The 72,089-nt window shown below is 43.1% G+C and overlaps 3 protein-coding genes across 8 annotated transcripts in view; 1 reads left to right on the forward strand and 2 right to left on the reverse strand.

The window, feature by feature from the left end:
* The first annotated feature begins 117 nt into the window (after nt 1-117).
* Nucleotides 118-10,327, forward strand: zbtb11 (zinc finger and BTB domain containing 11). The gene is made up of 10 exons (XM_080009566.1): nt 118-530; nt 1,285-1,532; nt 1,631-1,862; nt 1,939-3,017; nt 3,632-3,910; nt 5,023-5,434; nt 6,046-6,163; nt 6,278-6,436; nt 6,616-6,791; nt 9,433-10,327. The coding sequence occupies exons 1-10, from the start codon at nt 224-226 to the stop codon at nt 9,954-9,956; spliced, it is 3,534 nt and encodes a 1,177-aa protein (XP_079865692.1). The 5' UTR covers nt 118-223; the 3' UTR covers nt 9,957-10,327.
* Nucleotides 10,328-13,831: 3,504 nt separating this feature from the next.
* On the reverse strand, nt 13,832-47,568 carry tp63 (tumor protein p63). 6 transcript variants are annotated; one of them, XM_080009578.1, is made up of 14 exons: nt 47,399-47,568; nt 40,880-40,999; nt 40,648-40,777; nt 29,472-29,726; nt 22,020-22,206; nt 21,796-21,911; nt 21,342-21,451; nt 21,119-21,243; nt 20,276-20,358; nt 20,029-20,153; nt 16,946-17,091; nt 16,460-16,607; nt 15,476-15,569; nt 13,832-15,378 (listed from the first exon to the last, which is right to left on the reverse strand). In XM_080009578.1, the coding sequence occupies exons 1-14, from the start codon at nt 47,449-47,451 to the stop codon at nt 15,082-15,084; spliced, it is 1,989 nt and encodes a 662-aa protein (XP_079865704.1). In that variant the 5' UTR covers nt 47,452-47,568; the 3' UTR covers nt 13,832-15,081. The 6 variants fall into 6 exon arrangements, with proteins under 6 accessions (XP_079865704.1, XP_079865703.1, XP_079865707.1 ...); XM_080009577.1 differs by having other exon boundaries at nt 21,107-21,243; XM_080009579.1 differs by having other exon boundaries at nt 15,112-15,367; nt 21,107-21,243.
* A 15,864-nt stretch (nt 47,569-63,432) lies between these two features.
* Nucleotides 63,433-72,089, reverse strand: part of tprg1 (tumor protein p63 regulated 1) — a 21,390-nt gene continuing 12,733 nt past the window's right edge. Inside the window, exons 5-6 of the mRNA XM_080009722.1 lie at nt 65,688-65,841; nt 63,433-64,406 (exon numbers count right to left, since the gene is read on the reverse strand). Coding sequence (XP_079865848.1) covers nt 64,212-64,406; nt 65,688-65,841 — 349 coding nt within the window. The 3' untranslated portion in view covers nt 63,433-64,211. The remainder of the gene's footprint in view (nt 64,407-65,687; nt 65,842-72,089) is intronic.

Below are 72,089 nucleotides of genomic sequence, written 5' to 3' on the forward strand. Positions count from 1 at the left end.
GTTCTGTGACGCAACATCCGGTTGTGCAGCAGCCATTTTGTCTGTTCGAGCAAGTCTACCCCCGACGGTCACGAACGGCAGTTCCACCCTGCGAAACAATTCCCGATATATCGCTGCGGCATCTCCAGTTCGTGCTATGTAGCGCTAGGGCACCCGATAAAATTGTGATTGTTTTTTTTTTGTTGTTTTTTTTAAAAGGGCTTGGGCTCGGTGAAAGTACACGATGTCGTGCGAGGAAAGCTACCTAGCCATCACACGGTACCTCACTGACGAGCGGGAGCCCTACGCGCCGGGGACTCACGGCAACGCCAAGAGGAAGATCCGCAAGGCGGCGGCTTGCTACGTCGTGAGGAGCGGGACGCTGTATTACCAGCGCCGCCTGAAAGGCCAGAACGACTTCACGGAGCTGGAGGTGGTGTTGCAGGACGAGCGGAAGAAAGAGCTGATCAGCCGGGCGCACAGCGTCGAGGGGGAGCACCTCAACCAGCAGCTCACATGGGAGGCTATCTCCCAGAAGTACTGGTGGAGAGGTGGGTAAATAAAATAAATAAAAAAGCGGTTTAAATGTCTTCTCCTAAAAAAACAGAGTCTGGATAACGACCCAATCTGCTGAAGACCGCGTGTAAACAAACACAAGTCTGCTGTCGGACAGTTGGGTGCGTCTTGTGCCACCTAGTGGAACAAGGCCCGCTGTGTTTCTTGTCGCGCCCTTATTTATATTTTAAGTTACGTGTGTGCGTGTATTTACATATGCTATACTTTTTTTTATGGGAAGGCCCGCTTAGCAGACTGGCCACTTGCTGAAGACGCCCCTCACTAATGGGGGAAAATAATAATAATAATAATAATTATATATATAAAAATGATCTCTATCAGTAGTTCTCCCCGTGCCATCTGGGGACCCCCAGCCTTCTTTCAAGTGCTTTCGGGGGGTCCGTAGCAAACTTGACCATTATATTATCGAATGTACATAATTAATGTTTGATCATAGTTTCAGAAGTGTTTTTCCCCCCAACTGAACAGTTATGGAGGTTTAACATGATGTCTTATAATATAAAAATACTTGAAAAAAGGCCCATGAAAAGGGTTGAGAATCACCAATCTATATCCTATAATAAACTGTTGTGATGGTGTCTATCTTAAACCTTAAAAGTGGAAATCGTAACAAGAGAAACGATCTAAAATCAAATTCACCTTTATTAGGGTCAATATACATTTTTTGAGGGGGAAAAATCATATACACAACCAATGTAAAACTTACAATAAAAACCTTGGACATCCTAGGTATTCTGAAACACGTGAAGGACCACATTAAAGAGTGTCCCCAGTGTCAGACTCGGCGAAGTGCAGACGATGGTTCAGGAACACGGCAAGTGGGGCGATCCGGAAGACGTAAGGCGGCTATACAGACGGAGGAGGAGGAAGAAGACGAGGAGGATGAAGACGGAGATGACGACTTGGACTTCATTGGCCCATCTTGTCAACCTCGATCTAAAGCGGCCAAGACGGGGCCCAAGCATGAGCTGGTCTTTGTAAGTGTCCAAGTATTTCTCTTTGACGTCTCCAACATGTGTGACATCCTGGCCGCTTATAGTGTGTGTGTGTCTGTGTGTGTGCTGTTGTCATGCAGGTGGACAGTAAGGGGGAAGTGAATAAGTTTTTGCCGAAACACAGCCAGACGATGTTAGACAAGCTCAACCAGCAGCGCCTCAGCAATCAGTTCTGTGACATCACATTGCTGATCGAGGGAGAGGAGCACCGTGCACACAAGGCTGTATTGGCAGCATGCAGTGAATACTTTAATGAACTGTTTGTTGAGAAGGGCGCCGCCTCCACACATGAGGCTGTAGTGGACCTCTCTGGTAAGTCATTTATTTTCCGTGTTACGCAGTGCTTTGCCGATTTGCCAAGACTTATCCACCATTTCTTTCCCAACAGGTTTCACCAAGGCCAGCTTCATGCCTCTTTTGGATTTTGCTTACACTTCCAACCTTACTTTCAACTTCTGCGTCATGTCAGACATCGCCACCCTAGCGCGGCATTTGCTCATGTCGGAGGTCCTACACCTGTGTGAGTCCGTGCACAAACAAGTGGAGGAGCAGAAGCTCATGGTCTATCAGAGAGGAGACATCCACACAGTGGTGTCGAGCCAGTCGGCTGCCCAGGACGCCTTCCCAGAGGACTCTGGTGCCTACATGGTCACCATACAGGGTGACAGCCAGGCGCTCGTTACCCACTCTGACGGTTCCTTGGCGGTAGTCGCACAACCCAATGTGGCCTTGGCGGAGCAAACCATGGTGGTGGTTCCCCAGGCCCTGGAGGGAGAAGGAGGCCTGGTGCTCCCCGGCAGAGAAGCTCAGGAAAATGAAACTGTGACTCTGGTGACGCACAGTGGACAGGATGGGACGGGCGAGACTTTGACCCTCATCTCATGCAACGGAGCAGGAGGTGAAGGCGAGACCATGACAGTGGTCACGCACAGTGGCCAGGCAGGAGCTAGCGAGTCTCTGGCTGTGGTTTCGGCGTGCCTCGCCATGGAGCAGCCACAAGACATGGAGGGTCCTCTGGAAGCAGGGGCCTTTAACGTCAACGTAGACCCAACCCAGGCGATACCCCCAGAGTTAGCGAAGTTGACAGGTCCTGCTCCCACCGCCCCGCTGACAGAGTCACTGTCAGCGCCAGTGGCTCCCACGGCAACAACAGAGCCGCCCACGGTGGAATCCCCAACTCCCCCGGTCCACGCCACACCTCAAAACCGTAAACGCGGTCGCCCGGCCAAGGTAAAGAAGCCGCCGGTGGTGGAGGACATCATAAGGGCGGAGGAGGAGGAGCCGCGGACTGTCTGCAGCTCTGCAGAGGAGCTCCTGGAGGACAAACAGGACGCAGATGAGCCGAACAGGAGGCGCCTGCGCCAGCGCTCCATTGGCGAGGGAGGTTATGCACGGCTACACATGGGGCTGGAAGAGGAGATGGAGGAACAGAAATCACCAACACCACAACGCTCCATCACCCCCAAGGTACCTACATACACTCAGATGAACAGCTATTTCCAATGAATGATACCTTAAAAGATGGGGTCACTATTTTTTAACCCAGGCCTTGGTTCAAAATGTTGGTTGGTACCGCTTTGCTGCGGCTTCTCAATGTGTATAAATGCAGTCCAATGGCGCAAAAATTTTGAAAAAGGCCTTTAAAAAATCATGTGAAATGTATTTTTTCTAAAATGGTCAACTCACAGTATTTTCAGATAATATTTATATATTATAAAAATTAAAAAAATACTCACAAACCATGCATTTCATCACAAAGTATTTTTTGATAAAATGTGATATTTCTGTTATTTCAATCTATTCAGGTAAAATTTTTTTTACAAGTTTATAATAATCCAATTATGTAATAATTCTATAATGCAAGTTCATTCAATCGTTCTAAAAAAATTGAAATGTTCATTGAACATTTTTTTTAGATTTAAATATTTGTCCCGTTGCACTGCATTTCAACCCATGGCATGGATTGAAAAATAGTGAACTTACATTTTAAGGGAATGTTTTCTAGTCTTTAGTGGAGGAGTGGTGAAATGTGAATGGAGTGGTGGTGGATGGACTGACCATAACTTGGCTTATACATGTAGGTTGCCCCCAAACCGGGAAGGCGTGGGCGACCTCCAAAGAAGCCGGTAGAGGAACAGGTCAGATTGGAAGTGGATCCAGAGGCTGAAGCGGCGGGGAGTTTGGCAGAGGAGAAGCCGAGCTCCGAGCAGGAAACAGGAGACAATCAGAGCGAAGTCTTGGCGGGCAACTCTGCTCAGGGGGAGCACACATGCTCAGACTGCGGCATGACCTTCCAGCGCCGCTACGCTCTCATCATGCACACCCTGAAACATGAAAAAGCCCGTGGATACAAATGTAGTGTAAGTATTAGGCTTGGGGGCGATCAAGCAAAATTCCAATCCGATCTACGATTCTATCGGGGGAGGGCTGCGTTCACATAGAACGTAATGTAATGGAGCACATGCAGTCTCCCTGTTACAGAAGTGTAGGATTTATTTATTATGAACAAATAAAGTATTTACACATCAAGTTTTTACTAAATTAAGCCCTATAGCAATGGAAAGCAACAGAGAGACATACGTGATGTGGCCTGGAACAGTGAGGGACACAGGTTTTTTTGTAACGGGACGGAACAAGACAGTTCCTTAACTCAGTTGTAAATAGATTTAAAAAGGAAGCATATATATATATATATATATATATATATATATATATATATATATATATATATATATATATATATATATATATATATATATATATATATATATATAAATAATATTTCATAATAAAAATAAATAAAACAAGTACTAGTTAGTTATTTTTGTGCACAACAGGCATAAAACACATACATTTTCACATATAAATAAAATAATTAAAATAACTAAAAATAAGTAAAATAACTTGAAATAATCTATCTAGCGCAGGGGATTGCGGACCACTACCGCACCAGGTGACTTCTGCTAGACTGTACCTTGCCCAATCTATTCCAGCATTATCATGGCACGTGTGAGAAGGGGCATGACAGAAATGCTCCAGAATGTAGCTGCATATGTAAAAAGTGAAACTCGCGAGCAGAGCTGGAAAGGTTTTCCCTGTAATTTACCGGGCACAATGTGTAAAGGGGGGTGTGGGTTTTTTCTTAGATACAGTCTCCATGTTTTATGTTTATTTACATGTATTTTTAGCTGTCATGATTTTATTGTCTGTTCTGGTGGTGATACACATTATTTGGTAGATGACACATCTGGTAGATGATGTGTATCGCCATAAAGGTGACGCATTTCAGTAACACATTAATACAATGATGAACTTCAAAGTTGAGACGTCTGCAAAATATATATATATATATATATATATATATATATATATATATGACTGTATTGACTTTATGATGTCACAGCTTCTTGTATTGGGCTTTGAATGAGAACACAGCATGGTATTCACTGTTGTTTTTCCATCCTGTGGGTAGCTGTGCAGTAAGGAGTTCCAGTACGCCGCCTCTTTGCGGGCTCACCTGGCCAGACACAAGCAGCAGAGCAGCCAGCGGGTGGCGGTCACCAAGCTGCCGTCGGAGCAGCCCTCCCAGGGGAAGGTGGAGGGCGATGTGGACGACAAGGTGGCCACACGCACCAAGCGAGAGTTTGTGTGCGATATCTGCGGGAAGACGCTGCCCAAACTCTACTCCCTGCGGATCCACATGCTCAATCACACCGGCGTGCGGCCGCACTCCTGCAAGGTCTGCGGCAAGTCCTTTGCCCACAAGCACAGCCTGAAGATGCACCGAGCGCTGCACGATGTCTCCAAGCAGTTCCAGTGCGACTACTGCCACAAGTCGTTTGTCAGCAAGCGCAGCATGGAGGAGCACACCAGCCTGCACACAGGTCTGCTCGCACCACAACCCAGGCCTTAAAATGTTGATTCTCGTCATGTAAAACACAGCACGTATCACCACCTTGCTGAGCGTTTTACTGAGAAACTAAGCACTCTGCTGCAGCTTTTCCTTCCTTCTCCAAAACGGGAAGCTGGTTCAAGTGTATTTTTCTAACATGTTTAGAAAGACATGACGCATTAAAGTTTGATGACCTAATGACAGTGAGGAGCTGCAGCAGAGTGGTAGATTTTGCAGTAGTAAAGCTCGCTATGAACAGTTATAAATGCTGAAAACTAGCGAACCTATCCTTGAACCTTTTCAGTTCCTGTCTGAACTCTGTATTCTGCCTGTTTGGCTGCTTTATAGCGGGAGCAGCTGTAGTGTCATCTAATCATTCGGATCGTTCCCTCTGGACTTCTTTGTAACGTTTACAAAAGTTCTTTCTTTCCACGGAATGTACACGGCAACGCGTAACTATCAACGCTCAGGCTCATGCTCTCTGGTAGTGGGCGCGCGGCATGAACTCACTTGCGGGGGCAAAAAAGGAGCCTTCATTCTCAGTACTTTTATGTATGAGTATGCTTTTAGTGTTTACAGTGAGGTTATTTTGATGTCCTGTAGGTGAGTCCAAATACCTCTGCAACACTTGCGGGGCAACCTTCCACCGAGCCTCTGCCTTAAGCAAGCACCTGAAGAAGCACCAGCCAAAACCTGACGTTCGCCCATTTTCCTGCTCGCAGTGAGTAGCTTCTGGCCTCCCTCCCGTTGTCATAAAGTCTTGTATCAATGCATTTCAAGTTGATTAAATGTAAACGGTTCTCCCCATGGTGGTCGTGCTCCGTTTCCGTTCTAGCTGTGAAAAGAATTTCTTCGAGGCCAAAGATCTGCAGCAGCACATGAACAAGCACATCGGCCTGAAGCCCTTCCAGTGCCAGGTGTGCGGGAAATGCTACAGCTGGAAGAAGGACTGGTACTCCCACGTCAAGTCACACAGCGTGGCCGAGCCTTACAAGTAAGGGCTTACTCACTGGATCACTCAGTGGCCTTCCAGTGAAAGTAGCTTATTGTGTGTGTGTGTGTGTGTGTGTGTGTGTGTGTGTGTGTGTGCGTGTGTGCGCGTGCGCGCGTGTGTGCGTGTGCGCGCGTGTGTGCGTGTGTGTACGTACGCGTGCGCGCGCGTACGTGGCTCAGGTGCAACGTGTGTGGGAAGGAGTTCTTTGAGAAGGCGCTGTTCAGGAGGCACGTGAAGAAAGCCACTCATGGAAAGAAGGGGCGAGTGAAGCAGAACCTGGAGAGGGAGTGTGAGCATTGCGGCAGGAAGTTCGCGCAGCTGCGGGAATACCGCCGCCACGTCAACAACCACCAAGGTGAGACGGGAGAGAGGATCGCTGTCCGCATCCCGTTCTGATATGACGTCGAGCAGTTATAGGCGAAATATAAGCGTTCTAGAAATTCTAGAAAACAATGGGTAAACAGCCATGTAATTGAATTTTGAATTGGAATATTGACTCTTGCATTTTGGGTAAACACTAGTCAACGCAAATTAGATTGAATAGATTTAATAAAATTGATAATCTATCAACTACAAATAGCACTATGCTAGAAGTTATGCTACATTCACCTGGAACACGGTAGACAGCAAACCAGAAGTCATGTTGGTGGACGAGAGCATGAAGGCAGACGGGTAGAGAATACCCGCAATGGTACATGGCATTTGCCGTCAAAGTTAAAATACTTGAACTTTTTGCCGTCCTCCGCGACGGAATTGCAGCCAGATGTTACATAGCTAATACAGACATGGAGAATGCAAGGAGCCAACTACTGCGCGTGTCTGCTGCGGCTGCCAGAGATTTGTGCTGCGGTAACAGACCCGGTAGATGTCCTTTTCTCTGGAATATCGCACTTCAATGGCTTTGATAAAATATGGATTAATATAAAAGTTGTTTTTTCTATTTATTAATTATATGGAGACTGTTTGGTGCTTGTAGCGGGGAAGCAGATGGAGGATTCGGGCGTGGTGGTCTCACCTGGTGCGGTTGGTCCAGGGATAAAGTTGCAGCTCCATATTATTACTTGTATAATAATATAATTGAATATGAATAATTAATAATAAAAGAAGGGAAGAAGAAGTGGAACTCAGGTGATCAGCCATTGATCACTCAGTTAATGAATCATTGATCACTACCAGGAAACAGAACTCTATAGATGTGCTGTCTCTCAAAGCTGCATAACAATATCCATAATGATAAATAATCCATTGTCAAACCTGCTTGAAGATGAATATGATGCTTTATAGCCGACTTGTGTAAAGGTAAAGGTACAATAGGTAACTTTTCCGTATTCAAATTTCTAAAAATAACTAGACCTATGTCATATATTTTGTTGAATTGTGTATTTATAACCGAAATATTTCCAACCATTTTCAAACCCAGAGAAATCCGTAATTTTAATATAGGTAACGATCTGTTTGATAAGATGGCCTTTCAATGGCGAATAAAGCCCTTTTACCTCAAATTGCTGTAAGTTCCGGGGCAACACAGGGAACACCGTATGATGCATGAAGAGAGTGAGGAGGGGACTCCACTCCACGTTTGCTAGCCACTGTACTATTGTTTGTAAAGTGCCGTTATGCCGCTCCTGTCTATTGTGTTCCATGTGAATGCGGCAGCAGTGTAAAGAATTAGTTTTAATGTAGCCTTACTAATATGAAAGATGGTTTATTCACAGGAACCTTCCCAGTCCAGCACAATCGCCTGGCTTCATTTTGCAGTAGCATATTTCAGAAGCAATATCACACACTTCCTGCTGTTGAATGTAATCCAGATATTTTAAGCCGCCATGCAAAATAAAATTGCCCTTGAGAACTGCTTGATCTAATCAGCGACTCACGTGCATAATGAGCAGCAGCATCAGGAAGAAAGCACACGAGGCTCAGGAGTCATCTATTGGTTGCTCTCTGGCTCCCTCTAGTGTACGTTATGTGTCATGGCAAGTTATGTCACCAAATCGTGTTGAACATGCTTTGTCTATAAAGTTGATGTTGAAGGATACAAGTTGTGTCAATAACGGGGAACAAAAAACATTTTGCAACCTTGACTAGTTGATTGTTCAAGAAAGGACATGTCTTTTGGTCAAAGTGTTTATTTTACAGGGAGTCTGTAGATCCTTGTCTGTAAATATCGGTACAGATACTACTCACCAACGACCTACCTTTTTAACCAACATTTGGACTTACGACCAGCTCTCTGACCAGTCTGTAGTGTACTCTGTGTACAATACCACAGTGTGCACACTGCGTGCTGCGCGTCTCAGAGTCAAGCATCTCATCACGCATCATCCTTTATATACTATATACACTATACACACTATACTGTATATACTATATACACTATATATACTATATATACTATATATACACTATATATACTATATACACTAAGATACTATATATATTATATACACTATAGATACTATATACACTATAGATACTAAATACGCTATATATACTATATACACTATATATACACTGTATACATCTCATCTCATCACCGTTCTCAGTCTTTTTCCCGCAGTCTGTCACTATTCACTTCACTAGCGTTCGCAATGGCCACGCCCCCTTACCATGAAATAACACGGGTCCTAGGAACAGAACTCGGGCATTAAGTGAGGAGTACCTGTAATGAAATTCTACAAAAAGCCTTTGAAAGTCATTTAATACTCAAGATACAAACATTTATTTATCTATATATTAATTTGTGTCTGAAATTCTTTTTCCAGAAACTGTTATATCAGTTGATAGAATCATCTAGTACATAAGGGTTGCCCTGTACAAAGTATATTATACTTATCTGCAATATCTTGTTGAATAAGAGAGTTCTCCAAAAACGTTGAATTTCATTAAAAGTTGTGTTTTAAAAAATTCTCAAAAATGATCAGATGTTGCTTTCTGATACCTGCTATTTAAGTCGGGGTTGACTGTGTCGGATTTGCCTCCCTCTCTCTCTTTAGGAGTGAAACCCTTCGAGTGTCTGACATGCGGCGTGGCGTGGGCGGACGCCCGCTCCCTGAAGCGCCACGTGCGCACGCACACGGGCGAGCGTCCGTACGTCTGCCCCATGTGCCAGGAGGCGCACATCGACGCCCGCACGCTGCGCAAGCACATGGCCAAGTACCACGAGGACAACCTGCCCGGGAAGATCATGCTGGAGAAGGACACGCTGCAGTTCCACAACCAGGGCACGCAGGTGGAGCATGCCGTCAGCATCCTGGCCTCCGACCTTCCCCCCGAGCTGCGCCCCGCCCAGCCGGCCCCCGCCGAGGAGATTGAGACGGTGCTGATCACCGAAGAGACGGTTGAGGCCATACAGGCCGTCCAGGCCGTGAGCGACGGCTCGGTGACGTCGCTGTCGGACCAGAGCATCATGCAGGTGGTGAACTACGTCCTGGCCCAGCAGGCCATCACCGGGACCAAGATGGAGGAGGCACCGGAGGTCATCGAGACCATGGAGGTGGAGGTGTCGGAGGTGGAGTGACCCACCGCCAGGCACAGGACTTATCAGTGTTAACCACTGTCTGTACAAAGTGGAATAGAATGTAAAGTCATGTCTATTTTGTACACATTTTGAGTGTACATAAATGAACTGATTTGTGTGTTCAGTGTTGGCGTGCATGTGTGTGTGCTGATGTACATTGTGTGTAAATACCCAGATGCATTATTCTTAATTACTGCATTCACAAGTCCAACACCGACGATGCTCAGGAGAAAAAAAAGGTGTCAAAATAAATATCTGTTAAGATATTTTTTCTTTTTTTTTTTGTGTGAATTTTACTTGATTGGAAATGTCAAGCTGTTGAAGAATCATTATAGAAAACCAGATCATGTGGCCATTCTGGCTATTCACCCTTTCCCTTGTGTATGCCTAATGGATAACCAAATAATAATAAAATCTATGCTTCTATTTCTAATCCTCTCTTTTCCCCTGTCACTTGACTTTTAATCAATTAAATTAACATTTATTTTCTTATTCAAAGATTTCACCCTTCGCTACAGTTAAGGGTTCACAAATGAAGTTGCTTTGAATGTTTTTTGTTTTTTTTCTTTGATCGCAAATCTTAGAAACATTTCTGATTTTTTCTTGGTCCTTATTTAAAATGTGACTGTGGGAGTCTCCGCCCACAGGTATGGGTTTAGGGAGGGAGACAGTCTTTCCGGCCCTGGATTGCCATCATGGTGAGAGTTTTATTTCCAATGCTTTCTTAACAAAAAGAGCTCGCTGGCCAAAAGGATAAATAATAAATAATCAGTTTGGGTGTAGGAGGAATGACATTTCCGATCTGGCTCCTGGTCGGCTGACGAGCCTGTGCACCGATCCCTCTCTGCAAGACGAACATGAACGCTTCTTGCCCTGGATTGGACCAATCAGGGGCAAGCGGTTGGCCGACTCGAGGCAGCATAACTTTTTCACTGCATGCAGGAAACGGTCTGTTCAGAATCCTGAGGCCGACATACTTGTAGCTGACATACGTATGTCAGACATGGCTGTAAAGGTGAGACTTGTGGTTCTACTGACCCTGTTTTCATTCAGATATCTTGATGTGATAGGTCAAGGGACCCGTTTGAAAATGGTCATGCTCATTTACTTTTGTCCAAAAAATATTAGTCTTTGGAGCTATGTTACACCTACTTCCCAGCGGCCCAGTATGACATGCTACACACCTACGGATTTGTCTCATTTTGTTTCTGCCAATGACAGAAGTTGACTGGAAGCTTAAAAACTGAGCTTGCGAGAGCTCGTCAAACAAGGACTGAGCAGTGGAAAAAAGGCTGAAAAGGCAGCTTGGGGGCCCCCTGGTGGCATAGTTTGCATGTAGCAAGAAACGTCCCTGCCCACAAGCCTGGAGCACAGCAACGAAAGTCAGAACTAACTTTAAATGAGGCACACACCAAGTCCAAGGAAGGTATATCTGTGTGTCGTCTGCGTAGCAATGTACACCACAGATAATGTGAGTTGTCGAGGATTAATACGATACAGATTCCAGGGCAGCTTCTACCAACACTCAGTACGCTGGGAAGTGGAGATCTGTCAAACGCTGGTGCGAAGGACAGAATGTCATTCCCACCTCACGCTCTGTGGCATATGTAGTACTATTGGATATGAATTGATCCCCTTCCACTGTTGAGATGTGTGCATCGACTATTTCTGCCTGCCATGAAGGGTTCTGGTGAGAAACCGGCGTTTAGCCATCCCCTGATTAAAAGCTTCATAGAGGGAGCAGGAGGTGTCCGACTCAGTAATGCTCCCTCGCCCCGAAATGGGACCTGGTAATGGTACTGCGCTGTCTCACAGATTAGCGCTTTGAACCAATTGACACTATCCCCTTGAAACAGCTGTCCGTCAAAACAGCGCTTCTGCTTGTCCTGACATCCGCTAAACGCATAGGGGAGCTGGCTGACCGCCACCTCCGTGCACCCTAGCTGTTTTTTAATGAATGGCAATCTGAGTAAAGCTACACTGAAACCTAACCCGGCTTTTATACCGAATAACATCAAGAGCTCCTATCGTCCTATCATCCCGCTTAACTCCTTCTACTCGCCAACCCGTGCTAACCAGGAGCATTAACATCTCCCTTGCTTATGTCCATTCGCACGTTATGTTTGCGCCTTGGATGCATTCAGTATGTCCGACGCACGGTGGCAATAAGGAGCACAACTCAAACTGTTTATCCAATATGCAAATGAGGATGGACAGTCCCAGCGCATGATTGGTTTAACCGCCGTTCCCCCCCCGCCCTGTTATGTCTTGGAAGTTATGCCTATCGCTGGCCGGTTGTACCGGCACAGCTATTGCCTTGTTTTTGACAGCAGGATGAAGACTCAACTGCCTTTGTCTCATGCCAATGAGGACGAAGTTAGAAGGCAGAGCCTATGTGAAATGATAGTTAGCTTGCTCTAACTCAAGTTCTATGAACATAGTCAAAGCCCTCTATCCTGCCCTGCTGCCTCCTTAGCTTCGCTCAAGATTCTTGGGGAGTAGACCAGCGGACGCAGGGCCCCTTTATAGGGGCAGGCCACAGCTGATAGATACATTCAAATTTTTTCAGCAGGGCACGCACGCGCACCAGGGAAGCCAATAAGGATGACGGTAGAGGGCAGAGCCTATGAGAAATAGAACTTGATTTAGAGCCATCTAACTATTGTAAGCTTTACATAGGCTCTATCCTCCAGCTTCGTCCTTATTGGCATAAGGCGAAGCCAGTTGAGTCTACACCCTGCTATCAAAAACAAGGCAATTGCTCTGCCGGTACAGCCAGCTCTGCTGGTACAACCAGCTATTATACAGTGGCGTTAGTGGCGCCGCCCCTTTGCGGTCGCCGGCGCTTCGGTCGACTTCGCACATTTTATTATTTTTTTCTTTGACATTTCACTGCATATACGTATGAAAGTATGTATATGTATGTGACGAATAAACCTCTTGAATCTTGAATCTATTATTTACGGCCATTGATATAAATAACGATAGTTATCCCTCATTTCGTTAACAAACTATCACGCGACGACGTTTTGTGACACTGCAGAGAAACTACATGGAAGACTGGAAGACATGAATGTAGATATGTCCGATTTCACCAACAGCAAATGGATAAGTCAGCAGAAGCTGGCGTGCACCGCGCTAGGCATAGGCCCACTAGTTATGAAATCATTTCAATAACGTCTTTATGTACTATTTTATTTAGTAATTAGCCAGTTGGGAACCCTCGCCAAAGAACCACCTTCAGAGGGATACAGACCCATTATCCCTCACGTGCACCTGGCTCTGCTCTTGCTAAACCAGCAGACTTTGACTCGCACTGGTGTGCTGTGCTGCGGGTGTCAAATAGTTTTGGTTGCCGTTTGACGTCAGGTTCACTGATTTAACGATTTATTGATGGAGAACATTTGGAATTCTGGCAGAAACTGGCAGCTATTCATTAGGAATAACTGCCAGTGTGTGCGTATGTGTGTGTGTGTGTGTGTGTGTGTGTGTGTGTGTGTGTGTGCGCACGCACGCTGCCCTGGCTGCCAGTAGTGATGAAAACTTAAGTCTTTTGTGGAGCTGTTCCTTAACGGGTGACTCACTAGAACAATTAGTTCAGTTCTCTGAGTCTTCGTTTGTGTGATTGTGTTCGATTCAGCTAGAGTCAGGGGAGTCACTTTGGCTCCGAGTTGTGAATGGAATACTCACGAGAATTACTTATTCTGTCAAAGCGATTTATTATGGAAGAAGGCATAGTGTCGATGGATGGGTGAATGAACCAGCTTCAATCTGTTATACACGTTGGTGCTTCTCATCTCAACAGTACCGTGTACATTTCTCGTAAGAAAACCCAATTAAAATGTAATATATGTAATAATAATATTACCACACAATACCTTTAGTATGTATATTTATTTTTGATTTATATCAAAATAACCTAGTAACATTACAACATATTTACAATATATTGTACAAAAATATGAAACTGAAGTTGCCTTCCGCTCTTTTTTCAACAATGCTACTTGGAACAAGGAACATTAACATGGACTAGACTAGAAAAGGGTACATACGTCTTACTTTCATTTATTTCTGCTGATATCTCCACTCGGCAATATTCACATCAATATGGTATCGTTCTTACGGAAAATCAAGTATTTTTCTTTTGGGTGAGTTTTACAAAATAGCTATACACGTGTATGTACATTGCATGGAAAGTTTTTGGCTCTGAAAAACGATTGAAATAAACAAACCTTTACCAAAAATGATGTGGTTGTGAAAAGCTTGGCAGTTCCAGATCACCCTTCAAGGGAAGAGACAATACAACTAAACATCAGTCATGACATCATCACACCAGTAAAACACTGTCTCAAGGAATATAAGTGGAAAAATATCAAATGTATGATCTGTCACCTTAACCTAAATACTTCAGAACGCTTGATGACGTACAAATGTATTTTTTTTGACTCGTACGCCCCATTTAAAAAAAATAAAAATAAAAAAAACAAGATACTTAAAAAAACACAAGTAAATATAGAAGTTACAGCAGAGATTTAACCCATCAATCAATATAACACTTTTGACAGGAAATTCTTGAAATGTATACAATCCAATCCTGGCGAACACCAGACAACAAAGACAGTGTACTTGATTAAACCATACCCATAATTGTGGGTCAAATAAAAACAGACAAACAAACAAAAAAAAAAGACCAACATAAACCAAAAATTTGCGATGGCCCACAGCAGAAATAAGCCCCTTTTTTATGCCAGTTTCATTTCCAGTCATGCTTTAACATCAGAATGGATTATGACCTTTTATGACAAAAAAACAAGAAAATATATATATAAAAAAAAAAAATCCACTGCATTTCTTAAGTGCTCTCTCTCAAGCAATTTCAAACTTAATAAATGCACATTAACTCAACAAAAGCCATTTCTCTTCGTGAGAATCTGAACACTAATGAAAATAAGTGCACTTTTTTTTTCCCCCAATATGTATCTTCCTAAATACCAGAATCTCAAATAAAATGTTCCAACAGTCAGACTAAAATGGTGGAATTGGGGGGGGGGGGGGGGTGAAGCAGGGTGGGGGTCGGATGTTTGGTAGGGTGGGGGGTGTTTCTGGGTCGGAGAAGAAAGTGATCTCACTCCCCTTCTTCCTTGATGCGCTGCTGTTTGTTGCGGCGCGAATCAAGGTCGAAGGAGAAGTCGGACCACTCGTCGCGCGGCGGAAAAGAGATGGTCTGCCGCAATGTGAAACGCACGGCGTCGATGACACGCTCGCCCCGCGCCTCAGAGGAGCCCACGCTGACCGTGGATGCTCCACTGGCGGTCCGCAGTATGTGCGGCGGTGGTGAAAAGTCCATCGTCTGTCGGTGCTCCATGATGCCCTTCCAGATGATGTGCTGGAACTCTGCAGGGATCTTCAGCCTGGACAAGTCCTATGGACATCCCACAGGGCAGCATTAGTACTCGCAGGCACATACTCTTCCTTCCTGACCTCACCGAACGGCAGCTTTAGGAAGGGTTAGGTCTCACCTCCATGTTGTAGTTCTCGATCTGGTAGATGTTAGTTAGGCCCTGTGCTGTGAAGTAGTCCATGCAGCCTGCACAGCCCAGCCGTAAGAGGAAGCTGAAGGATGAGAATGGAGCTTAGACCCAATCTCAAAGTGGCCTTTACTGCATTTTTCAAAGGCTTTCAGGGGAATACCACCCGCTTCCCTGTTGTTCGCAACTTGTCATGTTATGGGTCACACACACCTGACCCATAGGACCGATTTGGCGTCGTGATTTTCGTTGTAAAAGACGTAGCATAGTGTCTGATCTACAGGGCTTCCGCAGGTTTCAGCAAGTTACATTTTAGGATTTTTAAGACCTTTTGAAGACCATACAGGAAAATAAATGTATGAAGGATTGGAGAAAATTGGAGTTCCACGGAGGCTGGTGGGGTGGGGTGGGGTGGGGTGGGGGATGGGATGGCAGCAGAAATTAAATTTTTCTAAGTTTCCATGAATGCAGCATCATGCACCCCCCCCCCCCGGATCTGGAGAATTCATACAAGTGACAGAAAGTGATGTGAAATAAGCAAAATTAGATGAAAGGCGAATTGCTTGCATCCCTGAACTTCATAATCCAATCAATTTTTTTGAGTTCTCAAAATCGTATTTAAAGCATTTTTAAGACATTTTAAGGGTTCAAATTTTGATTATTGGATTCTAGACTTTTTAAAGACCTGCGGAAACCCTGGATATAGCTCATTTGCCTGAATATCATCTTGAAGTTGCACTGTTTCGATTGGATTTGTGATTGGGGGCATGGCCAAATAGTACATTGGCGGCACGCCGCAGCCAAACTGATTGGGGTTCTATGGACCACGTGACAGATTGAGGGGGCATCGTTTTAGCCATTCTAACGCTGAAAATGGGTGGTATTCGCCTTCAATGACTTAAATGTGGATCTACGAAAGATTGAGAGCCACCCTTCCCCTCCCTCCCCCCCACCCCAAAAGGTGTGATTATGTACCTGGAGATGCTGCTGTCCATTGGGTATGGAGGAGGGGGGGTGCAATGGGAGGAAGGTATCATGGGAAGCTGGGGCTGCAATGCATGTGTGGGGCTCAGTGAACTCATGTCGGCGTTCATGGGGAGGTGTGTGCCCATCATGGGAGTCACTACAGAGACACAAGGAGCTACTGTGAGCATTTCATGTTCTAAGATGACGTCATATCAACAGAGACGAGAGAGGGGGAGGGGGGGAGGGGCCACGCAGTAATGTTGTTTTTTTTTTACAACATGACAGCTTAGTCATCAACAAGGAGGGAGAGCAGAATCTCACAGGGATCACTTTCCTTCGCAGAAGGAAGTGTCCCGTCAAGGCGCTGAGAGGTGCGCTGGTCCCTGCTGCCTGCCCAGACAGGCTGTCCCAGTACAGTGAACCCAGAGGGGACGGGAGGACGAGGACGAGTGGCGGGGATGGGGGTTGAGGGAAGAGACAAAGAGGCACACTTACTGTCAGTCAGGCCTCCAGACATGCTGGATGGGGTGAGGGTGTTGCGCTGCTGGGGATTCATGAGCTGGCTGACAGAGGGCAGCTTGTTCATTTTTCCATGAGTGGGAGAGCTGCAGCCGAAGGTAGGCTGAGAGGGCATGGAGGTTCTGCAGGGGGGACAGGAGGTTTCACGACATTATATTTAGTGTCTCTACACCCTGTTTGTGAGAACAGTGTAAAAACTGTGAAAAAATAGAAAGTGGAGAGTTGTTTCGCCACGGTTTTTACTCCTTGCTCTTCACACCGATGAGTTTGCATTCAGAACCGATAAGGACGTTGCAAGAGAAAAGGAAAAGAGACTTCAAGCAAAGAAAAAACGTTTATTCAGATCAGACAGAAAAGAAAAAGTGCAACGGACACAAAATGACTGACGATCTGTTTCAAACAGAATGGTCGCAGAGGTAACATGAACAGAACATGCTCTGCATATGACAGAACATACGCTTACATTTTTTTCCTCCCTCTTTAAAGACATTAAAAAAAGTTAAAAATACATCAGAAACAAAACTGTCCAGCAGTGACTTCATAAAACATGACCAGCATTAGCAAAGTTTTCTCCGTAATAAAGTCTTTCCCAACGAATCCCACAAAATAGCTCACATTTATTTTGAGTCCAGCTCCTTTGATAAGGCAAACACATACATACTTCTGTACTCATAGATATAGGAGCTCGGCCAGTCAAGTAACACAAAAAACAAAGACCGCAGCTTGGTTCCTGACCAAATTCAACTGTGACGAGAGTTGAGGAGGCCAACAGAAAGTTTTGATGCAGCAAAATGTACATCATGCCACCATAAAACTGAAGTTTACTTATATAAAAAGTGTCATTCAAAATAGGCAGATATGTATTTTTGCAACAAAAAAAAGGAACATAAATCAACAAAGAATTTTACATGCAAAGACATCATAGCCTTAATTCCAGCTCTTGAATTTTAAGGTGAATTTAGCTCAAAAAACAAGTAATCACAATGAGCATAAAGTGTGGAGGCACAAGCGTCGTCCAGTTTGTCGGCGCACAGGCTTCACCCTTTGCGCCAAAACTGAATGAGAGGAGTCCTATTTCAGCACCATCTTACAAATCTTTTCTTGTTAAACTTCTTGAGAACTTAGAGAAATACCCAAGTCCATCCCCAGTGCAGGATCGCAGTGATCCAAGAAACGGGGAGGAGGAGGGGGAGGGAGGGAGGGAGGGAGGGGGAGGATAAAAGGCTGAATATAAGAGAAGACGAAGGTCCGTGAAACTGGGAGAAAAGGAGGAATGTAGGAGCAGAAATTCAGGAGGAGCTGCAGCGTCGCCTCTGCTCTCCTGCCGGCTCCAGGAGCTGGCTGCCCAGCTGGGCCTTGAGCAGACTGCAGAGAGGAACCAGACAGAGAAGCACAGATGGAAGATGAGGGGAAGAGATAGTGAAAGGCTTGTAATCAGAAATCCTATCGGAAATGAAAAGGAAACTGTGAAAGAGAATCACTGAACTGCACTGTATTGTTCAGTCATATGCCACTTTGAAAAATAATCGGGACTTGAATCTTGAATCTTCACAAAAGACCGTTGGAAAGCCCTGCATTTGCTTTGGTGTCCAGGAGGTGGCACTATTTAACAAGAGCTCGCTTCATTTCACTCGGTTGAATGTGCGGAGATGTCAATTTATTGTCCTGCAGAAGTAAATAAAAGTATTTTTTGTGAACTTTTATTAATTACTCTGGGGGGAAATTAGTTCTCTGCATTAACCCATCCTGGTAACTGATGTACCTCTGAGCCTTAGGTGTCTTGCTCAAGGACACTTCAGAAGCCTGCCAGCCAGGGATTGAATTGGCAATCTTGTGATCACTAGGTGTGTAGGGATCAAAGATCAGCGATCTGTCAAGATCTCTACCTCCTGAGCTACTGCCCCAAAAAATGATGTTGGGGTGGGGGGTTGGCGTACTTCAAGTTAATAGGAACTTTTAGCTCGAAAAGCTGCGAGGAAACATTATGGATCTCGCAAAGGTAGATGAAGAGAAAAGGGGAAACAAAGCAGCATGCTCATGAAAGGAGTAAAGAACTACCTCCATTCTCCCATACTACCTTACAATGGCACTAAATGCACCAAACTGAGCCCAGTACCTAATGTATTAAATCATGTCTCGATATAATAAATCCAGCACATTTCTACAAAACAGCTGAACCTTTGGCTTCGGCGGTTGCAGTAACAGGAACAATTCACATAACTCCAGTAACAGTTCAGAAAATCAGATGAAGGAATCCACCCAATGGGAGGCTGCCTGCCAGGCTCTTAAATTTAACCTATAACATAACCAGTAATTATCATCATAGGGCCATCAAACTATCATTTTCCAACATCTACCCTCTCTCTGTATCCTATGCAGTATGGGCCTGGACAAGGGAAAAAAGCATGTGTGCCTCTGATTCAATTTTAATCACGCTCAAGCCAATGGCTGAAACCCAAACAGGGATTTTGTGACTTGTGCTGTTGTGCAAACCTGGCAAAGTACCCAAAGGCGTTACCATCAATCTCGGGAAGCTTGTCCTAAACAAAGTGTAGTCAGGTACATTTGTCACGATTCATCAGCCTTGGCTCATGTCCCATGAGAGAGAGAAGAAAAAAAAAGATGAAAAGCAAAAAAGGTTCTACATCTATGGAGTGTGGAGCAAATTCTGATTCCATGTTGTGCAACATCGGAGCTTAAAAAGAAGCTTATTTTTCCTTTTAGTTTCACTCAGTGGCAGATTTTAACAATTGCAACTCTTGAGAATAATTGTGCAATATTGTTTCATAATCTTCATGGCAAGATCGAGTTTGTCAGTGCCTAGCAAAATGAATAAGAATATATTTTTTAAGCAGGTTTATTGTAACAAGCTAAGTAAGTTGTCTTTCTCAACTTTCTGTATTTATTGTTCAAGATACATTCAGTTGAGTGTAGATCAGTTCGATTATAAAAAGAAAATAGAGTAGTGGTTGGACCATGTAATGTGGCAGACCTCTATATTGTGGTTGAGGACAGAAGGGAAATGCTGCATCAGAAGTATCGAGGTATACTGTACTCACTGTTTCTGAAGCAGATTCTGCTGCTGTTGTCTATAGGACTCGATGGTGTGCTGAGGCAGAAACTGCATGAGCTCTAGAGACTCCTTGATCTTCACCAATATCTCATAGATTTCTCTGCCTTTAATCTGAGGGGGTCAGAGAGAAATTGCAGACGGGTCAAGCGGGCGGGACGTCGGCTCGATCGGCGACGGGCCGTTGACATTTTCCCGTGATTTCACTCCCGGCGAAATTGATGGAAGATACTTACAGGCAAACAAAAAACCTCCTCGTCCGTGGATCTTCTTTTCTTGATGGAAGACATCTGGATGCCGTGGGAGACCTGGCGGTAGGCTGAGGGGACGACGTGAACATGGTCAGTTGTTTGTGGCCGCGTGGCAAACTTGGCCTCACCGAGTGCAGCATGGTAAGTAAGCGATAGGAAGTGGGAAATAAGAGGAAATAAGCGGAACGGGAAGGTGGTGGCATGCAGAGTCTGAGTCTTTGTGTTGGTGGATGCAGTGGTTGTGGGTAGGGATGCAACAGTACCATTTTTCTTTTAAATTGGGAACTAGTACTGTGTGCTCACTGAGTTCTGATATAAATATATCATATCTAATATATATAATATATATACAATATAATAATAATAATATATATCAATATATCTAATATATATAAATAAGATAAAGATAAACCTTTATTAGTGTAAATATAAAATAATAATAATAAATAATAATAATAATAATAATAATAATAATAATAATAATAATAATAATAATTATAATAATAATAATTATAACAATACTATTATTATTATATAAATACAATTTCAGTTACAATAATAGCAAGATGTGCTTTTGAAGACAGTGTATGTTCATTATTTATCATTGATTGGTTTATTCACTGCTTTATCCAAACGGATTCAGATGGGCCTCATCTGTTATAGTGGTTTATTTTTTGTATTTATGCTTTCTGCTTAAAACATAGAACAACGCAACTGGTTCATGCTCCTTTGGTACTGGTGCATGCCGACCTGAAGGGAGAGAGGCAGCTCAGTCCGTAGCCAGAAAGCCCTCCACCATCCCCCAGCGCTACTTACGGCGTTTCGTACCCTCACTGCTCTTTGTGACATCTGTTACTTGCTGCTTGCGGATGCTGTCCTCGTCGGCTTTGCGGTCGCGGCCAGGACACGCGCAAATCCGGGCCTCGAAGCAGCGGCGGCCGAGCACCTGACCACTGGGTGGAAACGGAAACACGTAGAACCGGGGTCAGAAGCAGTTTCGCAGCCGGTGAAGGCGTTCGAGGCTGCCAGGGAAGGTGAGCTGCTTTCTTACTCTCTGGTTTCCAGAGTGACGATTATGAGGATGGGGCGCCGGTTCATTCCGCCCACGCAGCTTGAGTTGCACATGAAGTTGTACAGAATCGTAGTGAATTCCGTGCCCACCTGAGAAGGCAAAATTACATTGACAGTTAGTGAACACAAGGCTACTCTGAGCTGTTTTATTTTGTTGGGTCTGTTCATGCGTTGGCTTCTATCCTCAATCAAACCCTTTTAAGCAAATCTTTGGGGCTTTGTCAATAGTTGGACGTTTTTTGTTTTTTTTCTTTTGTGATTACAATTCCACACAATGGATTTAATTCCCTCATCTTTAACAGCAAGGTTCTCTTGAGGAAAAGCGGGTGGTACCGTATACCCGGTAACAATTCACCAAGAACTGTCTGGTGAAAAAGAAATGGCATCAGATGATCCTCTCATATTTGTGTGTTTATCTGTGGAGACGGGCTCACCTGGGGAGGCTCATAGGGTACCAGGACGCTCTGGCGGCCTGTGATGGCGTCCTCCACGTACTGGGCGTGGCTGTTGCCCTCCACACGGATGAGATGGCTAGGCGGAGCGATTTGACCTAGAAAATGAGAAAACACCACGTCAAGATGGTCGAAAGCTGAAAAAAAAACGACAGCCAAAGCGTCAGTTGGCGTCGCCGCCAATCGTCCTTTTTAGAAATACCGACCGTCATTGAATTCACGGCTGAGCTCGTGGTTTGGACACCGCTTGACCACCTCTGTGACGTGCTCGGCTTTCTTGTAGACGGGCATGGCCCTGATGACCGCTCCCTGCGGCGGGTTGGTTAGGACTTTTATCTGGATTGGACAGGTCTTGGCAATTTGGCAGTAGAGTTTTTTCAGATCTGTGGAGTACTGGACAGTGAGAGGAAAAAAAAAAAAGGGAAAGGAAAAGAATCAGAATTCTATTTTTTGATCAGACACATAAACAGCTCAATAAATAGTATTTTAAGAAAAAAAAAAGGCGCTGAAGACGATCACAGTGCTTTAAAAAACAGGGCCAACTCGTAAAGGTTAAATATTTTAAAAGGATGGCGCTGATCCCTGCAACACCTGTTGCCCGCACTCTGCACTTCTGTTTTTTTTCCTGAAGCGTAAAGGGTTAAAGGCAGGACTGTGATTAACACACACACACACACACACACACACACACACACACACACACACACACACACACACACACGCACACAGTGTTTTGGACAACTTCAATGATGTTTTCGTGCTCTGCCTCTGGGACTCGCAAGGAGTGCCATAAAACGGACCCCTCCACAGGTAATTAAATTGGACCCGGCACTCCGCTTGGAGGTGTCTGATGGCGCACGCTCCCAATGTTATGAACAAAGGCTGCGGAACGGACTTGATGACAGTCGGTGAAAATCCAACAGTGATTTACAGCATCACTGTTTGCTAACACAGCGTGGCTCACCATCGGGTTCCTAACAACCGGAGTCATCGTTAACGAACGTAATGCTGTTGGAGAACCGCAGGCCCGACCAAAAGATTGAATCGTTTCTAACGGCGGCGTCTCCGAGCCATGGTAAACAAGGCGTTCACGCCGACGCGCCGTGCGCACAGGGGGGTTGCGGGGGGAATTTTCCTGTCAGTTTCATTTGCAAGGAAGTATTCCGCAAACATTGTGAAAAGCGCTCAGGGCTCTGTACCAGAACAATGCCGCATAAAATTCCAACCCCTCTCAGCTTTTTTTCCAAGGAAAGGAGCGCATCTCAGTACCTGCCTGTGTTGACTTTTAATATTACACAAGCCTGGCACGGACCACTCCTCTCCACTCCCCAGGCACAACCTTTCCTTTTTTTTTTTTTTTTATCAGGAGAGTCTCCAAACTCCAAACAATACCACCCCACCACCCCCCACATCCTCAGTCTATTTCTAATATTCTTACTTCCATGCAAAATGTGTTACAGTACTCTGGTACATTTCACTTGGGACCCACTTATAAAAAAAACAAGTTTATTATTAAACCAAAACTCTCAGCTACGTTCCTTTTCTCGAGTGACCTCATTATAAGATGCATATGTACGGGTTGCAGTTAAACCCACAGGGTACGGAGCGGCACGTCGCTGCGCACCACGGCGGCTGGAAAGTAAGGAAAGACGCGGTGAAGTGATAATACAAGGAAAGTCACAGTGTTTTTAATTTACCAGACACTCCAACGTACCACTGGCCCTCACTGAGTCAATATGTACGCACGCACCCATTCGGCTCTGGGACATGTACGTCGACAGGATGGCTGAGCCACTGCTTGGTTAAAAAAATCAAAGCAACTTTCCAAAAAGTCTCCCCGAAAAAAAAAAAAAAAAGAAAACACAAGATGAATGACTGTACTTGTCCCATCGCTTCCAACCTGATACCCCCTGTACGCCCCTGTCAATCTGCTAAATGAGGTGGGACTGGAGGGAGAGAAAGAGAGAAGGGGGGGGAGAGAGAGAGAGAGAGAGAGAGAGAGAGAGAGAGAGAGAGGGAGGCAGAAGAACAGACTAAAAGATGGAGAGGGAAGGTGTGAGAAGGCAGAAAAGGAAACCAAAAGAAGGATTAATAGAGAAAGAGGGTGGAAAATGAAGATGATATGAATAATGCTGAAATAATTAGAGGGCATGCCTTTCCTTTAGCTGAAGGCCAAAGCGGCACATTATAAGAAAATCAACAAGGGTGAAGGAGGGCAGAGGCACAACAAAACATGCGATGATATTCTTTTTTTTGAGTTTGCAATTAATGTTGACACACACACACACACACACACACACACACAGACACACACACAAACACACACACACACACACACACACACACACACACACACACACACACACACACACACACACACACACACACACACACACACACACACACACACACACACACACACACACACACACACACACACACGCACACACTTTATAGGGACCATCCCAGCCCTCCAGCTACAAACTTTGAGTGCACAAATATGTGCTTCTGGAACTGTTTGCTCAGCAGTGAGAGCGGGAGCCGCCGCCGAGCGCTGAAAGCGGCATGCGGCTAAAACTAACAGTGATCAGGGTGGAGGGCAGCCGGTTGACTGATGAGATTCAGTGGCTCACACAGGGCGCGGTGCTCAGGTGTTAACACGTAATTATGAGCTATTCATCGGTCACAATGTGAATTACACGGCGAGGGAATACAGCGCACAAAGCAGAACTGGTTAATCACATTCATTTGAAAGAAAAAACAGTTAAGTGTTTGCAACGACCGGGTAGCGTGACAGATCCTTCAAGCTGGCAGAGAAGGAGAAAGAAACAAACTCGATAAATCCCGTGAGACGGTTGAAATTATGTTTGATCACACCGACTATGGCACTGTAATCACCGCCCGGCCAGGAAAACAAGTTTGCCGTTAAAAATGTCGTGGAATAGGTCTTCTGTTGTGCAACGGAGGAGAGCTGTCTTTCCGCGCACGCACAGGGTTACATGCGCGCTTGGACTTTCTAACCTATAAGACACTTGGACGCGCCCGCTCGACATTTCCCTACAACGCAGGCTGGGACAGGCCCACAGCTGTAGCGTTCCTCTCTTCCTGACAGGCGCTGCGGGCGCATGCACGACTCAAGTCCTGACAAACATCGGGCCTTAAACAAGCACTGTTTGGCGCCTCTGGTCTTGTCTTCTTCATTCCTGACATGTCATATCTTGCCTAAAGCCTCTTTTCGAACCTGTTTTAATTCAACAATAATGTGGAGGAGTTTTTCCCCCCTCTCCCCTTTCTCTGTGGGAGAGGAAAAACACCTGGAACAGAGGTGGAGGAGGGATAGAGAAGAATATAGGCTGAGATTTACAACCGATGTGTCTGCGAGGCGTGACACCATCGTACCTTTTCCCACAAATGGGGATGAGATATGAACGTTACATGTTGGTAATCAGCAGCGGTGTTACAGTGCCACTGGATGACACCTGTAAAACAGACTTTTGCATGCTAGTTTTACATCATTTGTAAGTTGTACTTTGACTTAGATAGATATATTTAGAAATGAGTTTGTAACTGAAATGGTGTACTACAAATTACATGTGCGCAGTGTACTGTAATGTGCGAGTAAAAAGAACGACGGCGCCTCGGACATACTGTACTACATCGCCATATGGCCTCGCCTTTCAGAACGCTGTGGGTTAATCATGACACTGCATAGAAACGTTTACTGTCCTGCCCTCACAATACATTGTAGTGTTGGTGTTTGCATGCTATGATATTTCACCGCAAGTATTATGTCATTCTGCTACCTTTCGCGTATTTTATGATGCATACTACTTCGCGTAATAAACCATATATTAATATGGCGTAATATTCATCTTTGGGTTAAGGAGATGGAATTACATTTTTGAAGTGTTTGCTTTTCTTTGGGAAGGGATAATGTTTTCTTTGAATTCTGTAATTAACTTTAAGGAAAAGAGCCTTTTCACTTCCACTGCAATTACCAAGCCGTACTTGTCACTTAGTCTTTTAATGATTAAAGTTAAGCTCATCTAACTACCGTCATCATTTTTTCCATTTTTGTCCCTGCTCTGATTATTCACGGATATGAACAACTAGGTTTTTTTCCGCCTCCATGATATTGCTTTGTTAAGATGAAAAAGCGTCAAAAGGTGTCAAAGAATGGGCTTTTCCCGACCCATTATTGGGAAATCATATCCCTATCATAAAAAAATCTCTTAAAAAAAAAAAAAAAAAAAAAGCCTCTTCTCTTTTTTTCCCCAGCTGTAGGTTTTAAGGCTTGTGTCTCTGATGGGCGAGTCGCGACAAGCTTCTTGACACAAACAAGTCTCAGCCCCATCTTGTGAGGCGTGGGACGGCCCGCAGATGTTCCCGGGGCAAGCTGCGTCTTGCTTCCTTTCGCTGTAACACTCTTGTCTTTGAGCTTTTCAAGCACCCCCCCCCCCCACCCCACCCCCCACCCCACCCCCCTTCCCTCCTCCGGCGCAATGTGAGATGCAGCCATCGAGCTTAACTCTCTCGAAAAGACAGAGCTCACTCCAAGAGCACAGGGTTCAGGAAAGAGGCACACGGTATTTACACAAGTATTATCTACATGCCCTCAATCCATTACTGTAATCCCCCCCCGGCTCTAAAGCGCCCCGGTGATGGTCCGAACCAAGGCATTCCTCTCCTTTGAGCTCTGTGCTGCGGCGGTTAATGCACAAGGCAAACACATCCACTCTTCAGCCTCACAATAGTAGCATCAGTAGCCGACAATGGTTGCCTCCTATGAGACACGCCATTAATTTGGCAAAGCAAAGAACAAAACCGAGCAGCCAATCGGGACTCCATTCACCTGCCCTCGCTAAATAGTAACCGGTTGTATCGTGAAACCGTTCACTGGCGCAGTTGAATGAGAGACGGTGGGTGGGTGCGATTCCGGGAAGGTTTGACGCGTCGGACTTGACTGTGTGTCACAGGCGGTTGTGACAGGAAGAGGTTAAGGCGTGGGTTCGGGATTAGGTGTGTCTCCGTAAGAACAGTCATCAAACAGCACGGTACGCAGCTCTCTAATTCCCGTGGAATATCCCACAGGCCTTCAAAAGGGAGGCCTTAGCCGGTCTAAGCTGCAGTGGTGACATCTTTGGTGGCTCCCTGCCATCAGCTTAATGGGTCCAGCGATGGAGCTATTCTGCTGAGATTATGGGATCTTTCCAGGAAGATCCCCACAGATCAGATGTTGTACTTTGAGCTGGAAATCAACACTATGATCTCACTTTTGGCCAATTAAACTGGCTACAGTAGAGATCATAAGCCTAATTGATTGTATTAAAACATTTCAAAAACATTCTAAAAAAATGTCCTATTTAACAGATGTCCTAAAATGTGAATTGTCATTTATGAGATGGCAAAGATGAGCTCTAAAGCAAGCACATATTTTTCCAGCGTGTAGGATTATTTCTTAATTTCACACAGGAAAGTAATAACTTGCAGATTTGGTATAAATAATAAATAATATTCATTATTTATATACAATATTATTTATATAATACATACGATTTTTTATGATTAACAGCTGTTCTGCATTGTCTAATGAAGTAGCAATATGTGATTTAAATTTTAGAATTTCAATTTTGCAATAACACAGAAAGCATTAAAATGGCCATTTCTACAGTTTTACTTTTTAGACATATAAAAGAAAAATACTTCTGTTAGAGGGTTTTGACAACGTTTTTTTTGTTTACTCAGCAAAAACAAAAAAGTAGACATCCATAATTGTCCTCCCGATGTCAGACCAATCAAACCGGTCTTGCATCATGTGTAAAGAATCTGCAAAACAAGTCTCCAACCATATGCAGATAATGGGCTGTGTCCTCAGCCAGAGTTTAGCCCAAGACGCGGGGCGTGCCTCTTACACCCCACACTCTTGCCTCTAAACCAATGCACATTACACAGAGACTTTTGTTTGTGGAGTGTGCACATGAGACGGATGAGCAAGGCAGTGTGGGAATTGGCTAAATGTCACAATCCCACACTTGGTAAGGCCAATGAACGTGATAAGATGCTCCCCGAGTTCCACCTATTTACTTAGAGGCGCACGCCATCGTCGTTAATATTTGTGCAATAAGCCGACAGGTTTTTCAACACTCCCGTCGCCCAAATTCTGGACAAGAGACTTGAACTGTTTGTAATTGTAAATAAATCGACTACTGTGCCTACTATGATGTAGTAGCTAATCACCCGCCATGTGCAAATCCACAACAACTCTACTTGGAGGTCCAATTTGTGCAAGAGTCTGTGCAATCTGGCGCCAGGCAAGGATGAGCATGCTTTTCATTTGTCATTAAAAACACAAAAGCATCATCGTTTGCATCTCTGTCTGCGTAGCACGGCAGAGACATGTAAACAAAGTAAGCAGGTGGGGCTCTGATGCAACAGCTGTCCTTTAGCGGAGTCACTTATAATGACAGAGCAAGACGGGTTGGGTGCGTTGTCTTGCGGAGCCGTCACATGGTGACATCTAGCTGCAAAGGCCATCACCACACCTGGACTAACTGCTAAGCCTGTTTACCTCTGTGATCAACAATGCACCCTTGAACTCTGTCCAGGTCGTGAATAAACCAAGTTTAGAGGACAGTGGCGCTGAGCATGTGGTTGAAGAGAACTACATGAGCCGGATATTTTGGTGATTATGGCAGTGAAACTCAACCATTTTCACGTCAAGGACCATGACTTTGAAATGGACGTAGGCCACAGAATTTGTGTCTCAGAATCATGATCAATTCCCATCTCAATGACCAGAATTGGGAATTGAGTCCAGTGCTGTGCTCACAAATGTTCCATGCTTTATTTTTTGGTGCTCAATATTAGCCGATACCTAAGAATGAGAACGCTGGGCAAAAAAATTGCATTGTTTTTCATTGTTAAAAAAGTGTCCTGTATATATTTTTTTGTGCTCATGCAGTGAGATTGTGTTCAATAAGTGTATCTTCCTTCAGCAAGAGCTTCAAAAAGAAAAGCCTGTGCTTTTGGCATCATAAGGTAAAGCTTCAAATCTCCAGTAACATTGGTCTTTGCCAGACGTGCTCGTCCAACTGAGGACGTTCAGATGGCATAGACCCAAATGTGCCGGGAGCAAAGATTGTGTGGATAAAAGGTTTGATGGTTATTAGATTGATCTCCTTTCTTCTTCAGCCTGGCAAAATATTTGATCATGTGACCATGATTTTTTTAATTTTATTTTTATTTTTTGAAATGGGATCAAACGTATAATATAATTCAGAAAGAACACAGTGATCTTCTATGCAATTTGATCTACTTAGAGAACAGCTTTTGTTGAATGATGCCTGTCTGATTGTCCTAGAAGTGGCATGGACTCCAGGTTAGAACCGCATTTGTGTACAGTTAATTTTCAAGGGCTAGTTTTATCCCAGTTCCAGAATGATGATGAAGGGGCAATACGATGAGTTCTAGAAAGAAACTCAGCAGACATTATCTTCACTGTGCTCAATCTGTATCAATTGCCCTAGAGCAATGACCTGCTGCTGAAGCTATATCAAAAGTCATATTTCTGATGACTTATGACTTACTTATGGAAATGATCCAACCAGGATCTAAAGACTTTATTAATTAAAATTCAAAGCGAGGCGGGTGTGACTTACTGTCCAGGTGGCTGACTTGGCTGTGCTGGACTGCTGGAACGACACGTCGAAGGTGTGCGGCCCGGCATAGTCAGTGTTGGATGGGATGGCGGGCGAGGGGGAGAGGGCATCGAAGGTGGAGCTGGGCTGGGCGTAGGGTGACGGGGCGGTCACGTTCTGTGCATGGTCATTGTTGTAGGGGCTGGTGGAAGTGGAACCTCCATTTTGGATGTTCTGGTCCATGCTGTTCAGGAGCCCCAGGTTTGTATACTGCGACTGGAGAGAAAATGGAAGGGATGGGGGGAATGAGGGAAGGAATGTCTTGACTCACTGCAGGAGAATGTTGCTCTAGCCGATGACACAAAACACTTTAAAATGAAAAAAAAGGTACCCATAACAGAAACATAAAATAAATACACTTTCCTTTTAAAACTGGAATTGATGAGTATCGCGAACAACGTTATTCCACAATATCATGATCTAACCAGACATATCAAAAAATACATATAAATGCAAAAAAAAAAAAGAATATAATCGCTTGCCTTGAATTAAGTAACTGGGAAGAAGCATTAGGGAATTAGACCTAGATGTGTTGTTCTTTGTTAAGTGTCCTTGGGTTTAATAAACTGAAGTTAATATTATTATAACAATAACAATATTTTTTATTCATTATTTGTTACAAAAGCATGATGACTATTTGAAGCCAGTTCACCTTCAGCTTTAATAGGCATGGCAGCTAAGCAGTCAGGTTACCAGGTGATAAGGGATACAAAGGTACTGACTGAAATGTCCCTTGCTCCATCTTGGAATTAAATGACTGTGCGCGAAGCAGGCCTTTCTGACATGTACAAATGATGATGTGCTTTAGCATAATGTTCCCATAACCAAAACTATGTAAATGGAATGATCTGACTTTGAATAGGATGCAGAATAAGCTTGAGTCTTAACCAAACTCCTTCCTGCTCACTTGGCTCGCCATTCATTCCATTCCAATCCATTTATAAATGGCACATTCCTGGACTAGGTGCCATGACTCTCACTCTTTGGACAGCCATTAATCTTTCCGGGGCCTCTTGTTTATTTTAGGCCTGGCAGACCACAGCTGTCCAGCTCACACCCACTGTGCTACCAGGTGTTAGTGGTGTGCAGAGTGACCATCAAAAATACACCAGCGTGTAGATAGGAGGCTGTGTACGCATTATTGAAGTTGGCAAAATGTGAGACACTAATGCAATGTGAGACACTCACATACACAAAACACCTACGGACACTGACGCACACACGCACACACGGATACAAATCACCTGTGAAGTAATTCAAGTTAACCTCAGCTTTACTCCTGCAATAGCACAACGGGGAAGCTGCCCATTTGGTGTTGCCATTGCATAAAGGTCACCGTGTGTGCGGCTTGAGTCCGCTTAGCTCTTGGAAACAATGGGACTTCGGAACAACATGGTGGGGATGCAGGTGTCGAGAGAAGTGTTTGGTTAAACACACACACACACACACACACGTGTGTGTGTGTGTGTGTGTGTGTGTGTGAGTGTGTGCGCGTAACTCCACTGTGGCTTAGACCCTCGAGGTTTTTGTAGAAAGAGGCTTTCCCAGACACACGCTCCTATACAATGGGCTAATTACATTGTAGCCTGAAAGAGGTTTATGCCGGACAGGCTATCGTGTTGTCCCCTGCGTCTGATCTCTGGGGGCCTCTCGGCACCGAAGGAGGCAGAGATAAAAGCAACAGATTAATCTGGGAGGAATGAAACCCCAATATTCAATTTGGTCAGGTTTGCCAAAAAAAATAGATAAAAGATTTGGAATAGACAACAGGGCAAAAAAAAACCGTTTCCCATTTCACAATAAAGTGGCCCGTTTCCTGTTCCCGAATGTGTTGAGTCAGAGTTAGTGATATCACCGTCTCAAGGGCTGTGGCGTAACGTGGGGCAGATGCATCGATGCGCCTGAGCCAATCCGAGAGGAGCTGACCTGCCTCCCTCTCTTGTCCCTGCAGCTTGGGAGAGGGACGTGACAGGCACTGATTATCAATGTCATTTGTTATAATGAGAAGGCTGACGCTGGACAGGGATCACAAAATCTGACGTACAAATTAACCTGTAACTGCAGCCGTACAGAAAAGTCTCACCTCCAAAACTTGTCACCTCTGAAAGTTTAATGGACTGGAAGTAACATTTTCAAAGGTTTGAGCGGGTGAGACTCTGAAATCTCTCAGTTTCCTTTAATCAGATCTTATTCCACTGTAATCTGTATTACAGCCATTTAATAAGCACTTTAGCCGGTCTTAAAAATTCCTGCTGTGTATAGTTGACTCTGGGCGCTCTGGTCTGCGGGACATCAAGCAGCTACACGGCACAACAGTAAATCAACAGCCTTCACGTCCTCGACAGCCTTTAATAAAGTTGGTGAAAGGTTCTCGAAGTCTGTCTGAGGCCTCGGAGCATTTCTTTGTCTGAAACACATGCTGGAGTAAGCGTTTCAGTCTGATTGGAAAGTGACACTGTTGACCTTCAGAGTGATAGCTTGTTGATTCCAATGAAGGAATCCCAACCACGCAGAACACATATCATGGATATTTGACATACAAACAGCAGGCCTTATTTAAAACGGAATATTAGTGCTGCCATAGTAACCATTCCATCATTGTTGGAAAGGCCAATTGGCACGCTGTAGTCCTAATGCATTGTGCTTTTAAGCATTTGGGAGACGTCTTTAACACAAGTTACTAAACGAAAGTGATTGCGTTCAAAACTATATTCTCCAACTTTAAATAGCTCTTATTAAAAGATTGAATCGCAATCACCGCGGAGTCGGATGCAACGTCTGACTCTAGAAGATTATAGTGGAACAAATGCAATTGCCTCCTCCTTTTTTATCCATCAAGGCAGATCTTTGAACCGCCAATATAAGACAGGAACCAGAGCAGACCCGGCCTGAGGGGGAGAATAGCTTCCATTCCAGGCTCTCTAGTGACCTGCTCTGTGTACCCTGGGCGGCACAGAAAAGCGTCTGGGGGGGGGGGGTGGGGTTGGTGGGATGGGGTTGGGAGTGATGAGTGACCACAGGGAAGGGATGCATTAACAGCTCTGCAAAGGGGGTTTGGGGTTGGGGCGGGGCTGGGCGGGGGGGCTATCTCCACCTCATACCTGCTGGGGAGGGCAGAGCAGGTGATTGTATCTATATCAACACAGCATTAAAGCAATTACGATGTGGGACTAAACAGCAGCGCCTGGGCCCGCCACATTCTAATGACCATGGCGGCTCCCAGGAGACTGGGGGTCGGGGGAACCCGATACCTCCGACACTGGGAGGAGTGAGGTGGACGGCACTTAAAGACCCCCTCCGCTCGACAACTTGAAAGACAGTGACCTGACACACCTGCTATCTGCAACCTGCAATCTGAGAATGCATCGCATTTCTTTAGGCTACGACCGGGTTTGGAAGGAGGACTTTGGGTGTGTTAAAAATAAATAAACAAGAGGAAAAAGTAGTCCATCCATCCGATTTCTCTACCCATTTTTTTCTGGTCGGGGCATGGGGAACAAAATAAAGCAATGCTCAAAAGTATTGCCCAAAATATTCTGTATTCAGTCACAATTTGCATGAGTGAAAACAACTAAAGGTCGGAGTTTATATTCATCCCTATCAATATATATTTGGATGCAAAGACACTCATGACTCATTCAGCACTTCTGGGTTCAGGGATTACAGTATATTTACAGAAGGCCGTCCAGTCAAGTGTTGCTTTGAACACAACATGGTTGGACTTAAGTGACGGGCAACAGCTTTTGACAAACACACGACTAAAGCTGTTCGACCTTTGATGTCAAAAGGCAAGTTGTAATGTCAAAATGAGACTCTGCAAGCGAATCAATATGAAAAGGCTAAAATAGGGTTAGGTTAGCGTTTTTTCCATTAACTTGTTCCATATCAGGTTGAATGGACATAACAGAGATGAACCACAGAATAAAGTCAGAATAAAAAGGGGAAAATGGCCTACATTTGTCAAATGCAAAGTACTTGCAGCACAAATCCTTTGATAAGATTTCATAAAAGCAAATCAAAAAAGATATTTATCTAAATCCATAATCCCTCTTCATCTCAGCTGTAATAGGGACTTTTTTCCAGGATTTTGGGGAATTTTGTGTGGAAAATTGCAAACTTTAAGATCTCAATGATGTTTTCAATTAAACAGATTTTAGTATCAGCCTTCGGTGTGAAATACTCGTAAAACATGGAACGCCTCGTAGCCGGAAAATCTTATACCGAGTAGAACAGAAGGTGAAAATAAAATAATGACAACCACAAGTATACTGCCATGGGCAATATTACCCCTAGAAATGATAAATTGTCTATTATTCTACTGTCTACAATAGCACAGGTCTAAATAATGTTCACTCAAGTCGATTTTTACAGTTTTCCAAGGCAAATAACCGTCTTGACTTCCTTAACCAGAAATGAGCTCTCTGTCAAAAAACAACGACACAAAAATAAAGAATAACAAACTGAGCCTTTTGGGCCCGAAAAGAAAATCACAGCAGGCACAATAATGCCAAGAAGGATAGCGACCGCTTCATGGAAAGGTACTTTTGAAAAGAGGCTCAGGTGTTTACATTCCCCTGCAATCTGGATTCACACATATGCACATACACCCTAACCCTAACCCACTGCAAACACACACAAACATTTGAACTCACGCACATACACACTATGTTGAAGATAGTTTAAACTAAGTCTAGGACTCTTTGTCTAGGACAAAGACCTTCATCACCTGACGTCTCGTTCTACGTTGAAAATTTGTTGAAGGAGAAGTGATAGCACTCTGGGGTTTAATGATACACCTTGAGAATATATTGGGTAAAATAAATGAGAAAATGTAGTGGGGGTTAAATGTAGTGAGAAAAGGACATACTCATATAGGAGAATCAATAAACATTACAATATGAACTGTGATTTTCTCCGACACATATCAATCAGTTCCCTGGACTAGTTCCGGAGAGCGGTCGTGGAGCTCTCCGGCTCGGGCCTTACCTCATTGTATGATGCCGTGCTTCCCGTCTCGAGGTACAACATGTTGGCGCTAAGGTTGAGCAAAGCTGCTGCCGTTTGCTCCACTGGCTCCAGGGTTCCACAACTCTGTTCCCTCACTCTTTACAGAGTGATGTGGACTACAGATGCAGGGTGGAAAAGCAGAAGCCTCTATAGGATTCTATGGGAATGTCATATATACCAGGGGAGTGAGGGGAGGGGACTGAGGCGCTACCTGTCCAACACCTGTCCACACCCATCTCCCGAAGGAGCACCGTCTCCTCAGCCCTGGCCTTTGAAGCTCTGCAGCTCAACTCAAAGCAGTTCACTATTTTGATTAATCTTGCAATGTTTTGCAGGTCTCAAGCAAAAAAATGAAAAAAAAAAAAAGAAATACACAAATGCATGATTTTAATATGCTTCTATATTGCATTTGAATAATTCTCCATAAAAGTTTCCTTTTTTTTTTTTTTTTATCTGAAAATGCGACAACAAACGAAACAAATTTGAGCCTTATCTTGCACCCACATGCATTTTCTTCAATGTAACATTGCTTCCACATTTCAGTTTGACCCCTTAAATTGTTTAAAAAAGCTTTTAGACAATCTTGATCTGTTTTAAATAAATGGGAGGACTATAAAACCCACATCTATAAACCAATACGATGACTTATATCAATGTAAAATGTTACAGGAAAAATGGGATAGCAAAAAATAGATAAATAGAAATCAAGTGACACCAAAAAGAAACATCTAAGAAGCAATCTAGTCCCAAAGTGAAAACTGTGGCCAAAGGGGCAGCGGTAGCCAGCTAGTTAACATAAGAATGGCCGTCCCTCGCTCCCCTGAGGCCATACAGCACAATGCAGACGCCCCCCAGGAACACAATGCAGCTCCTCTAGACTGCTTGTATCTATCAGAGATGATTAGTGTAGATCTGTATTGGAAACACGCATTCTCTTTCACTTCGAATGGTAATGTAACAGAGCATTTAAATGAAAGATAAGGGCTGGTGAATGAAAGAATAAAAGATGCTTCTATTTGTTCTCCTATCCATCCATGGAAATGAAAGACTGAAAGAGCCGAAGTGAAGCCCAGCGAATACTTTACAACTATTGAGACCTGTCATTTGGTTTCACCCCCAGCTCTCCTCTTGGTATCCTGTTGAATAGGTTTTCTTATATAGCAGACTGATTCAGAACACAAGCAAGCAAACACATTTGAAGGTGATGTTATTGGGATTTTAGAACAGGAAAATGTATTTTTCAGCATTTTTATAGCTTATAAGCACTCATGGACCAACGCAGCCCAATGCAAACAGCACAGGGTAGAAAACTAAGGAGAGGAGGAAGACTACAACGGCGAGGGAGTTTATTCTATTACTAGAGAGGCAGGAGCTAAAACTCTTGCCCTATGCTCGGGAGGATTTGAAAGCTGTTACTGAAGTCAGCACAACTATGACCTGAAGTCAATTTCTGCAATCATCGGCCACACCCTACCGGGGCCCTGGGGCCACAGGCCAGGGGCCGGCCTGGACACAGAGGCAAAGCTACATTTGAACAACCTTATTCTGCACCGGACCCCACTGGAAACCGAGGCTTTTGAAGGTGATAATTAGGCAACCTAAACAAACTTCTAATTATGCTTAAACGACATTGGCTGTGTTGTCTGAAAAGAAGTTAGGACACTTATTGTCAGTGGGGAGCCCTGCTGCATTATACGTTGGGTGGCGTGCAAATAAGAATAGCCTATGGACTAGATTTAAGCGATGTATTATGTTGTGGAATCTTCAGTGAATGTAATTATATGCCATCCCCACTGACAGAGCACAATATGTACACAGGCCAAAGTAAGGCCCAGTCTTAGTGCATTTAAAGAATACCTGCAACTGACTGACAGGTCTCTGGCTTCATGGTTGTTTTCTGCCTCCATGTTCTGTTGAGTAGAACATAAAGGCAGGACATAATAAGCTCTTGCAAGGATGTTGCTTGACATTCTAAAGAACTAGTATTAACACAGTAATTGAAGATCGAGTTGCTGCAAACTCCAGTGGAACTATAAATTATACATCATGGCTCTAACAAGGTGAAAACGTTCACTGGCTTTACTTTCCCAATGGCAGCTTCAAAAACCAGTGAAATGGTTTTGCATCCTATTTGCAAAATATGATGCTTTATTTGGCCAAATGTTTGAAATTCACAACAATAACTAATAATAAAGAGAAAAATAACATTAATAATATAATATAATAATTATTATTATTTTATCTGGTAGTCTCATCCACGTATCGCAGAAATGCATGAGAACATCACAAACAATACAATTTAGTCACGTATTTAGTCATGGATTAGAAGATAAGGACTTTTACAGAAATACAGATTTCATTTACACCACGATAAATCTTGGTATTAGATGATAGCATTCATTTTCATGAAATAATTGGACTTCCAGTTGCTGGTTTTCTAAAAAATGACTACAAAAAGGTCACATTTATTTCTGTGTAATGCATATATTTGTCAAACAAGTTTTATTTTTTTAAAATACTGATGATACTAAACTTAAATGTATAGCCTACAATCTACTTGACAATGCATCAACAAAGTTTGCGAACAAGTTTATCTTTATATTCTCACAGCAAAGCTGTACATCAAACTTGGTCAATCTAGTGAATCTGAAAAAAACAGCTTTGGCCTCTTTTCACTTCTCCGACCCTGTTCCCTAAGCCAGCGAGATTAGTTTAGGATCAGGTTTCGGGCCACAGTGGATAAGAGAGGACAGACACCTGTCCAGAAAACAGTGCAGCCTCCTAATCGCACCGACAGACGCTCGCAGTCACCAGAGCCGATGGGGCTCGGATCCTTAAACGGCACTTCCTCCGCCAAATCACCTGCCGCCAAATATTGACATAGTGTTGTTCAGTGGGAATAAAGTTGTGATTTCAAGCCAGAGCAAACTTTACTCACCACCAGACTATCAACAGGCAAAGCTTGATTAACGGACAAAGTATCCTGTAGAATTAATTGGTGTATTTACAAAAGTAAGAATTAGTTGATATGATGAGCGAGAGGATTAATATTGTCAATGTGAATATATGACTCCCTTCTCTTTACCAGCATAGAGTAAATATAAGATAATTTAAACAAAATATAGCATTTGGACAACATTGAAACTCTGCTACCGCTCACTACCACATACTGTATGCTTACAATTAGGTTATAACGTTCACGTAACTTTTTAAGTGTAAGTCAACAATCTGGTTCCACTTAAACCCCTACTGAAGCTTGAAAGGGTTCCATAAAAGAGTCTTTTAAGGGGGTTGTCTGATAGCGCAAATAAATACTATCAGTGATAAAACAATATATTCTTTGATACATATGAAAAAAAATATGTAGATAAATCAAAAGATACTGCATAAAGCATTGGGGTTCAGGCGGTGAACCCAGCATCCTTTCACGAAAAAAAAGCAACAGGAAAACCTTAAAAGTGAAACCCTGCATTGTGGAGGTTCTGCCACAATGCAGGTTTTCACTTTCAAGGTTTCACTTTAAAAAACTTTAACAGTTTCCAAAATGTACCGAGCGATAGGGTGCCTCCCTGAAGGAATCCAAGTCACCCGTTGTGAGAGGTGGGGCTTAAGGTGGGGCAAAAGTAAAGATTATCACAATGATTTTAAGCAGTTTATTTAAAAGGACACAGGAGCTCAGATGAGAGGACGTCGTGAGGTTCTTTAGAATAACTACAAGGAAATAACGTGCAGGAATGGCGAAGATACCTTAGTGAAGACAGGAATGGAGAATAGGACGCATCCATACAACACACAGGCAACATCCACTTTTGACAGGACGAGCACCGGATGCAATTGCAACACACCTGAGGATACCTCCAAACCTGCATTGGCATTAAACTATACTTAGTGAATGTGGTTTTGCTGCTCAGGCCCTGAACCAGGCGGCAGTAGATCCCGCCCCCCCCCCCCCCCCAACAGGACACAAGAAGTGCAAAGGAAGAAGAATCCAAACACAAACATGTAATTAGATCCCGGCAAAGCACTCTTTGGACTGAGCTGTTCCGCTGGAGGAGCCCATCTCTATTTACACAAACGGGGGGCTTCAGCGTCTCCGCTCGACGCCGGGTCCTCCGCGCACAGCTGATCGAAGGCTATCTGCGTGTTAAATCAGCTGTTTGGGGTGGAATATGGCGTTTCCACTGCCACATTCCTTCATGTTATTCTACCCCGCGCTCCCCTTCCCACTCGCGGCTCCACGGGGGAGACGTGCGCTGAGAGATGGGACCTGGGACCTGTGTGCGGGAGAGGCAGGTGCTCTGCTAAATTGTTGCCCTGCAGCTATCGGGGGAAAAAAAAAATGAAAAATGAGTTTCAGATTAAACATAAACCCTCCACAATATGAATAAGTCCCCCAGGGCACTAAACACCGAGCTACATTCTAATGACTCAGGAAGGCGCACCACCACCGCAAGGGTGGAGAAGCATGTACTGGTTTGGGGATCGGAGCAGGGGGGCCTTTTTAACAGACTGTCCTTAAACCGGGTAGTAATGATCGCTGCTTTGGGGATTGGCAGGATGCCATGGCAACAAGCACTTTGCCCCCGCACGGATGCTGCTGCCTGAGTGCCTGGCGTGCCAATTGCCCCACCACACCCCTTCATGCCGGAAGGTGGGTGGTGTGGAGGTGGGGACATTAATCACCAGTTCAAGAGAGCACAGGCCCCCTTGGGTGATGTGGAGCATGCCATTACTCAGCTCCTTAAAACCAAATTTTTATTTTACTCTGGCTGGACAACTGCATTCCTGAGCTGGGAGTGGAATATCCACTTAATCTTTCCGTAACAGAAAGAAATTGACAGGGATATGTCCTCATTTACAGGTCAGAACAGTCTTGTTAAATCAAGTACTCAGACATGACTTTTTTACCGTTTCATCAATGCACTATGACGAGTAGCAGTGTAGTTTGTTCTTGGAAGTGTCATGCCACAAAACGCCCCAAATCTAATTTTGGTAATAATTTACGAAACATATAAAACAAGTAACTGCTGTAAGATCACTTGGCGCATGACAGTTAAATTGCAATGGCCTCAATGTATCTTCCACAATCTTGAATTTGATTCCTTGAAAGCTTCTCCCGCGGGGGCCACCCAGGTCAAGCACGGTTTAGGCTAAATAAGATATTATCATCACCTTCCAGCTCCTTCTTAGACGACAACAGATAAATCAGTCAACTGTCGAGCCCAACTCACTGGCTGCCGTGTTTGTTTAGACGGTGGCCTCACAATTTTTGGGGGAATTCCATTGTTGGTGATTTCCCAGCTGTATCGATATCGGTATGCGGGGGGTTTATTAGTGAAAGTCCAAACCTGTCAAAGTGTGACAGTGAGAGTGTCACTCTGTTATTCTAAATATGTTTGTGTGTTTTTTTTTTATATTCTATAAATATGTCTTACATTTGAGGAATTTTCTGCTTATATATATTTTCTAAATTATTATTTTCGAAAAAACAAAAAATAAATTGGGTTTTGGGTTTGTCCCTGTTTTCTATCAGCGAGGTACACCTTATACTTTTTAAGAACTTTTTAAGTCATATTTTAACAGATTTTCATACAAATGATCTCTCAAGTATAAGGTTCAGTGGTAGACTCGATGTTTAGGTACATCAGCAATGTTGATTCGACTGATTTTGACAAAAGCAATATATGGGTAAATAAAACCAGATAAAATGTTTATCTTGAAATTAAAACATCACTGATTGCATTTTAAGCATTAATCATGTCTTTTAAGGCTGACTTGACTTTAAATTTGTAAAACTGAATTTAATACATTTTAAGACCTTGTAAGGACCTGTGGACACCCTGATTTTGCAAACATGAATTGAAAAGATATGCCCAAAATAAATTCGATGGACAAAGCCACTTCGATGGTAATAATTTCTTTCACAGAAATATATACAGTTTTCCTTTGGGTATGAGAGTATTAACTCTCATACCCAACTGTAAACTACATATTTCTACAATCTACAACTCTGAGAGGTCTGAAGCAACAGGGAACCGATTGTGATGCGCTGTGAGGACCAAAAGAATAAATAAATAAATAAAAAATAATAAACAAACCAGTATTTCACCAGAACAGCCAACCTACTTACAGAGAGGGAGTCGTCCGTCCCGTGCATGGTGATGCAGTCCATGCTGATTTGGATGGTGTTGCCTGCAGGTCCATCAGTGGGACTGTCTGAAAAGTTGAGCTCAATGGGCTGCACTGAGTGAATGGCAGATCTGAAATCCCAGGGCAGGAGAAGGGAGATACACATTGGATTCTATATATGTACCTACTTTTGCAGCTCAATACAGATGTGTGATGACACTGCATTGACTTACTGATGATCCAGCATCTCCAGTAGTTGGTTGAAGACGTCTTGGCTGAGGATGTCTGTCGTCTGTGAGGACTGACTCTGAGACATGGCAGACAGGAAGGAGCGGGTGGAAGGGTCCCTGAGCCTGCAAGATGACAAAATAAATGACTGATCCTTAATAATGTCATGCATATAACTAAGTAAAGGGTGTCAGAAAGGTACAAATAATCTTTCAAACAGGATTTTTAACAAAATGTAAGATTTTTTGAATTTAAACGTTTCTCTTAACATTTCTCTAAATTAGATATTATTATAGGTGAGTATAAAGTAAATGCTATATATTTGGTACAGGGCAGAGGCAAAGTAAGGTAGAAATAGGAGGGGCCTTGAGCCCCTCTTATTTCAAATCTTTTAAAAGAAAGAGGAATTAATGCCAACTGTCTGTGACGAAAAGTATGCTCGAATGCATAATCTGAATGGTATTTTCAGCAAAAGAATTAAAAAAACATGTTTTGGGGACCTCAGGGATCATATATTGACTTGATGAAAAGGAGCATAAAAGGTCCCCTTTAAGACTGATAATTTGTAAAACAGGCAAGTGTAAAGCAGTGGAAAATTGCACTCAGCAGAAAAACTTAATGGCCATGTTTGCACTGGGATATCATTAGCGCAATATATTTTGTGAATCGGATACTAAGACGGCACAGATAGCAGGCGCAATTGATGCGCAATACATGGTACTATTAGCGGCCGCAATCCACTCTTTGTGAATTCACAGACACTCTGCAAGCACTTTGAACCCCCATCAGCGCAATGGAAATAGGGCTTCAAAAGGAAGCATATAGGGGTGGTGGTGATTCTCGCTGCAGCCATTCATGAAGAACAGTTCCATTGTGTGTGGGAGTCAGCCTGCATAATGCCGAATATTTGTACTACACATAATGGTGATTATGCACCATTGAGACGGAGGCACTCCAACCTGCTCCCGTGAAACATTACACCTGCTGGGATGGGAGTCTCATTGTTCGTACTGAAGTGGCGCACGCTGCCGTCTGAGCAGCGGAATTCCCCCCCAGTCTACATGATAGCACTGCTGGTATGTGCGCAGCTGGACGGGGACCGGGGGGGAGATGGGGGCAATAGTCTGAAGCTGGCACTATTTAAGGCGTCGGAATTCCCCGTCTCCGAGTGCTGAATGATATTAATACCAGATTTACAAACACAGGCATCTCTAATGAAGCAAATTACCAGAAGCAGAAACTTTCAAAGGATGACACCAGCACCAGAAAAAAAAACCCAAGACAAAAAAAGTATTATCAAGGGGTGATTTAATTGATTTGTTTACCTGTTGGGCTAGTTATGAAGTTGTTAAACACGCAATATGCAATTAATTTTGACGTTTACGGCATATTGCCAGTTTTTTTCTGTTGTTTATTCGTATTACTTTATTTGTTTCATTTATGAAATAATTGTTAATTCTTATACGATTTATAGCCTATTTGTGAGACACAACATTAAAAAATGTCCTCTGAGGGATCTGTCTGCATACATACAGCAGCCACAACATTAAAACCACAACTAATAAACATTAATATTGTGTAGCTCCCCTTCGTGATGCCAAAACAGCTCTGACCCATTGAGGCATGGACTCCACAAGACCTCTGAATGTGTCCTGTGGTATCTGGCAAAAAGATGTTAGCAGCAGATCCTTTAAGTCCTGGAAGTTGTGAGGTGGAGCCTCCATGGATCGGCCTTGTTGTTCCAGCACATAACAAAGATGCTCCATTGGATCGGACCCTAACCCCAACCATCCACATGATGTAGATGAAAACTTGATTCATCAGACCAGGCCACCTTCTTCCATTGCTCCATAGTCCAGTTCTGACATTCCTAGCCCATTGTAGGCGCTTTCAGCGGTAGACAGGGGTCAGCATGAGCACTCTGACTGCTCTGCAGCCACACAGCCCCATACACAGCAAGCTGTGATGCACTGTGTGTTCTGACACCTTTCTATCATAGCAGCATTAACTTTTTCACCAATTAGTGCTACAGTAGCTCTTCTGTGGGATCGGACCAGACGGGCTGGACTACACTCTCCACTCTCATCAATGCGCCAATGGTTGCCCATGACCTTGTCACCGGTTCACTGGTTGTCCTTCCTTGGACCACTTTTGGTCGGTACTAACCACTGCATACTAGGAACAGCCCACAAGACCTGTCGTTTTGGAGATGCTCTGATCCAGTCGTTGAGCCATCACTATTTGGCCCTTGTTAAAGTCACTCAGATCCTTACGCTTGCCCATTTTTCCTGCTTCCAAAACATCAACTTCAATAACTGACTGTTCACTTGCTGCCTAATATATCCCACCTCTTGACAGGCGCCATTGGAACGAGATGACCAATGTTATTCACTTCACCTGTCAGTGGTTCTAATGTTGTGGCTGATCGGTGTATCAATATTTTGACATCTCACAATTGGGCAGCCATTAAACACCCTTTCATTAAAGCAAGGTTTCCATTTGTTTTAGGGTGCCATGAGCAGATTGTTATCACACAAGCAGCATTTATGTCATAACGACCCCTACCTGTTCAATTTTGAAATAAACAGATCCTGGCTTGGCGTCAATTTACGTCGTAAATGCATTGTTCAATTTACTCAATGAGCCTGTGCCTGCTCTCTTCAGCGGAGTACTTCCTCTCTCCGTGTGTCACCTTTATCCGGGTCCCCCAGCAACAACGACAACAACAACAACAACAACAACAACAACAACAACAACAACAACAACAACAACAAAGCTAGCAGCTATTTGTTTCAATGGAAAACAGTGTGAAAGTTTAGATTGCTCATTAAGGCAGGAAGGATGTTACTCAAAAGTAAGTAATAATGTAATAATGTTTCACGCACACCGGCAGTCAAGCGCAGTTTGCTGGAATAACAATAAAACTTGACTTGACTTGATTCACGGGTCGCTTAACGATAACGTAATTTACCAGAGATTAAAAAAATTAAAATACTTATGTCAAGAGTAGGTACTACACTACCCACAATCCTACAGTGTAACAGCGACATCTCTGATTGGTGGAGCTTGCTGTTACCATGGAAATGTTTACCACACGTGAGGGTCACCGCTACCACTGAACTGAAACACTGTATATACCACACAACACAGACTTAAATATATTACAACACTATTATTAAAAATATAAACACTATCATAATGACAAAGGTTAGGTGAAGGTGCCATTCTCTATTTTACAAGTAAGTGTTCCATCACAATGATGAAGCTGTTATTTTAAGGTAAGAAAAAGTTACATAGAAAAACCTCAAGCAAAGCAAGAAGAATACCTTTAAAGTGAGGGCCATTCAGTTCTACTTTAGAGACTTTCGACTTTTACTCAACTACATTTCCAAGCAGATATCTTTAATTTTCATTATACTGTATGTTATCTTAAATTTCTTTAAACACTGTCACAGTACACATGATTTTTTTTTTTTTGTTTTAACAAGGGACTATATCCTCATAAACTCCAGTGATATGTTATTTTTTGTAAATTGCAGGATATCAGGATATGCATGAAATATGCAGAAAAAAAGGCCCAGTTGGTACTAGATATGCATATACTTTAAATACATATAAGAACATTTACTTATATACTTTTACTTAAACATAAATGTCAATGTAGTACTTTCTCTTTTGCTCGAGATATTTTGTGTCAGGATATTTGCACTTTTTCTTAAGTAAAAGGTCTGAGCACTTCTTCCACCACTGAAAAGGGATTGTATGTATGTATGTATGTATGTATGTATGTATGTATGTATGTATGTATGTATTTATGTATGTATTTATCTTTGATTTCCTACTGTAGAGAAGAAGAGGTTAATGCATAACAGGCCGAAAGTTCTATGAACACATTGAATATACCATACAGTATATTGGAGACTTGTGGTTTCAGAGTTGGCAGACCTCATCCTAAATCCTGTGGACAATGCATCATTGGGGGAGAGGAAAGGGGGTGTGGTCTAGATTGCAGGTTGGACAGGTGTGGTTATCTTGCTGTTAAGTGGAAAAGTGAGTGACATCTGACTACAATAAATATCAATTTGATTTATGCTTTAATTCTCAAAACTTCTCAATGGTCAACTCTTCAAACACTTATGATTGGAATAATTATCCCTCCATTAAGTTATCTGATGATTGCAACATACAAGGTAATTTGCAAAAATATGATGCAAAAAAAAACAAACCAATAATAAAAATGACATCAACATCTGGATTTTATTCGTCAGATCAACACCGTCAGCAGGACAGAATAACATGAAGATTTTTACGACAGCTGGAAAGGTGGAGCGACATACAAAGGGATCAATTTAACTGATGTCTGCTTATAGCATTTTAAGCTATATTTTACCTAAGTTTTTGCATTTGACTTAAACGCTAGTAAAAGAGTCTCTCCTAGTTGTAACTGTTGTTACTTTGCTTTTGGGGTGTCTGGTTACTCAGAGAGTTATTCACTTAGCCCGAGGCAGAGGCTGTTCAGCATCCACTTAAAGACAGCACAAGCCCCACCAGACAGGACTGGGCCAGAGGTCACCACTAAACAGGGATGGCCATTGTCTCTTGGCAGGTTGGGCACACCAACCGATGAAAATGCAATCAAAACAAACAGTCCAGTCGATCGGGGGCCTTCTCCAGTGTCTTTATTAATCACCTGTTCAAAGGGCTAAGCCCTTCTCCCTCTCATCTGTCAGGATGGCCTGCAACAGGAACATGACTGCTACACAATGGAAAGACCCCAAGTTTCTCCTTCCTTCAGACCATGCACTTTTACACAAATCAACGATTAGAAACAAATTCTACTCCTGTGTTTGGTTAAAAATCACAATAGAATTTAGCCCGCTCCCCCTCCAGGGATCAATAAAGTGTTATCTTATCTTAAGAGAGAGTCTTTTAATAGTGGAGTCCTAATGTTAAACCTTTTCATTATCTGCATGTTTTGTAAGACCCACATTGCATATTCTACATGCATGTTGACATTGTTTAACGTCGTAAAGTATTTGTCAGCTAATTTTTGGGACCTTCAATGAGCCCAAAACCACACATGTGACATAAAAAGAAATAGAATCCAAATAATGAATGAATCATATTATGACACAAATTAAGTAGCAATGAAATTCCTTATTACTTAAAAAATTAATCCTATTAATCAATCCAAATCAAATAGTAGATAATAATCCAGCATAAACAAATGCACAAGAAACAAGATATTCATTACTGATAAAACATCATCGTACATAACCTGGTATAACTTCACGCTGCTTATCACAATATACTTTCACCAAGAGCAACTTCGAAGAAACAATTGAAAATCAGCTATGACAACATATCAAATACCAAAGTACTGTTATACTTCTAATATCATAATTATTTTTTGGCAACAGAGCTCGTTCAAAAGCACACCATGCACACATAGTGTGTGACCAATGTAGGAGGTCTAGGCACAAAGCACAAGCACTGTCGTTAAAACTGTCAAGCAAGATAATGCTGTAGTCATATTAAGGTTTTCATGATTGTAATTACACTGCAATACAGTATGCAGTATAGCTGAAAACCTGTTCCTTCAAGTGCATAATAGATATTGAGGTTTCTAAGGATACAATAACAGGCCCCAATAAAATAATAATAATAAAATAATAATAATAAAATAATAATAATAATAATAATAATAATAATAATAATAATAGATATTTTGAATAAATGAATAACAAAATCAATAAATGGAATTCAGTCCATCTACCTACAGTAGACAAAAAAAAAAGTACAACTCCTCTAGTAGAGATGCTGCAATTCTCCATTAACATTCATTAAGTCTGTAACAGTCATAGAATACATTAATAGACAACATAATACAGATGTTTTGCTCCCTCTGAATGAACTTCATGGGATAATCAGCGATCCAATTCCCATGTAAATGTATCCACTACATGAGTTACTATGGCCTTCCAGATTCAAATAGACAACGGTGTTACAGTAGGGACAAGGAGCCGAGTGGGAGCGAGCGGGGTGTCATGTATCTGTCTGCCACTTCAGCCCTGATGGCCCTCTCTACACAGACATTGTTGCCATAAGTATGCCACACTTATTAATATTAGCACAGAGTGGCAGCTGAGGATCCAGGCAGACACAAGTGACGAGTGTTCCTAAGTCTTTTGTGTACCAGTCTGTGATTCGGTCATAAAACCCTGCAAATTCACTAATTTATTCATTCCATCAGCCTCTTCATTGTATGAGACCTGTCAGAAATGTATTTCCAACGACCCGTGACAAAAGCAAAACATGCTGCATGCATAAAGGCTTGGCAGCATGTGATAAATGCACACCACAAGCACTGATTGAGATAAACGAGGGGGTTTGATAACGTAAAACTATTTGAAACATAAAGTGTCAAAACAACCTGTTCACAGTCATAGATAAGAATGTACAGTCAGACAGTTACTGCTTATTATTATACTAAGAGACTGTACATGGACACAGTTTGGACTTACCGATGAAACGGGAACTCAGGGCAATATTGCACGGCTGTGTAGGGTGAATTCATGTTGTCAGGCCAAACTTCACTTTGCTGAGCTTGTTAGAGCTGTCACCGGGTCACATAGGCACACGTGTGCATCCGACACTTAAAAATAAAAACAACTAAAAATATATAAAAAATAAATAAAATAAATAAACAGCTTGGTTTTAAAGTGCGGGAGGGTGAAGTGCAGAGAGTGGCGAAAGTTTGAGAGATGAATTTGAATTTAGGTATTTTTTCCTAGGCTACGCTACAACTAGGAGGGGCTTGAGCCAGCTCTCTGACCAATCCCCAACTCCAGCAGTGCAAGATATCATTCACCTCCAGTTGCTAAGATATAGATATCAAGCAGCACCCGGTACACATTCGACCCACCCCCACGCACCTTAAAAATATACATACAGTTCATACTGTTCCGCATTTGTTCCTTTGTCCTGCTATGATAATTCCAAACCCGATTCAATCAATCATAGACTCAGGGAATCCACTCATGAGAGACTAACAACTCTCCTTATTAATGATTTGGATGGTGGGGAGCGAGTAACATTTCTTCCTTATATTTTGGGTTATAGTCTGTTGAATTTACGCTATCCACTTATAGCTCTTACCTAGAAAAAACACCTAAAGACAAAAGGAGCACAGACTAAAACGCCCTTTCAGAAGCATATATTAACTGCTCTCATTTGAGTGCAGACGGAAACCGCACCACATCCTAGTGCATGCCTGTATTCAATATCAGATGCTCCCTCTCACCCAAATAGTATGACACTGTAAACTTAGAGGTGTGCTGTGGTTTTGGGAAATTAATAGTGGATGAATCAGTACACCAAAAATAAAAAATGTTAGGTTCACACAGGGGCAAATGATAATAAATAGATGTGATGTATCCAGGGGAACACAAGCTGCTAAGCTGGACTCTTAATAAAGATACGCATCTTACATTTCTTTGGAATGCCCACAATGCAGCTGAGACGAAAAGACAAAGGCAATAGCAGAGAAAACGGCGTCAAGTTCCCTCTTGGTTGCCCCCACGTTAGAGAAAACATTGTAAAGTGCCCTCTAGAGTGCCCCTATGATTGAAAAGAAAACAAACAAAAAAAAAAGTTATAAAGTGCCCTCCAGAGTGCCTCTATGATCGAGAAAACATGATGGAGGAGGAATTTGGAGGAATTTGTTGTTGCGTCGATCTGGTGATGACAACATCTGTGGACGTGTTTTGAGTGCACCATTACAACACCATCACACCGCCAGGTCCCTTTCACCCTCAGCCTGGGTCTCCCGCCTGGCTGCTTTTAAATGCGCACCTTGCTTTCAAAAGCTCACCGGGCATCAAACCCTGAAGCGCTCATCCAACAACTTATCGCTTTGAGCCACTGAGTCTTAGGAAACTTGGTCATCTACTCCAACAATTTGATTAAAGAGATGTCCATCCTGAAGATTCAAGACCTGAACCTGTAACAGCATTGTCTGACCCATCACGCCACCATGTCTTCTTTTCCCTGAACTCCCCAAAGATTAATTCCTCAGCCTTCAGCAGCTTATCTCTAGGCAACAATGAGCTTTATGGAGGTTGGTCATCTCCTCCAACCATCTGACTAAAGAAACTTCAGTTCTGAACAATCAAGACTTCAACCTGTGACGGCAGCGTCTGAACCATCATGCCATTAAGGCTTCTATGCGCTCAACCGAGGTCTCCCTGTGATTTAAAAGGCGTCCCTGTCTGCTGCCTTTCAAAAGCTCACGTGAAGCATCAAAACTTCAGGTCCTGCTACGTCTTTGAGCCCCCAAGTCTTATCAGGTGACGTAGTCTCCTCCGCTAATTTGATTTAAGCGACAATGGCAGTGACTTGGATGGAAAACTCGGGACTTCAACCTGTCATGGCAGCACTAAAAGGCTGCGTCCAAACCGAGCACAGCACAGAGTGCTGGTGGGCTCTAACTTCTCTGAGATGATTCCGACGCTGTAAAAATGGCCCTATAGTAGATAAAATGGGGTGAACTGCCCTCTGGGTCGGCCCTATAATAGAGAAAACATTATTACGTGCCCTCTAGAATACCCCTATGATAGAAAACATTGTGTCGTTCCCTTCAAGGTGCCCTTAAGATAGAAGACTCTCAGATCTTATGCTGCTGTCCATTGAGAGAGACAACCCAATTGACCATAACAAGGTCATTGTTAAGGTCAAGGTAATTGTTTCCCCTTAAGGGTGCTCGAGATTGCAGCAAAATAATCCAAATTTCTTCCACCGGTGAGAACTGTACCTTTTCAGATTTTTTTCCCCATCCCCTAAAATGCTCTGTGCACACAACTGAGTCAAAATGCTCGGGACAAGGCATCGAACCCCCAAGCGTTCCACCAGCCAGTTTCAACAAACTTTGAGTGAATGAATTTCGCAATGTGCCTTCTACTGCACCAGGATGACACCGTAAATAACATCACAGATCGTTATCTCTTATGGTCGAATCCAAAAATGTATGAATGAATCTTTCACTGTGAGATCAAGACAAGATTTTCGTAAGAAACCTTGCACGTAAACCGTACAGCTTTTTACCCTTACCACCTCGTAACACGACAAGGACGAGGTGACCTCTCCATTTGGGTAAATCTGATATTTACAATGACATACGACACCATTACATCATTAATTTCTCCAAGGCTCAGTCATTGGGAGCCAGTCACCAAACCCCGATTACTTCATTTGAGATGTATGTGTGTGTGTTTATAGGTCGTCGGTTACGTCAACATTTCTGTGACTGTCATCGGTAGGAGTGCACATACTGTATCTCTAATGTGGTTATTATTCTCACTGAGCTCTGATTAGAGAGGCAGATCGAGGCCGCCACGGCGCTAAGCTTGCTTTAATCTCTAATTGTACCGGGAGTCCACCCGTACATAAGAAACGGGGTCATAAGTAAAACCCAGGGTAACCCTACACCCCAACATCTCCCTAATTCTCCCTTAATGCGTTCATTTTCCTCAGTGTGTTATATGGGCTCCGTCAACTTGGCCTATTAATGTCCAGAGTTTACTTATGGGATGCCACGGAGCAGTTGGCGAAACAGCTGATGAAGTGGGCCCTGACGTCGGCCGTACCACGGAGAGATGTATGCTAAGTGTCAGTCACATACACCGCGTTTCTGCCAATCATTTTCAGATCGAGGGGGTCGTTGTTGGCATACTTGTATGTGTGTATTCCAGTTGGTGACTAATGTCGGGGAAATCCAGATGAGTCAAAACTACCAGTGTCCGGTGCGGGGACTGAAAGGTGATAATTTATGGCCTATGCACTAGAACTGCCCAGCAACTATGGCATTGTTTATAATGTCCCTTTAGTAACCCCACGGGGTTTTTTTTTCAAGAGAATGTGTTTGCCTGTGTTGTTTGAAAGAAATGTACTAAAAGAACAAAATACTAAAAGTATATTATTATATTATTAAGTATATAAAGTATACTATTGTAAGGATTATTATTTGACGACGAGAGAAATAATGATTGAAAAGCATTTTCTGAGGAATAATTGCAATCAACTTAAAACCAAAATTGAGTACAATCTTTATTTAATTTAATTTAATGTATTTTACCTGTTTATGTTTTTAATTAATTATTATTATTATTATTATTATTATTATTATTATTATTATTATTATTATTATTATTATTATTATAAGCAGTAGTAGTAGTAGTAGTAGTAGTAGTAGTGGTAGTAGTAGTAGTAGTAGTAGTAGTAGTATTTACTTATATTACTCTAAAGACTTGCATGTTGTGTATGTAAGGTGCTATACAAATAAAGGTTGTTATAATAATAATAATAATAATAATAATAATAATAATAATAATAATGATAATAATAATAATAATAAAGAAGAAGATTAGTTACAGGCACAATACACATTATTGACACCAATTACACATTTTCGAGTTCCCATGGAACATGGCCTCGGTTGGTGCTGTCAATCCTCTTGACTTCAGCATTAAATCTTAAACAAGTTAAATTTTCTGAGTCCCCAATTAATGCAGCATCCAGTAATTACGCGGTGAGTCCTGGTGACATGCTGAGTTACCAATACAAGGATAAATACACTTGTTTCGTGTTATTACTTTATCATAAAAATTTTGACCTACCCGTAGTCCACAGAGTCCTGCCTCACAGTGTCTCTGTGGAAGGAAGTCACTCTGTGTGGAAGTTTCCACCAACAAGGTTCCATTCAAACGGATACAACACTGCATGTCCTTCAGAGACATTTCATCAACTTTTTAAACTTTTGGACAAAAATAAAGCAAACATAATTCAGACCTGTTGCTCTGGAGCTGCAGGCGAACTCCATGTGTGAGGACACAAACACAGAATATGTTTTGGACTGTTTTGGACTTCTACAGTTTGCGTGTTCCAACTGTCTCGGGGGACAGAACACTGGGTTTGATGCGAACAGAATGCGTTTATATTTATAAAAAGGGCAAAAGACATAAAATATCAAACAAAAAGCCGGTAAGACGTTATACACATACGCTCACACACACACACACACACACACACACACACACACACACACACACACACACACACACACACACACACACACACACACACACACACACACGCGCGCACACAATTTAGAACCACTACAGAGTGACGTGCGTTCGCAGCCACAACCTGCACATATAAAGCAAATTGGATGATGATGTCACAAAACGTCTCAAAAAACTCAAAAACTCCTCTCGCTCCACCACCCCACCGGAAGTTTTGAAACCCTGGTGTGTGGGCGATGCACGAACGTTTAGCTACTTCCGGTCAAATTTTGTCCCTTTTTCACTAATTCCTGCTCCGTATGTTGATCGATTTGGATGAAACTTGAAACAAGGGATGTCAGGGACGTCCCAGCTCTAACGGGACCTCAACCACGTCTGAAGTTGCAGCGCTTTTTCAGTTCCATACAGTTTTAACTCGAAAAGTGCCAATGAGAATAAAAATAACAATAATCCGAACAATAACAATTGGTATATTCTTCTTCTTCTTCTTCTTCTTCTTATTATTATTATTCTTAATAATAATAATAATAATAATAATAATAATAATAATAATAATAATAGGAATAATAAGAAAATAAAAAAATATATATATATTTATTTATTTATTTTTTAATATCTTTCAACAAAAATGCCAATTGTTAAATTAGCTGCCTGGTTACAATATATTTATTATATATATATATAAATACAATTTATTTATTTATTCATTCATTTATTTATTTATTTCATTTATGAAAAAAAAAAATATTTGCATTATATCCTGCACAATGCGTCATATTTTTTCATGAAAGCCCCCTAAGACTTGGAAATGAACCAAGTCAGGCTTTCCAAATCTGACCAGTATAACCTGTCTTTCTCTACGCTGCTTTATTATCATTTGTGGGATATTGCGCTCGGGAGATCATTATGGATGTTTTCCCACGCTGTGATTCAACACTTTCTGTGCCTTTGTCGTTGTGAGTTATACACCTACGATTAGTTGTGTCACCATGGGAAAGTTGACGTTGCCAGCAGCTAAAAAGAAAAAAAGGCAATGGTCCAGAACTGGAATGAACCAGCCAGTATGACTAGATCCAATGGGAACCAGAGTTGTTTGTTTGTTCTTCACCCATTTGATAAGGTGCGGCTAAGAGTGGGCATAAAGTCAATACTTAATGAGTTAACAATGGAAAATAAAATAAAAATGTTAATTAATAATGCACTTTATTTCTTATGTGAACTTTAAAAACTATAATTATCAGAATAAGGACACCTTGACAATTTAACTACTAAAACAAAAGAAATTAACAAAAACATTTATGAACATAAAACTGTGGATTAAAACCCCTTTTTGTTCAAAGTACTGGACGGCGTTGTTTTTCCTCCTAGAGCAGGGAATACCATTATGTACCAGAGCGGAGTCGTTTTGGTAAACATAATCAAAGCTTTCCAGCAACCAGTCCCAGATCTGAGAAGGAGACACTCAGTGAACCGCAAACCATCAATCACAGATGATCCATCTCTAAACCTGTCTTTGCCGTCGTTTGATGTCAGTCAACATCGCTCATGGCAAACAGCATCTGCAGAAAATGGCACAGTTTCACGTTCAATATTGGAGAGGCAACGGGCAAAATTACATTTTCGTAATAAATAAATTACCGGCACAGCAATGAATATTATAAAATGATGGAAATCAGACTAAAAACTCGGACTAACAGATTCATGTAGGGCAGCACAATGAAAATGGAAATTGGTCACTAATGGTAATTTAAACTGAGGTTCTATTTAAAAGAATGTGTCATTTGTTGATTCTTACTTTTTACGACACACCTGCTCAAATCAACCTTCTCACCGAGCGGTGTAATGAAGATATTGTCGGGGAAAAGGGAGGCCGATGATATGGGACACGGACGGAGCAGGTGTGGCAGGGGTCTGCTTCAGCACTCCTCTGAGGTAACGCAATCTTTCATATCCTAACTTTCAGAAATATAGTCCATGATGTAAAAGTTGTGGACTGATGTTTAGCAACCACAGCTCCGGTATCCCGGCAACAGAGTGACAAGTGTGATTGGTCTGGCCCTCGACCTATTAAAAAGCATGTATGTGCAGTGTATAATGAGGCCTGGAGGCGGCTCGCAGACACATTATCCTCCATCCATGAGCTAACACTCGTCCGCATGTAATCTAAGCGAGGGGTTGAAGTGTCCTTTGTCACTGGATACGCTTTAAAAATAAAGCGTGCTGTTGATATACTGGGATGCTTGGATGAGAGCGGATATCTCGGAGGCATTTCCTAACATCTCTGATGAAAAAAGAAGAATGTACGGCCGAGCCCGCAGTACGCAGCAGTAGTCAAAACAATTGCGAGAAAAAGTGTACGTGATCAATACAAAAATAACAAGAACAGTAACATTAACAAGAACCACCAAAGGAAATCAATCTCGAAGATCCTAATTTTTAATAGATAAGTTGGATATATAGCGACATATAGGTCATCCATTTAAAGTTAGTGAGGCTATGACAGGGATAATATGTTCAGTTTACTTGTCATTCCTATTGTGATGATGATTCACACTTCTAGATTTTTTTTTTATATTGTCTCTATTTTCACAATTTGGAACGATTAGAAACAATTTGAACATTATGGCAAGAAACCTGACTGAAAATGATCTCCTGGTCCTGCTGACAATTAGGGTGACACCTATTTTTTTGTCAAAGGTACTTCGTTTTGCCATATTTTGCATTTGTCATTCCATGAAAATGTGGAATGGCCATTGCTTTAATAAATACAACATTTGGCAAAATGAGGTACCTTTGACAAAAATAAAGTTATTTGTCACCGTAAACTCCGCTTGACACCAGTATGGTCCTTTAAGGCATAGGGTGGTCTCAAGTGAAAGGCTTTGATGGCTGCTGATTTCACTATTTTATTCTCATCATAAGCCAATATAAAAGCATCTCCTCAATTTACCAATTTATAGAACAAGCAAGCCCAAAGTGGGGCATGCAGGCCAAAATTCACCCACCACAACCTCCGGCTCGCCAAAGCTTTTATGGAATAACAAATAGGCTATCGTTAAAATAAAGGTATTTGCGTTGCTTTTGCTTGTGTTTTTAAAAATCCTCTTGAGATTGTGAAGAAGCTGAAAATGTTTTAAATAGGAGTGATCTTCATTGGACAATGTCTACCACACGTGGAATTTCGGACACAATTACCCTGTATCGATTCTGCATGTTTGATTATTTGCTGCACTAAAATAAAAGTTTGAAGCCGTATGATAAAGATACAAAACATACACTATATTTTACAAAACAAAATTTTTAGAGAGTCTGTAAGAAGACCAGATCTTGACGGGAGGCTGGTCCCATTACATATCTGTAGCATCTGTTGTCGCCCCACAGTCCACCCCCTGGGTGTCACTTTTGGCCCTCAAGGAGAAATCAGGTTTTGAAATTCAATTAACCCAGCGACCTTGGTAATCTATTTTACCAATCAGCATTCTCAGGGAATTCACGGTGACGACATGAAAGTTCTGCGCAGCGTCAGGTAAGCCAGGTTACAGCCGCATAACGTCACAGGTCATCCAGTCCCGGCAGCTGCTGCCGAGAGGCCTGCGACAGTGCGTATGCACCCGTTTCAGCGCTGTTGTCTGGGCGTGGAAGCCTGCGCGGAACACTCATGGTAACAGGGCGCGCGGCGGCTTGGCCCTTCCCCTGTCACAGCGTAGCGCCCGATAACGATCCCATTATCCTGGTTCCGGTGCCAAATGGCACCAGAAATGGAAGCCTGCTCGCAACACCAGCAATGTTGTGATACCAGGGCGCAGGTGTTCATTACGGCAGCGTGTCAGCCACACCGAGAAGAATACCTGAGGTGAAGTGTGGTCGTCGAGTTCCACCACCTCTGGCTTCACCGTGTCACTTCACAGTTATAAAGTCTGACTCACTCTGCAGGAATATCTCTGACAGACATCTAGTTCACAACTGATATGAATTTTGAGCAGCTTTAGTTGTTTAAAAAAAAAATGCTTTGTAGTCAAAACAGTTTTTTTTATTGTACTTTTTTAGGGTTAGGCTTAACATTCTCGGATTTGACTTCGGTCGTCAATGCATGCGTCCAGTGCAAACATGTATGCATCCCCTGTCGGTGATCCCCTGTACTCTAAGATTTAAGGTGAATGTACTAAACCAGGGAGTTGTAGAGTGAGCAAGTAAAGAGACATTATTTCATTAGGTTAATTGGTTTGAGTTTAGATACGGTGGCTTGAGGTTAAGGTGAGTTAGGTTCAGCTACGAACCAAAACCACTTCAGAGCAACAGAAAACAAGCTCGAAGCAAATGGCACGGCCAAGTACTTATCAAAAAGACTCCTAACAGGGAAGAGTAGACTCCAACTTAGATTCATCCAACAGATAAATAAATGAGAGCAACAATGCCGAGGGTGTGTCCTGCCATTGTTGTGTAACACAAATCCAAACTCCACAATTAACAAACTGTAAAATAGCAGGTCTGAAAAACAAAATCTCTTCTTCAGAAGGCGGCGGCGGGTGGAGTAAGAAGGTTGCAGGACAGGTTTGTTGAGCCCCGAGGGGCTAAGAACCTCCCAGGCTCCGGCCCCGCGTCCCTCCTCCCCCTCAGCTCCGACAAAACCAATTTTAACCTCTTGCGAGCCGCGGCACCAGACGCTCCTGCGCTCCGACGGCGGCCTCTTCCGCCAAGAACCTTTTGAAGATCATCATGGACGCTACAAGAACGTGACGGTGACGCAAATCGTTTACCCCCTAATACCCCGAGATCCCTGAACCGAAAAGTTGAAGGTTCTTCATCGTTGTGGATTCACAATTTGTTGAGATGCCGGATGATCTTAATTGTAGGTGGGAGCCTCAAGTTAGTACCTGGTTTTTTTTTTTCTATGTTTTTTTTTTTTAATTTTTTACGCTGAAGAGGCTTCCGTGGAAAATGTGATAACTATGCCTGCAGTCAGCGTCTACCTGTGAAGAGACACCACCAGCTGATTATAACCAGCTACAACTTAACCCCCTCCCATACCCACACGCACACACACACACACACACACACACACACACACACTCGTCACACCCTGTCTCCCCACCACATCTCCAGGTGGATTTCAACAGCGGGGGCGATGAGAAGGATTTCAGGTGTAACGGACCTCTTCCCTGTTACTTCCAAACACCAACACACACACACACACACACACACACACACACACACACACACACACACACACACACACACACACACACACACACACACACACACACACACAGACACACACACACACTCATCAACATGACACAATACCCTCACATCAACACACCTCCTCTTCCATGTCACTCTTAGTCACACAGAGAGATCACACTGGGAAAACATACCTCATCTATCATCACGTGAAGCCTTTCAGAACACCACACCACCACAGTTATCAAAACAATCCTAAAAGGGGCTGAAGAGATTTCAGCTATGCCAAATACTTTTTTTTTTACATTTTTATATATATATATAAAAGCCAGATTGTAAACCTGACTCAAATCTGTGCCTGGACTTCAATCAGCTACTAGGGTGTAGGTTTGACCACGGTCGGGAGAGCGAGTGTCGTGGCTCAACAGGAAACACTGTGCGTCCGCGTCTGTGGACTTCCTGTCCCACGTCAAACTACACAGTGCTGGAATGTAAACTGTGTCCCCGCAGGGCCCTCGTGCCCATCAGCACCCTCTGTCCAGCCCTCCACGGATTCTCACCAGCCGACAAACATGGAGCGCGTCCAGAATAAACTGGAAAGAAATTCTCTGTCAGAAAAGGGAGAATGAATATTGCATATTGCACGCACGCAAGCACACACACACACACACACACACACACACACACACACACACACACACACACACACACACACACACACACACACACACACACACACACACTGCACCTTTTTACTGCTTTTTAAATTTATTGCTTCTTTACAGTTTAGTGTTTTTTACACCTTTTATTGCTCTTATACCTTGTTCATTTTTATTTTGTGTTTGTATAATTATATATATTGGAGCCTCCAGCCAAAGAATTTCGCACAAGTGCACTTGTAGAACCAGAGTGACAATAAAAATCTGGAAAACCCGTGTCCAGGCAGAAAAAAAAATCCACTCCGGGACTGTGAGTCAACCATGTGGATTAGCTAATTCGCAACGACCCAGAGGTGCAACTACTGAGTGGAGCCAGCTGGATCAGCATGTGGGAGGAGCAAAAACACGGCAGGAGTTCGCCTTTCTGAACTGGGAATTTTCCACCTCTGAAATGTAATTATTCCTTATCATTTCTCAGTAGCCTCAGAAGGTTCCTATCTCATCTGTGCCTACAAGTGAACTTTGTAAATCATGCGAAGGCTAGATGAGCCCCTGTATAGCCAAATTCTAGGTTGCACCTCATATGAGCTTTGTGCTGACAAAATATTAACCGTGCATGTAAAGCACATCGAGGGGACAGAGCCTCACATCCACCGGAGAGGTCAGCGACCGCTGACATCTGGTGAAATCATCGGCCACAGCTGTCACCAGCCCGACATCTCCTTGCTCTCAAATTTATCTCCTGCCACCGGGACATCTGCTTATGACATGCCAGCCATATCAAGGACATATTTGTGAGTCGCGAGGAGGTTGCTGGGGACACGGTGGCTGATATGTTGAGCCTGGGGGGGGGGGGGGGGGGGGTTGTTGGGCGGAGCAGGGTCAGGCGGGTGGGGAGAGCCGGGGCACTCACTTAGCGTCAAGCCATCACACCCCTCCCCTCCCTGTCTCCTGGAGGTCAGGCTGGGGGACAGTAAAAAGGAGGGCCCTCTCTCCTTTAACCGTGGCTCACACTGACATCTTAACCTCGCTCATAAACTCCTCCGAGCCGCTGAGGGACCCGGCCCCCGAGGCGGAGATGGTCACTGTGCAGGGCAGCGCAATTAACATTCTTTAAGGATAATTATGCTGTTTTGACTTATGGGTCATTCTTTTCTTGATATACCGCGATTTTGCCGTTATCTCAAATGATATGTGGTGTTGAACACATTTGTTGATTATGCATATATACAAACACTGCAAAGCACACCTCTGCACGGAAGGAAATGCAACACTAATCGATGGATTTTAACCTGACCAGGATGAGAATACTTTTACTACAATGATAATAACACTACAACAACAACCGCCTTTCTAACACCAAATGTAATCTTGCTGTGTCAATATGAGAAGAACAGAGGAGTCAAATGAGGTTAAAATCTAATAGTCAAATACTTTATGTCTCAATGAGACACTGATAGGATTTATTGAAAGAGCAGATGTGTATAAATATATCCAGTGCTATTACGTAAATGGATTGATATATGACCTTCAACCTTTCTAACCAAAATAAACACAAATAAAACTGCCCTCTTTTTAAATAAAGTGAGATGAACTGAATTGTCATCTGGTCAGGTACATTTGTTTAAGATTGCTTACACATGTAGAGAACGTGTGTAAAAGGAGTAGAGAGGTGTTGCCCCCTGTTGGGGACCAAGTTAACTTCAGTCAAGCTGTTATCTCGTGACAGGGTGAAAATAACCACTTCCAAAATGTTTAATAGTATAGGAAATACGATGGATGGTCTAAATGCATATGTTGCTTTGTAAGGTTTGGTCATTTTCTTAGACTATCTGAGACTGAAGCGTAAATGTCCAATGTGCACGGGGCTGTGTGTGTGTGTGTGTGCATGTGTGCGTTTGCTTTTTGGGGCTATGGAATACAACCCGGCCGCTCGGTCCCTGGCTGCTCCTCATCTCCACTTCAGCCTCTCCAGCTTCCTGTCAGCGCTGCTTAGTTCTGCGGCCGCCGAGCAGCGGCCCCCGCTCTCTCATGGGGGCGACCAAAAACCAGGGGCAGCGTGACTGACACCGCAACACAGACTGATGCTCATATAGATATAACATGTCGTTCCAAAGAGCGTAATCATCGCTGCTGAAATGGATGCTGTTCTTTTAATATAGAAAGTAACATACTTTTTCTAAATGCACTGGTATTCCAGGGTCATCAGTTACGCAACCTGGAGTTATGGGTACTCGTGGGTCAAAAGCAGGGGCCACCGGTGGATCGGCTGTATTTGAATGTAGAGTTCACTGTATAATAATATTATATTTGCTATAATACACAGATAAATAATACACAATCATAAAAATGGGGCTTGTTCAGTGCCTGCAAATTCAACACATCACCTGTCAGTAATCACCACGTCATACTGGAGCACACTACTACTACTGGACCAAAACTAAAACTACTACATACTGGGTAACATAGTGGCGCACGAAGTTCCCTTTGTATCGATTATTATTTATTTTAACACGTATAATGTCGTTTTGAACTACTCTGTAGATCTGATGCTATGGTAGAATGGGGACCACCGACGCAAAACACAAACGACAGTTTTCCGAGTTCCCATAGAACGCAGCATCACTTCCTGCTCTCTTGACCCGATAGAAACTTGGGAGCACTTTTTAATCCGGGGGGGGGGGGGGGGGGGCAGTCAGAGCATTCGGTGGGGTGTTGCCCCCCCCCCCCATGCCTTGAACCACCCCTATTTTGAAGAGAGAGTCCTGAACTACTCTCCACATTTTGAATGCACATTCTGCTCTTCCGTATCAACATCGACATTGGAATTAAGAGGCTGGATAAGATAAACAAGTCAAACATTTCTGGTGTTTGACTCCCCATACGCTCAGCTTTTCCACCGCAGGATCTGCATGTGTGTGTGTGTGTGTGTTGTTCTACATGGTCTCCATAGGAGCGTTGGTGGATTTGACCGTTTTCCAAAGTGTCCTGTGCCACCGTTCGGGTTCAGCGCCGGCTTCCAGACACAACAGTGACAGCTGGGAGGGAATCAGACAAGGGCGGGATAGAGAGAGAGAGAGAGAGAGAGAGAGAGAGAGAGAGAGAGAGAGAGAGAGAGAGAGAGAGAGAGAGAGAGAGAGAGAGAGAGAGAGAGATAAATAAAAACAGTATCTGCATGCTCCGTTATATGAGAGCCACCGAGACGGCGCCCAGTAGCATACATGCCTAGTAAACACAGGCACACGGGTCGGGCACCAAAAAAGGAAGCACGGATGCACCCACACACACACACACACACACACACACACACACACACACACACTGTTTTACACGCATTAGCTCCTTCACACCTATACTGTACACACTGCTGCAAGGGCAACAGATGGAAAAAGACAGGGGGTGCGAAAAAGGGGAAAGTGTCAAAGAATATAGCAAATACTTTTCAACTTGGCCCGTTAGCAACCCGCATTACCCCCGACAGGTGTAATGTGTTTACCAAACAAAGTCACAACGATGCCAGAGAAATGGACGTGATGCAGTGTGAGGCTGCGTGATCTGCGAAAAAGCAGCGTGGCATCCAAGCTGGCACATTCAGCAGGGCTTTGAAGTTACTCCAAAAACAGACGCCAAGACTTCGTGCCACACCGGGATTGCGAGTGTCTCCCAGAATTTGTCTAATGTTACTCGCCCTGAGCATCCCCGGGCAGCTCCGGATGTTGGCCGGGGCCATCCGGGGTCGCACCAGGGAGTTTTCGAAAGCCTCTCACTTTTCCAATCAAATTCCACTCCGGGGCAGAGGGAATCTCATCTCATCCTCCACTTCCACCCGTCCGTCCGGAGAAGTGCTCGTAGCTGTCCGGTTAGACACGGAGACGCGGGGCGGAACATTTCCTCCTCTCACGCCCCAAAGTTTGACCTCCAAGAAGAATATCTGGGTCTCATTCCCGCCTGGAATGCGCGTGAACATTAACTTCTTCATTCGATCGCAATGAAAATGTTTGATTCGGACATTGCAAATATTCCCGTGCATAAACTTACTTAAGAACCATCCAAAGTAAATGGAGGCATTTTGAGGCATTTATTTGGCTGACTTTTGAGACGCGCACGATCGCAGTTTGCCAAATCTAATCGAAGCAAAATTATAACCTGGTGAGTTTTCCTGTCAGATCTGTGTTCATGCCAATTTTTAGTAATTACAGAGGTGAAGCAATCTGCATGAAAGCAGTGCGATGGCGTACTAGTGGGAACACACAAAAAAAATTGGACAGGAGCACAAGCCATATTGTCTAGCCTGGGGCACAGGGTTACCTTTCCACCATGGAACGCACTCTTAAAAAGCCCCGAAGGCTTTTTTCCTTCTTCTGAGTCTTCTCTCCGTGCATCGCCCCTTTCCCCACCTTCACCACACCTTACTAGACACGCAGAACAGGTGAGAGGGAACTGGGATTTATTTTAATGATGAACAGAAAACTACCGCCGCAAAGTCACTTGAAATGACTTTAAAAGCGGCAGAGATTTGTTTCTCTCAGGCCGTGTTGGTCGTGCTGTTCTGCACTTGATACTTGTAGTTGGGAACCTTTGTGTACGGGGGACGGACATAGTTCAAGTCATAAGACAACTTGGCTCGCTGCCAGTTTGGATTGTGCCGCTGACATGAACATGATTAATTAATGAGCATTTAAGCACACATAGGGCTGTAACTTATCTTTCCCATTTACTGCTATGGGTATTTACCCCATGCCACTCAGATTGCGATAAGGGAGTTTCTTTGCACCGAGGTGATGTGCTGTCCATCCGTCCTGCCTGTAAAAAATGCATAGCCCGATATACTTTTCCTTTTGCTTATGCTCTCTGCAAGTACATGTTAACTCGATGAAACCTAAGCCACGAGGATACGCGACTATTAAACAATTGAAGAGATTTTAGCAGTAAATACACTTTTACAAAGTCCAGAGTTTATACTTTATGTAGAAAGACACAGGATATTGACAACTTTACTGATTGTAAACATATTACAGAACAAACCCACTGTGAAACGTAGGACCCCAGACATCTTTCTCTTGACGGATGGAGGTTGCCCCGTATACTCTCGATCAACTTCAAATTGATCCTGTTTTCGTTCAACTTTTAAAAACTCGAGGAGCGAAAAGCGCTTGGCTCGGGGGAGAAACGTTGCGTGATCCAGGATTAGAGACACGTCCTCATCCTGGGAGGAAATACGTTAACCCCTTCCCCGCCTAAGGTCATGATACATGATCTGGAAGCAGCGGAACTGAGGCCTGAACCTCAACTTTCAGAAGAGCAGTTGCATGCGTTTCTGGAGCACTTTCTACTTGACCTTATTTCCTGTTTTTAATAGGATTTCACTGCATCACTAAAGTTTCTTGGCTCATTTTACACTTGTTAGTTTTTAAGTGATCTGGTGTTCTGGATGGTCAAATATTGTGGTCAAAACAGTATTTTCTAGATATATTATTTTTAAAGCGGATAAAAGTAGTTTTGATTCTGCCCTTTGACAGTGAAACAGGAACTGAAACAAAAAAAGGTCAAACAAATAGGTCATAATATTACATTTATTTAAAAAAGCAGCTGTATTTAAAGTCAAGATATTGTATAAAATATAATATATTGTATGGTAGAATCAACAGAACTGCATGAGGAAAAATCACAACTTTGACTATAAGTGTAACCTTAATTGTAATTGGATTGCCATTCTAAAATAATTAAGTATAAAGTAAACGGTTTAAGATAACATATATTCGGTAAAATAAATCGTCAAGTAAAATAAAAATGCCGTAAACTTATAACATGCATAAAGAAAATAAATTGGCTTATTTCTTTTTTCACAATTTCCCACAAAAAACAACCACCAAACAAACATGACGGTTAAAAAGGGGGTAAATGCATGAATCCAGTGGAAAATTCCAGCACCTGACGCACTGTAATATGCTAATAAAGATAAAAACTAAACTGTCAGACGCGCCTTCACAGCGTCTCTCCGGGGACCAGAGAAGGCGGCACGGGGGATGAGATTCGTACCAGCAAAAAACCGGGGGAGGAAGGCAGCGCTTCCATCGTGAAAGAGCTCGAATTTCCATATCACTGAGGAACACAATGCTCCGTGGGATCTATCATCCACTAAAGAGAGGCGAAGAAATGTGGATATTTCTGAAAATTCTGTGTGACGTGCAATTATAATGAGCAGCGGGGGAGATCACAGGGTGATTTAAACTTCATATAGTGAGCTTTTATGAATCTACATGCGCATGGGAAGCAAGCGGACCTTTTTCAACTAGATAAACACGCTTCACAAAAGCAAAACAGTGAACACATTAGGAAGGTTTACGATATTAAAGGACTTAACTTATGCACACAAATTGAGAATATGAGATGAAGAAAGAACAAACAGTACGAGGGCTCTAAAAGCCGACGTTCCCTCGCGCCAGGGAGTATCCCAGCTTGTTCTGGTTCCCAATGGAAGACATGAGGCCCACGTAGGCATCGATTTGGAGGGGCTGGTTCAGGACCAGGATGCCGTTGGCCTTTCCAGGGACCGGCTTCAGGGCATGGGCTTTCTCGGATGCCTCTTTGAGCTGCTGGCGAAAGTCCAGGATCTGTGGAGGAAAATGTGGAGGTGGTGGTGGTGGTGGTGGTAGTGGGGTGGGGTGGTGGGGGGCGGGGTTGTGTGTCAGGAATCACATTTATTTTCTCAATTTTTTTTTCCTATTGAGAAAAAAGAGAAAAAAAACCAACAACAAAAAAAAACTGTGGAATGAATGGAATTTGTCCGGGTGCGAGATTAGATTTCAGGTGTTTTTGCTACGTGATACAAAAAGGGTCAAACTACAGCGATTTCTTTACCAGATCTGTGGGACAATGCCATAGTTTGGGAGGCGATCCCCGCCCTGGAGGGAGGAGAGGTGTGGTGGAAGTTTTGAAAGAGGACGGAGGTGTAGGTCAAGAGTCAAAGTCTCTGCTAAATCACCTTTCTGTTAAGGTGCCTAAGCTGTCTGCACTGCGGGGCCCTGCGAGGCACACTTCTCCTTCAAGTGATTTGAAGGCTATGACACTTATTGTTTTGCATTCTTTGTAGATTTGTTTCCAGTCCTCTGCACACCAACACTTGGGTCTGGGAGGCTGTAATTTGGCCTGCGGCGTAGCGTGCAGCCGGTGCGTCAAAATGGGCGTTCTCCATCTAAAACGAGGATTTGCAATTGTAGTTCAAAGTGTATTCTGTAATAGAACTATATTCTTTCTTTGCATAACATGTAGCAGAAATAATTGTAGTTAATTCATTTAAGTTTGTTAATTTAAGTTGATGATAGTCATACAATTAAAAGTCTTTTTTGGTTAATTTTACGCCACAATATTACTTAATATAATGTATAATATATACATGTGTATTACATGTATTATACCTGTGATGTATAATAAACTGTATGATAATAATGTAATGGTAAACCTCCATCTTATGAAGAGAGATTTATTGACAGTAAAGATTAGAGCATAAAAGCACCCCTTTAAATTGGATGGAGGGATATGAATGTAGACTTGAAAAAAAACAAAAAACTACCACGTCAGCTCAGATAATTGCGATTATGCAATCGTTGCGACATCTCCACGGATGAGACAGCATGGTCTTGTACATTTCCCCCCCACGCATTTCGTCTCCACTTCCTCCCAATTCGATTGCAAAATGTGAAGCCTTGAAAAAATAGTGCATCGATACCTCTCGTTTTCAACGTTAAGACCTTGACTCCAACAAGGTCCTTTGTGAGGTTGTCTCAGTCTCTGCTCGTCAAGTGATAAGTAACAACATTTAGTTGTGCTGTGAAGAGGGAATTATAGTACCGGGGAAAAATGACTCACCAGCGTATGTGTGGGTGTGGACTTACTTCACAGAGCACAGCGAAGGTGTCGTTGGTGTTCCTCACTGGGTGGTAGGTGAAGGTGACGAAGGGCAAGTCGGTGGCGAAGGGGTTCCACTTGGAGGTGAAGGACGGTTCCCTGAGCCGGTCCCAGAACACACGCACCCCCTCGCCTTCCCTCCTGGAAACACCCACAACACACCAGAAGGACATGACAGTTTCGGCTCCTTCCTCTTAGGTTCATGGTATGCGTTATTTTTCGGTTTTCTACTTTTGTTCCCAAATCGAGCGGAGCAAGCAGCTGCGATGCAGAGCTACTCTACGGCTGGCATAAACCAGAAACAGCTGAAGCCCTACACCATATACAGTGCAGTTTGTAAGAGTGACATTGAATGGAATTCAGGTGCTGTGTCGTGACTTCATGGCTTTGGATCCATAGACAACCAGTTGACACATACTGTAGCACGTTAAAGTGGTAGAAATGCACTGCTGCTACATTCTCCAATGGAATACTAGTCACACAGCCACTCCAGACGCGAAGTTCCCACTGACCCTTTGGATACGGCCGTGCACAGTGAAACAGATTGTATCCTTCACAACTCTCCTTGACAAAAGTAAAAACTAGGCCATTTTCGGGCATAAAAACAAACAAACAAAAAAACAAAAAGAACATTGGAAACTTGAATATCATTGAAATTCTGCTCATGGATGGCGAGGCCTGATGATGGAAGAGACACTCAAACCAGCAAACCTTTACAGAGTTCCAGGTGGAGCTGTACAGCTGAATATATGTGCATGAAAAGTGCGCCACCCAAAGCACACGGGATGTGCAATCGTCTGAATATACTCAAACGAAAAAAGGGAGTAAAAAAAGAAAAGAAAAATAGAAAAAAATAATTTCTAACAGACACTTAAAAATAATACAGTTGTGTGTGAAAGGCTCTCAGAACAAAACAAAATGAAAGAGATGGGATGAAATTGCCCTTTAAAAAAGTGGGACTTTTAAAATATTATGAAACACACACACACACACACACACACACACACACACACACACACACACACACACACACACACACACACACACACACACACACACACACATACACACACATACACGTGAGTTTGTGTTGAAATATCGAAATGAGCATTTACTTAGTCACTTTTACTTGCTCACAGCCTCTCTGACAGTGATAGCAGCAAGGAAATACCCGTCCTGAATCACATCTGCGTGCAGGACGCTCCTATCTAGGAAGTTAAAATACTAATTGTGAAAAGAGCATTTTTAAATTACTTCTAGTGTATTTCTCAAGGAAATAGCCCATTTCATTCAAATGACAAACGCTGATTAAGTGTGTCTAGCTGTTGATTTGCCGGCATCATATCTGACGGGGACATATCTGATGCCGTAAAAGAGAAAATGTCTACATTTAAGTGAGTCTCCGACTAGTTATGAGCAATCTATTCTCACTTAAAAACATTTTTGGCTGTGACGATATTTTGGGAAAAAAAAGAAAAGAAAAAAGAAATCAAGTCAAGTCAAGTCAAGTAAAGTTTATTTATACACCCTGTTCTACCTAAACTGTTACATAATAAGTAGTGACATACGTTCTAATGCTAATGTGGGCACAGTTTCCCAATATAATGGGATGTCTTCATTTACCACTCGGAGACCTTGGGCAAGAGAGAGGGCGCTTCCTGCCGAGCGGAATCGAACCCCGCAGGCTAAACAATCAGGGCGCGCGGTGGTAGGCGGTGGCAGGGCGGGGCCACCCGGCCCTGTTTACACAAGGAGCACCCACACGACAACGCTGCTCCCGAACCCTGCGAGCTGCGGCCAAACAACGCCTTGTGCAGGGTAGAAGCGGGGAGGCAAGGAAACTACACAAAAAAAAAAAAACACAAAAAAAAACAAAACAAAAAAAATAAAAACACAAAGCCTCTGCCCTGAAAAGACTCATTATATTTTGCCAAAAGCGTCTGGAGGAGGGGTTGGGTATGTATAAATTTCCCTTTGTAGGGGAGCAGGGCTATTGCTGGGAGTATAAATGGGGATATAAAAAAGCTTTAGAGAGAATTCCACAGGTAAGCTCTCACTGGGAGGACGACCAGTCCAGACAGGCTCAGGAGGGTTGGGCTTTTTTTTTTTTTTTCCCTTCTCGAGCCAGAGGCCTTGGAACGCTCTGCACGGTGTTTATGTGGCAGGGGAAGGAGGGGTTTTGGACTTTCAGTGCCAAACCTCGCATCCTCGCAAGAACGGTCACCGAAAACGTCAAAACGGGAAAGGGAAGGTTCGTCACCCGAACGCACAAGGTGTTATAGACATACACCAGGAAACAAAAATCCATGGAGGAGGAAGGAATTAAGTTGGGGATTTTCACCCGCCACACACCTTATCACCTCATCGCCGTGACAATACTTCTCCCGAAAAGAAAATACAAAACAATGTGTAGAGAGGGAGAGAGAGAGAGAGAGAGAGAGAGAGAGAGAGAGAGAGAGACTGTATTCTTAGCAAAGCTTCAGGACAAGCAGCTAAAGATTCCTGCGCTGTGCTTCCAGAGGCCTGGGACTCATAAGTCAACACGCAAGGCAAATATCAGTCGTCATGGCAAGTGTCCCACATTGTCTCCCGGCCAAAAAAACTCTGATTGCTCAACTCTCTCTCTCTCCCTCTCCCTCACCCTCGCCCTCTCCGTCTCCCTCCCTCTTGGCCCGACATCGATGGGTCCCATCAATCAGCGTGACTACAGAGACAAAACTTTGTTTACTCAGAATAACAGTGGTGTAACTTCTTCCCTGTTGTGATTGATTTTCAAAGCAGATCAGGAAGCTGTGACATCACAATCATTTAGAGCTCTGATGAGGTGACACATGTTTATCATGTTCATAGCCGTGCCGCCGCCACTCGAAAGGCACACAGTCACATTTTACCCTTTCCCTCGTTTCACCTTATCTGTCAGTTCTCCAAAAGTGGATCATTTCCAGCCATTTTCACGAGCCACAAGAGTCACGGGACAGCCTTACAGCGTTGGTGTCATCAGCTGAGAGTGAGAGCTCAAAGGGCTTTCTGTGTGCCGTTGACAAGAAAGTGGTGGCAAATCGATTGTGGTGATTCAGTAGATTTGGACGACTTCAGAGGGCAACTCTATTATGTGTTCATTCATAATTAGTCATTCTTGCCGCTTTAAGCAGAGGATAGCGACTATAAGTGAAACAAACTTATGCGACATATATACAACAAGGGGTTGACACAATGACATGACTGAATCAACCAAACAGGAAACCTTTTTAACTATATCTGGAAGATTTGTGAGTGGAGCGGCCGGCCCTACTGGTCTTGATATCGTACCCATGACGACAGATCTGGTTTTAAGTCGTTACAGGAGTTTCAAAACTGACGGTTCATTGAAGTAGAGTTCCAAGCTTTTGTGAATTTGCATAATCTTTGTTTTGCGTACAGAAATATTGCTCTCATTTCACCTCCTGCTTTCCAAACGGGGAAATGGGGGTGTGGTAGGTAATACAAACTGGATGTCACACGTTAACAATACAAGGCAGCCAGCGGTAAACAAGACTCTCCCCAGCGCTACTAATTTAGGGTGAACGGGAACATAGCGACTAATCTGCCAAAAGTCTTTTGGGGCAGAGGATTTTTAAAAACAAAAATGCTTTAAAATTAAGGTAAACATTAAATAACTGCCTTTAAAGTTTCAGGCATAGGAATACAAATAAGGCACAAAAGTCATGAGCTGGTTCAGAGGAAATAAAATTCCCATGTACAACTTCAGTAAAGCAAAGTGGCAGAAAACTGATTAAAAGTGTATATGAATTGTAAGTACAACTTGCAATTATCTTTCTATTTTTTTACTATTAGATTTACTAAAATCTGTTTGATTATTTCGTTCTATTTTATAGTGTGGTGAGGACAGTATTGCGGCCTATGTACTCATTGTAACTGGATTGCACTGGTTATATGTTTAACTCTTTACATGCACACTTCTCCATTTATAGTCACTTATTATTATTATTATTATTTCTTGGGTCACTTTTTTCTGAAGTAAAGTGGAGTCATGTTTATTTAAAGCTCTTCATCCCAACATCTGCTAAACAGCTAAGCAGCGTTTCGCAAATTATCGCCAGGAGCAGGGACCGGCTGCTGTGCACGGACTGCCCTCTGCTGTTTGAATCAGAACGCTGCTTTTAGGATTTTATTGTGATGATATAATGTTTAAATATTCAGAGTCCAGCATTGATGTAAAACTATCCCACATTAGGACCATGCGGTGATTGATTATTATTATTTAGAGAAACTGCCATCTGATTTGATCTCATTGGGTGGAACACAATCAATCGAGTCAAATTGCAATAGTTTAATCACTAATTGTTTGACGGCGAAATCCGGTTCAAGAGAATCTTTATGAAAGTGGGATCTAAGTAGGGCATCACTTGCTGTCAAAAACCTTGTTTTAGACACAAACTATGTCTGATAAGGAACGAGACACAAGAGTGAGAGAGTGGGCGCATTATTTCTGAACCTTCATAAATATCTATTTTTCACAACAAGCGACTGAAGGAACTCCTACTGGGATCCCTTTAAATCTCAGCACCCAACTCCATCAGACGGGGGAAAAAAAAACCTGCATTTGAATGACATGCTGGGTGCTGCAGTAATTAGCTTGTCTAGACGCTTTGGAAAGGAGACACTTTAAACACATCTTCTCCCCACAGATGCACAACACGCTGCACATCACTTCTAAGGTGCACCTGGAGAATGTTGGATAAAAATACAGTAACCGGGACTAAAAATACAGACACTCCCACATCTCTCTTCAGAGAGAGAAGAGTGAGTGTTAACAGCAAATAAGATGCTTAACTCAATAAAATAAGATATATTTTGATTGTGTTTTTGGCTCAAAAGGACCACGGCCAAAGATTAATAAACAAGCAAGGGGAGACAGGGCCGTGCATCAAAATGTTTTTATAATCTTGATCAAAATGCTTTGATATTATAGGCCGGTGGTTCTCAACATGAGGTCCCCCCTGGGGTCCTTCAAGAGGTTTCAGGGGGTCCCTAGAAAAATATGTTATAGTCAAATTTTGCCTTTATTTAATTTATAAGACATGGTCAGAGAATACTGTTTTGATCCTACTTTCACTGTTATCTCCCTTACTACAGTATAGAGGGGTACGGAGGTTTGGAATAAACCAATAACAATAAAAATCTTCTCAGATTGGGGTCCAAAAGAGACAAAAATCGTCTTAAATGGGGTCCGTGGTCTATTGTCAATGAACTTGAGGGTCCTTGATGTGAAAAAGGTTGAAAATTGCTGCTATATCAAATAATTCTTGTGGCATTCAATGCCAAATTGTCAGCGTTGAGATTGAGATAAAAATAAGATTTCTTCAAGCTAGGCAGTATCTATTTTAAAGCAATATGCGACATTAACTCAGTTTTTCTGGTAAAAAGAAAAGAAAGCCCTAATTATCAGTGCATACTGATATTATTATTTTTTTAATGATACCCTACCAACACTTCTTACTAGAAGTAATGAAGACCGATTTTGATTACAAAATGAGACCCTTAAATCTAACTTGCACAGTTGGACAAAACTAAACCCACCTCCCCAAACACATCCCAAGTAAAAAACGAAATCCCATAGAGGGGGTCCAGCATGCACCTGATGATATGGCGATGCATTTTCCGACCACCAGGTGGGGCCAAAGGCACTCGGTTTGTCGCTGCCTAAAGATGTCACTGAATCAGGGCCAAGGTACTGGAGTGGTGATAATCAGGGTGTGGGGAGGCTGCCAGGTCTGCAGCCCCTTAGTGGGGGCCCCCTAGTGGGGGCTGCAGCCCATGCACTCTGCAATAACCTTTTAAAAATAAAAAATAAAAAACTGTTTTTATAATTATGGGTAGAATGTGTTAAAATGTGCATCTGTGACTCCCCACCACCTATTTTGGATCTGACGCACGGACACATTCACAGAGTATTGTTCTCCAAATAATGAAGATATAAAGGCAGGGGGACAAGGAACTGAACAAGGAACAAGGAAAAATGTGGGAGCGCTCGACATCCCTCCATCCCCTCTGTCCGAGAGTTGGAATGTCCTGACTTGGCGCCTTTTACAGGCTGTGAGAGATGCGGTTGATGCAGCGATGCATTGCACAGTGGATTTAAAACCAGTTTGCAGCGTCCATCTGAACAAAGCATTACGCAGCACGAGATGCAGTAAGGAGAAGCGCCACTCAGGCCGTCCACACCGTGATGGACCTCCCAGGAGACGGGAGTCTGGACTGGATGACGGACCGCACCGGAGATCTGACTCCGGTCCGACTCTCTGGTCTGGTCTGACTCTCTGCTACCGCAAAGGTGCTGGACATGATCACTGAAATTAGTTTATTATCAATATCCTCACACTGTCCTT

The sequence above is a fragment of the Zeus faber genome, assembly GCF_960531495.2.
Source record: "Zeus faber genome assembly, chromosome: 1".
Lineage (NCBI taxonomy): Eukaryota > Metazoa > Chordata > Actinopteri > Zeiformes > Zeidae > Zeus > Zeus faber.

Bases quoted from the DNA above. Each gene is read 5' to 3' on its own strand.
- zbtb11 (XM_080009566.1), top strand. From the start codon at position 224: ATGTCGTGCGAGGAAAGCTACCTAGCCATCACACGGTACCTCACTGAC. The intron at 6,437-6,615 runs GTAAGGGCTTAC...TACGTGGCTCAG, and splicing joins AGCGTGGCCGAGCCTTACAA to GTGCAACGTGTGTGGGAAGG. The intron at 6,792-9,432 runs GTGAGACGGGAG...CTCTCTCTTTAG, and splicing joins CCACGTCAACAACCACCAAG to GAGTGAAACCCTTCGAGTGT.
- tp63 (XM_080009577.1), bottom strand. From the start codon at position 47,451: ATGAATTCACCCTACACAGCCGTGCAATATTGCCCTGAGTTCCCGTTT. The intron at 22,207-29,471 runs GTAAGTCACACC...CTCACTGTCCAG, and splicing joins CCAAGTCAGCCACCTGGACA to TACTCCACAGATCTGAAAAA. The intron at 15,379-15,475 runs GTGAGACCTAAC...GGATGTCCATAG, and splicing joins TCGAGAACTACAACATGGAG to GACTTGTCCAGGCTGAAGAT.